Source organism: Zingiber officinale, chromosome 5A (genome assembly GCF_018446385.1).
Source record: "Zingiber officinale cultivar Zhangliang chromosome 5A, Zo_v1.1, whole genome shotgun sequence".
Taxonomy (NCBI): Eukaryota; Viridiplantae; Streptophyta; class Magnoliopsida; order Zingiberales; family Zingiberaceae; genus Zingiber; species Zingiber officinale.
Window position 1 is genome coordinate 126048639 of NC_055994.1, and position 72089 is coordinate 126120727.

The following is a 72089-nucleotide window of genomic DNA, read 5'->3' on the forward strand; positions in this document are numbered from 1 at the left end:
TTTGTAGAAAGAAACGCGAATTTGAGGTCGGATATTCACACCGCCCCCCTCTCTAGCCGTATCCGAAGGTCCTAACAAGTGGTATCAGAGCAAGGTTGCTCTTCGTCGGATTAACACCCAAGGGAGCACAAGCTAGAAAATGGATGGACTTGGAGAAGACGTCACGATTCCACCTTTCTACGATCGCGACGACTTCGCGTTTTGGAAGGTAAGAATGAAGTACTTTCTTATGACTAACTTAGTTAATTGGAATTGTGTACAAGTAGGTTTTGTTCCTCCAAGGGATGAAGAAGGAGAAATTCTTGAGAAGAAGAGGTGGACGAAGGAACAAATCCACCAATCCGTAATCAACGACGAGGTAATGAAAAATTTTTGAATTCTCATTACCTAATGATATCTTGTGTAAGATAGGTGGATACAACGATACCAAGGAGTTGTGGAACAACTTGGCCAAGTTCCATGAGGGAAGCTCCAATTCAAGTCATGAAGAGGAGTCAAGTGAGTCAAGTAGCTCACTTCATGGAGGTAAGGAATTAGAAGTTGAGGGCTACTCAACATCTAAGGAAGAAGAGGAGGAGAGTTCTTCTTCAAGATTGGAGCAAGAAGAAGAAGCTTCTACCTCCGGAAGGGATGAAGGAGAAAGCTCATATCCACCCTCAATACTAGGTAACTCAAGCAATTTAATTTCTTGTAAATTACATATAATGTGCTTTGAGTGTAGGGAATATGGACATTACAAGAGTAAGTGTCCAAGGAGGATTGGGAAGACTCCACCGACGCCAAAGGTCAAGAAAGTCGGAGTCCGGATACGCAAGGGTAAGGAGCACGTGGTGTGCTTCCAATGCAAGCGAAGGGGACACTATAGGAGCCAATGTCCGAGGGGGAGGCAACCTCACAAGGACAAGAGACCAAGCACATCTATGGGGGGAGCCAAGGCAAACCCTAAGGTATCTTTTAAGGCACATTCTTGCAATTCTAATAAGACACATGCTAGTAGTTTTATTGCAATTGTCAATAATGATAAGAATGATGACCATAGAAACCGATACATGTGCTTAGGTTCCAAACATGTTAGCCTAGGTAAGGACAATTCTAGAAATGCTAACCCTAGAATTAACTCATCTAAGGCTAAGGAGAACCTAGGTAGGAATCCCAAAACAACTAGACATATGCCTAGGTATATCTCAAAGAAAAATGACAAATTAAAACTTGAGGTATTAGAAAAGGAAAATCAAGTCTTGAGGTCAAGACTTGACAATTTAGAAAAGACCCTTAAGAATTTAGAGAAGTCAACTCAAGGGTCTAAGGGTAAAAAATCAGAGCCCAAGAACATGAGAGGTTTGGGTCACAAACCTAAGACTCAAGTGGTCAAGCCCACTTATCATAATGTTCCATTCGATTATGGAACAAGAACTAGGGCTAGAAAGACCATCACCAAGGTCACAAGGGGAGTCACCCCTGGAGCTGATCTTGATGAGTCCCAAATGACCAAGGTTTTAAAGCCTAGGAGGGTCATTAGGAGGATTGCTAGGGAAGTCATCCCTAGTGAATATTTAGTGAACCCAATGAGCTCAAATAGATATTGGGTTCCTAAGAGCGTGATTCCATCACGCTAGATGGTTTAGGGTGTGCCAACCTTACTTGAATAGGTAGTTAACCTAATCATGGCAAAAGGTGGCACTTTAGGAATTTTCAAGGTGTAATCAAGCCTTGAAAATGAAATGGAAAGTTATTCCTAAGGTGATTAGGATGTGCCAATCACATTTGAGGAGTTTTCTAGAGTTAATCTAATTGGCACATAGTGATCTAAAAATCTTTGGTATATGATTTTAGGTCTATTACACTTAGGAATATAGAACCTATGGCAAAATGATCAAAACTATCAAAAATGGCAACTAAAGCTAGAATTAGGTATCTTCTATACCTTTACATGTTATTTGTCATATATTGTTTGTCATATGCCATGTCATGACATCATATCTAATTTACTATCATTTGAAATGTCATGATAATGCTTAGGTTAGTTATATGTCATGCCTTATTTAAGTTTCATACTTTATGCCATGACATCATGACATTGGCACATATGTTCACTTATGATATTATTTTATGCCATGTCATCATCTCTTGCATGTATGATCAATTAAATTGATTTAAGGATAAAAACACAATTTGATATGGAGATCAAATTGTTGTTTAGAAAATGCATGAGAACTTAGCTTAAGATGACCTAAACCCATATCTCACATCAAAATTGACTTGGATGTGTTTGATACACCTTAGATGTGTGTGAGATATTAGGATTATGAGTTACGATCAAGGTGCATAGTTCTTGTACCTAGATGAGCCTAATTCGAAATTGAGGATCATAGGGAAAGCTTGCGTACAAGTCATGTACACTTAGCCCTAAGATTGTGGTCCTAAATTAAATGGTTTAAAATCATTTCAAAATTGATTTGAAAAACCTTGATGAAGCTTTTCTAGTGATAGCATTCATCATTGAGCAAGTTGATACAAAGATGGATTAACCTTGAACTATTTCAAAGTCTTTCGAACTTTGTATCAAGATTTAAAAATGGAAGTTATTTTCATAGAAAACTATTTTTCCATGATAATATATGTTATGAGGAATGTATCCTCAAAATTTTACAATTTTTGGAATTTTCTGTGATTTTTTAGGGGTTTCTGAATTTCGGGAGAAAAATCAGAAATTTCTATCAGAGCTTTGTGGACCGATCAGAGGGGATGCTGATCGGTCCAGGGAGGTCTGGATCGGTCACTGGACCGATCCAGGGAAGTGTGGATCGGTCTGGTGACCGATCCAGTGAGGTCTGACCGGTCTGGTGACCGATCAGAGCGTGCCAAAATGTTGATTTTCGACTGTGTTGTCTGAAATTTCAGCTGAAAGTTAAAACACAGTTTGTGTTTTGGTTTTCTAAAGGTTTGAAACTCTCCAAGACATTGTTGGTGCAATGGTCAAGGAGGAGTTGACCTTTAGGGAGAGTTTTACCTATTAGTCAAGGGGGAGTTGACATTTAGGGGGAGTTTTTACTCTAAAAACTTGAGAGATATGAGATTATCACTAAGTTGATTGTTGACCTTAGTATCAAGGGGGAAATTAAGAGTTTCAATGAAAGGTATGAGACTTTCATTGGGAAGAAACTCTTGACCTTGATTCACTCTTTTTGATGTGTGTCAAAAAGGGGGAGAGTGTTCGGAGAATGTTCAGAGAGAACATTGGACTATTGGGAAACCTAAGTTAGGTTATCGGGTTAACCTAACTTGTTTATGGTTTTGTCAAACATCAAAAAGGGGGAGATTGTTGGTGCAACCTTAGGTCAAGGTTGACCTGGTTGACCTGACTCGAGTTGACCTAACTCGAGTTGTATTTTGATGTTTGACGAGAATAGAAAAGTTCTATTCTGATGTTTGACGAGAATAGAGAAGTTGTATCTTGATGTTTGACAAGAATACAAACTTGGGAGATTGTGGGTGCAACCTTCGGTCAAGGTTGACCTGGTTGACCCGACTTGAGTTGACTTGATTCGGTAAAGTCCAAGTATGGAGACTTGGCACGGGAAAAGTCCAAGTATGGAGACTTGGCACGGAAAAGTCCAAGCAGGGAGCTTGGCACAGGAAAAGTCCAAGTATGGAGACTTGGCACGGAAAAGTCCAAGCAGGGAGCTTGGCACGGGAGAAGTCCAAGTATGGAAGCTTGGCATGAGAAGTCAGAGAGGGCTCGGCAGCTCGTTCTCCGGACTAGGTCAGAGAGGGCTCGGGAGCTCGTTCTCCGACCGCACGAAGCCGGAGAGGGCTCGGCACTGCTCTTCTGACTAGGCCGAGAGGGCCCTGAGCTCGCTCTCCGGACCGGATGGAGTGGAGAGGGCCTCAGCTCATTCTCCGGACCAGGTCGAGAGGGCCTGAGCTCGCTCTCCTGGATCGGACGAAGTCGGAGAGGGCTCGGCACTGCTCTCCTGACTAGGCCGAGAGGGCCTCAGAGCTCGCTCGGACCGACAAAGCCGGAGAGGGCTCAGCTCGCTCTCCTGACTAGGCCGAGAGGGCCTGAGCTCGCTCTAGACCGGATGAGGAAGTTGGAGAGGGCACGGTAGCTCGTTCTCCGGACTAGGTCGGCTCGTTCTCCGGACTAGGTCAGAAAGGGCTCGGTAGCTCATTCTCTAGACTGGGAAGGCTTTAGGATTAAGGCTGGGAAATTGGATCGGTCTGTAAACCGATCCAGTGATACCACTGATCGATCTGCAGACCGATCAGTAACCAATCAGTGTGGTACTGTGAGTTATCTGATCGGTTTGGAGACCGATCAGGAAGCAACACAGAGGAAAAGGAGAGAAAGGACTGATCGGTCCAGGGACCGATCAGATCCCTCCTGGACCGATCAGGATATGGTCTGATCGGTCCAGGCTTAGCCTGATCGGGCTGTGGACCGATCAGGGCTCTCCTGGACCAATCAGGTGATCGGTCCAGGCATAGCCGTTGAGTCACAACGGCTATCTCCATCTTCTTCGCAGAACTCTGTCACCAGGTGAGCAGGTGCAGGTTATAAAGAGGTCGAGGGCTTCTACAGTGTATCCTCTTCTTCCTGGTTCCTTCTGCTCTTACTGAGTTTTGCTGAGCTCATACTTCTTGAAGCTTCGAGTGAGCTTCCTTCGGCTGGTTCAGCTGCTATTGGGCATCCGTGAAGTTGTTGCTTCATCAACGGACTCCCGTCGACGAGAAGGCAAAGTGCTTTTACATTCGTATTGCTTTTTGTTTCTTGCTTTCTTTCTTGTACTCCTATCTTGCTGTTGCAAGAGATTGTGGCGAGGTTTCTCCACCCAGAAGGAGTTCATATTAGCCGGTTATCCAGGGTCTCATCCACCGACGGATTGATAGGCTTCGTCCACCTTACGGACACGCCGAGGAGTAGGAGTATCATCTCCGAACCTCGTTACATCATCGTGTTTGAGGTTTGATCTTCTCCGCTTTCGTTTCTACATTGTATTTCCGCTGCGCTAACTTGATTTGTAGAAAGAAACGCGAATTTGAGGTCGGCTATTCACACCCCCCCTCTCTAGCCGCATCCGAAGGTCCTAACAAAATTGACCCAACCTTGTTTGTTAAATTACTAAATAACAACATATTTATAGCACAAATATATGTAGATGATATAATCTTTGGTTTAACTAACTCAGACTTTTTAGAAGAATTTATTAGCCTAATGGAACAAGAATTTGAAATGAGCTTAGTAGGAAAATTGACCTATTTCCTAGGATTACAAATCAAACAACCAAATGAAGGAAATTACATTTATCAACATAAATACACTAAAGAATTACTTAAAAAATTCGGAATGGAAAATACAAAAGAAATAAAAACACCCATGGCAGTAAATACAATCTTAGACAATGACCCAAATGGAAAGCCAGTGGATCTAAAGTATTATAGAAGTACAATAGGTAGTCTACTTTACTTAACTGCAAGCCGACCTGATATCTTATTTGCAGTTAGTATATGTGCTAGATACCAAACCTGTGCTAAAGAATCCCATTTAACTCAAGTCAAAAGAATTTTTAGATATCTTAAGGGAACAACAAATATAGGAATTTGGTATCCTAGGACCGATAACTTTGAATTAATAGGATATTCTGACTCAGATTATGATGGATGCAAATTAGACCGCAAAAGCACAAGTGGTGGATGCCAACTACTAGGCCCATCACTTGTTAGCTGGTTTAGTAGAAAGCAACACTGCGTTGCACTATCTACAACTGAGTCAGAATACATAGTCATAGGAGAATGTGTAGCCCAATTATTATGGATGATGCACACTCTAAAAGATTTCAACTTAAAAATCACAAATGTAAAAGTTTTAATTGACAATATTAGCTCAATAAATTTAACAAAAAATCCAGTGCATCATTCAAGAACCAAACACATTGAAATCAGGCACCATTTTATCAGGGATCATGTTACTAAGGGTGACATTGAGCTCAAATACATTGAGTCCAAGTCAAACTTAGCTGACATATTCACTAAACCACTCCCTGAAAGTGAATTTAGCAATCTGCATAGAAAACTAGGAATGTGCCTAGTAGACTAGGAGTTTCGAATTCCAAAATGTTTGTTCTCAAAATTATAGGTTAAACATGCTTCTTTTTCAAAACTTTCCTATTTTTAGATTTTTTTTTTAAAAAAAATATTTTTAGCCTTAGCCTAGTTCAAAATCCTTAGAAAGCATGTACCCATAGGACTAGTTTTGAGCATCTCACCAAAACCCTAGACTTACCTTGCTTGTGTTTGACGAACATAGAAAGGGGTGAGATGTATAGGCCACTTGCCTAAGACTTAAGATGCTTATTTCAGTGCATCGATATAAGTCTGGGCGTTAAATACAAACTATACATTAATCAAGTTAAGGTTGAACTTAACTTGACTAACCAAGTGAAAGCTGCTATCTTCTGATAAGTCAGTCAGTAACAAACTGGTTAGACATTTGATTTAATGCCAAGTTCAGGGGGAGAAATAAAACTATTTCAGTTTTTCAAATTAAATTTTGAAAATTAAAGTTTAAACTCAACTTGGTTAAAAATGATAAAATTATTTTTGAACTTTGAAAATTTGATTCTGGAAAAATAATTTTACAAAATTTTGAAAACTCCTTTATTTTAAAAAATTACTCTACTTTGAATATTTTTAGCAAATACTTTCAACATTTTATGTTAGGTTCAGGGGGAGATATTAATTAAAATTTCCCTTTATTTTAAAATTTGTGTTTGAAAAATGTCTTCTTAAAAATTTCTTAAACCTATTTTTGAAAAACTAAGCTGTTTTTAATAATTGGGTTTTACGTTTTTGAAACTTGAGTTTGAAAATTATATCTAACTTAGTTTTGAAAATTGAATTTAAAAATCTAGTTCTTAAAATTAAAAAAAAAAAACTTAAGTTTACAAACTAAGCTTCTCAAAATCATTTTCCTTAAAATATGAAAATTGAATCTTTTACAAACTTAGTGTTGAAAAATAGATTTGTTTTCAAACTCAGTTTTGGAATCTTAATTTTCAAACTTGTTTGACTTTGAAAATAAGTTTTCAAAAGTGTATACTCCCCCAAGTTAACTTGACATCTTTACTTACAATTTCTTACTTTATGCTTACTTGACATTTGTTCTTTTGATGAATGACAAAGGGGGAGGGTTAGGTGGTTAAGTTAGCTAAACCAAACTGAAAAACTGAAAATACAAACTGACTTAAAAATCATTTACTCATTTTTTCTTTTCACTAACTTAACCAGGTTGTCATTCCATCAAAAAGGGGGAGATTGTTGGTGCGGTTAGCACTAACGATTTAACCCAGGTTTTGATGAATGACAAATCAGGTTAAGTTAGTTTGTTGTTGTCTAACACTTTGATCGAGTGTGTAGGAGAAGTCTAGACAGGTAGACGGACTGACCGGATGTCTGTCACGAAGCCCAGTTAGGTCGACGGGCTGACCGGATAGCTGACACGAAGTCCAAACGGGTCGATGGGCTGACCAGACGCTTAGGCACGAAGTCCAGCTAGGTCGACGGGCTGACCGGATAGCTGGCACGAAGTCCAGACGGGTCGACGGGCTGACCGGACGTTTGGCAGGTAAGTGAGGTAAGTCACTGGAGGGGAGTGACTGCGAGGACGCGTTCCCGGAAAGGGAACATTAGGCGTCGATCCGGCTTAGATCCATTTCGGATATCTAAGTCAAGATCGTGACTAGATTCCGGTTTCGGAAAGACGAAATCTAAGTCATACTCTTTTTTATTACTTTGTTGAACTTTAATTGTGCTAACAATCTGTTTTACAGGAGATATATTTGCCTCGGACTAACTCTATTTTGCAGGAGAGGGAATTTCTGGAAATAGGAGGTCCGGGCGCCCGGAGGTGAATTTTATCGACACCAAGTCGTCGTCACGTGGAGTTCACTGATTAGACCTGCCACGTCGCACCAGGGCGCCCGGAAGGGATCCAGGCGCCCGGAGCAGCATATAAAAGAAGCCCCAGGGGTGGAGCTTCAAGATCAACTCAGAACTCTTAGACTGCTTGCTCTGCTGCTCTGCGCTCCAACGACGCTAACGAAGCTCCGACAACGTGCTCTTATCCTTGTGGTTTTTCTTTCTGTCGGTATAGCTTTGTTTTAAAGTTCATTAGCATTCATTGTACTGTTTTTGTAATCATTATTTCGAATTGCTAGTGAATTGCACAACGAAAGTACTCACGGAGTACGGGCCTTCGAGTAGGAGTCGTCAAAGGCTCCGAACGAAGTAAAAATTACTGTGTCCACTGTTTTAAATTCCGCTGCGTTTAACTCTTTTTATAACTATTTTTTAAATCGATATTCACCCCCCCTCTATCGACGTTCCATGATCCAACACTATCTTCTCGAGACCAGGATCTAGTCAAGGTCTTAACGTAGGTTTCCTGAATGGACCTAAGTTGGACCAACGCCTACAACTCCCTCAACCGAGAACACGTCCTCACTTGATATTTCCTTTAGTTGCTTACTTTCACTTACCAACTACAATCACTTGACTTATCTTTGACCCATAAATATAGGATATTGGTGGTCGGTTAGAAGTGGGTTGGATAACTAGGTCACCCCCAATTCCCTTACTTCTCTATACGGTTAGTTTGCGCAAGTAAAAATGAAACTAAAACAATGAAAGATCACAAACGCTAACACGATTCCTTTACGTAGTTCGGAGATTGCTTGCTTCTACTCCACGGCGTGCCCTTGAGGTGAATGAACCCTTGATCCTTCGATGGATCAGTCCCCGACAATCTTTGGCTAGAACTTTCTCCTTCTCGGTGGAGCAAACCTCTCACAAAGGATATCTTCCTCTTTACAAGATGAAGTTTAGGTTTTGGGCGGAAGAGAGTAGACTTGGAAGCTTTGGGCAAAGACTAGTAGTTATTCAACAAGCATGAGTGTCCTCCTTCTCGCCCCTAAAGCTTCTTATAAATAAGAGGAGAGAGTTGATCATCATATCAACTCAACCCCGACATCAGTCGACTGGTCCATGCACCAGTCGACTGATGTAGCCGTTAGACATAGCCAACGACTCTCTGCAGAAGTCATTTTCTGCCAACGACCATATACCAGTCGACTGGTCCCCTTAGCCGACGAGCACAGAAGCATTCTGTGCTTTCTGTGAAATTGGATCAGTCGACTGGTCCATTACATTTTTACACACTCATCCTTTCTAGAGTCGCCTTTGAAGTTCTCTTCCTCGGCCTTCGTCCCTCAGATGCACCCAAGCCCGCGACTCCTCTCCGTGCCATCCTTCATGTTGCCTTGAAATCCACTTCCCTCGGCTCTACTCCATTGCTCCTCGTCCGACGGTCCCTTGGATGTCTTTTACACTATCCTTCACTGACTCAAGGATCTGAGCCCTTGGATGAGCTTTCCAATCTTGGCCGCACCAAGTTCCTCATGTGTTTCATCAAGTCCTGCAAGACTCAAACACATATGAAAGTCTAACTTAAACTCTTTGACACACACATCAAAACCATGATCATACCGATCAAACTTGGGTTGATTGCACCAACAATCTCCCCTTTTTTGATGTGTGGTAATATGTTTAAGTTAGACACAAATAATAACTTTGAAAATTACAAGCAATATGTAAACATGAAGCATAAAGCCAAACTCCCCCATATGCCCTCTTCCTTAATTTTCAAGTTTTGCACACAAGTATGGGAATAAAGGTTTCTAACTTAAACCCACCCATTTCTCCCCCTTTGACACCATCAAAAATATTGTACCAAACAATCATACACTATATGCCATCAAGTATGACCAAATTTTGACAAAAAATTTGATTTCAAAAAACAACAATATGATGGAAAGTTGGTACCAGTAGGGTTGTAAATGAACCAAGCGTTTGTGAACAAGCTTGGTGTTCAGCTTGGTAAAAGCTTGTTTATGTTCGTTCATTATACATAAGATTAATTAAACAAACAAGATTGAACAACTCGTTAAGCTAAACAAACAAGCTTGAACACATATGTGTTCAGCTCGTTAACGTTCGTGAACAACGTTCGTGAACAATGTTCATGAACCATATTTATTAATAAAACTCTTTTCAATATGTTAAATAAATAATAAAATAAAATTAATAAATAAATTTAAATTATCAATCTTAATAACCAATCAAACAATTAAAAGTTTCAAATAATCAAACAAACTTGAATTGAGAGCTTGATAATATCTAAACGAACCAAGCTCAAACCAAGCTCAAGCCAAGCTCGAACTAAGGTCAAGTCAAGCTTGAATTGAGAGCTTGATAACATCTAAACGAACCAAGCTCAAGCCAAGCTTCAAACAAGCTCAAGCTCATAAAAAATAAACCAAGCCAAGCTTGAACACTCATTTCAAAAGCTTGGTTCATTTTAAGCTCGGCTCGGCTCGGCTCGGTTATCTTATCAAACAAGCTTGAACACCCCAAAGATCAGTTCGGCTCGACTCGTTTACATCCCTAGGTACCAGTCGACTGGTAACTGCTGCAGTCGATTGGTACATTTTGAAATTGAATTTTCAACCTTTTGTAGCCAACTTCAGAAATGCATAAAAAATTCCAAAAAATTCAAAAAATCATGAAATTTTGACAATATATTTCTTGAAATGTCATTTAACTAGGAAAAATATGTTTTTATGAAAAGTCAAAGTATTTTTAAAATTTTGACCGACTCTCAAAAATCACAAAACATGCAAGTTATGTATAAATTTTAACCCCAATTTTGCAATAATATGTTTCAAAATAACTATTCACTGTAAATAAAACATAGAATTATTTTTAAAAACATTTGAAATGTCCAACTATGATCTATATGCAAGATGCCCATTAATTAAACATTTACTTTCTCTATAGTTGGTCTATGATTACTAAAAAATTTGATACATTTCATAACTCATCAAAATGTCATAAGCATAAGTGAATTATAAATATCATCCTATCATCTCACATTTATATTTGGAAAATAATGTAAGTCATTGTGAGATGAGATAAAGGTAATCTCTACTTAGCCCTCTTGATCATGAATCTCTATCAAGGCTAAGTGCTCCCCCTTAAGGTCTTAAGTCAAAAAAAAATTGGGTTTATGACTATCATGGTTGACTTGACCCAAAATCCTTTAATCCTTGAGGATTGATTTTGGTACCCAATAGAGGTTCTTCTTAATTGGGTTTACCAAATACTCCTTTGGAATCTATTTTCTATCTATGGTCTTTGTCTTGGGTTGTCCCCTAGCAATTAGACAATGATAGACTTTTTCATTGTTGGATTCCTTATACCCTAAACTCTTTTTATTGAAACTTGCCCTTTGGCTCTCAATTATCATGTTTAGAGTTTTGGAGCAAATTTCAAATTTTCTAAGGGCTTCGCTAAGGTATTCTACCTTTTCCCTTAGTTTTTTATTTTCCTCTTCTAGACATGAAACATTTGAACTTGAAGAAAAAGAAACATGCATATCATCTTCCTTAAGAGTCATGGATTCTAATTTTTCTTCAAGGCAAACAATATCATCTTTCAAAGACTTATTTTTCCTTTTTGCCTTGAGCAAATCCTCATTAGTACATTTAATAATCTTAATTAAAACATGGGAAGGAAGATTATATACCTCACTTACCGAGGAGTCCGAATCCGAAGTTTGACCTCCCCTTTCACTTGAGCTCCCTTCTTATCTTCACTTGAACTCTTTCCTTCTTCATTTTCGGATGAGGTGGAGGCTACATCATCAATTCCTATTAGAGCAAAATGGGACACATGGTGTTCTTCTTCCTCCAATGAAGATGGATCATCCCATGTTGCTTTTAGATTATGAGCCTTCTTCCCCTTTTCTTTTGTCTTCTTCTCCTCCTTCTTCTTTCCTTCCTTCTTCTTCAAGAGAGGACAATCATCTCTTATATGTCATTCTCTTTGGCAATTGTAGCAAATGATCTTCTCTGTCATACTTTTGCTTCTTGAACTTTTCCTAGCATGAGATTTTTAGATGAAAATTTTTTAAATGCTCATCTCATTTTTCTTACTATATACGCCTCTTGGTCGCTATCCATTGAGGCGCTTGATTCTTCGGAGTCGGAGGATGGTGGGAATGAAGACTTCTTTTTCTTATCCTTTCCCTTGTTTGCCACAAGGGCTACTCCTTTTGATCTATGGGCTTCTCCATCTAGCCCTTCAACTCTAGTTTTATGGAGCTTCATTGTTGAGAATAATTCATCTAGAGAAGATTTCTCTAGATCCTTTGAAATGTAGAATGAATCTACAATTGAGTTCCATGTTGAGGTTCTTGGGAAAGCATTGATGGCTTTCATTATGATGTCTCTGTTTGTAAGTGTCTCACCTACACTTGTTAGTCCATTTAAAATTTCCTTAATTTTAGAATGTAAAATTGATACATTTTCTCCTTTTTCAAGCTTGATATTGGTGAGTTGAGTTCGAAGGAGGTCTCTTCTTGCTAATTTCGCTTCCGATGTCCCTTCATGAAGCTCCACTAGCTTTTCCCACAAGTCTTTGGCGCTTGTGTAGTTTCCAATCCTAGTCACCTCTTGTTGGGGGAAGAACACTTAGGAGGTGATGCATTGCTCTTGAGTTTGCTACATGCTCTTCCCTTTGCTTCTTGCTCCACCTTACTTTCTCAATTAACTTATTGTCTTGGTCTCTAGGCATCTCAAAATCATTTTCTATAATTAGCAGTATATCGAAATCGATTTTGAAGAATACCTCTATCTTCTTCTTCCACCAAAAGAAGTCTCTTTAGAATTTGGGTGGATGGATGCTTGAGCCGGCCATTTTGATAAGTGCTCTTCTCGGCGATTAGTTCATTGAAGGGCATCCTTGCTCTGATACTGCTTGTAGGATATTGGTGGTCGACTATAAGGGGGGTTGGATAGTTAGGTCACTCCTAATGCCCTTACTTCTCTACACGGTTAGTTTGCACAAATAAAAATGAAACTAAAACAATGAAAGATCATAAACACTAACACGATTCCGTTACGTGGTTCGGAGATTGCTCGCTCCTACTCCATGGCGTGTCCTTGAAGTGAATGAACCCTTGATCTTTTGGTGGATCAGTTTCCGACAATCTCCGGCTAGAACTTTCTCCTTCTCGGTGGAGCAAACCTCTCATAAAGGATCTCTTCCTCTTTACAATATGAAGTTCAGGTTTTGGGAGGAAGAGAGTAGACTTGAAAGCTTTGGGCAAAGACTAGTAGTTATTCAACAAGCATGAGTGACCTCCTTCTCACCCCAAAGCTTTCTATAAATAAGAGGAGAGAGTTGATCATCATATCAAATCAACCCCGACATCAATCGATTGGTCCATGCACCAGTCGGCTGATGTAGCCGTTAGACACAGCCAACGACTCTCTGTATAAGCCATCTTCTGCCAACGACCATATACTAGTCGACTGGTCATGGGACCAGTCGACTGGTCCCCTTAGCTGACGAGCACAGAAGCATTATGTGCTTTCTGTGAAATTAGATTAGTCGATTGGTCCTATGACCAGTCGACTAGTCCATTACATTCTCACACACTCATCCTTTCCGGAGTCGCATTTGAAGTCCTCTTCCTCGACCTTCGTCCCTCAGATGCACTCGAGCCCGAGGCTCCTCTCCGTGCCATCTTTCATGTTGCCTTGAAGTCCACTTCCCTCGGCTCCACTCCATTGCTCCTCGTCCGGCGGTCCCTCGGATGTTTTTCACACCATCCTTCACCAACTCAAGGATCTGAGCCCTTGGATGAGTTTTCCAATCTTGGCTGCACCAAGTTCCTCATGTGTTTCATCAAGTCCTACAAGACTCAAACACATATGAAAGCTTAACTTAAACTCTTTAACACACACATCAAAACCATGATCATACCGATCAAACTTGGATCGATTGCACCAACAATAAGGTCTTCCCGCTAGTTATCAGATCCGTAGACCCAACTGGACTTCGGTCGATTGTCAGGTCCCGTGACCCAACTGGACTTCCAGCCAGATATCGAGTCCCGCAGACTTATCTGAACTTTCCACCAGCTATCAAGTCCCATGGACCTATCTAGATTTTAACATGGTGTTAGGTCATTCAGACTCATCAACTCCTGCACATTTGGTAAAATAATTAGATCACAAAACATTCTAACTTTAATATACTTATCATTCATCAAAACTTGAGTTATATCATTAGTTCAAATTGCTCCAACAATAAATATTTTCAAAAATATGACAACACAAAATCTCATCAAATTCATATTTTCTACCACTACAGCTACACTCAATTTTTTGACATGATGAAATAAGTGTAACTATATGATGGTAACTCTTTTTGTGAGAAGTAATTTTATACTTTGAATATGATCCAACACCCTCACAAATTTTTATACTAGAATAATGAGATTTGTATCACTCTTGTTCAAAATACTTGTATGCCTCAGGAGCATTAATACTGTAGGATCGTTACGCTAGAGGGAGGGCTAATATCGCTCATGACTTTTCACGTTTTTAAGAAAATGTTCGAGAGTAATAACAGGTAGCGTAAATAGAAAGTAAAAGCAAATAAACGCTAATATAACCATGTTTTACTTGCTTCGGAGCTTGTGACGACTCCTACTCCAAGACCCACATGTGAGAGTGGTTTCATTAGGAAATCACTAATCAATCAGAAAGATTACAGATACAATATCAATTTAAGTATAAGTAATTTGAAATGTAAACAATATCGACGACTTAGATGTAGGTCTTGAGCGTAGTCATCGTCTGATAAGCTTTTAGGCGTCTTGGAGTCATCTATCAAGTATTGGGTAGGAGAGAAACTTGTTAGTATGAATGTGCATAAGCTACTGATCGAACCCTCTTTTATAGGCCCATCTAGGTGACTGGATCTCCTCTCGGGCGCCTAAAGTGTGCTGACGTGGAGAGCTCTCGTTGAAATTTCATCTGAGAAGTTTATCATTATCTAGGAGCCTGGACCCCCTCCAAGTGCCTAGACTACTGACGTGAGTCAACTAGTCGTCACGCTCCAACTCAGAATGAAGATGACTTTTCGCTGGTCTAGGTGCCTAGAGAAACTTTGGGCACCTGGACCGTCCTGGTGCCTGGCCAAGCACCCACCCGGGGTGCTCTCTTGTCGCCACTTACCTGGGCGCTTGGAGTAACTCCGGGCGCCTGGAGCTTTATTTTCTAGCCACCAACTTCCTACATCACAAGGTTAGCACAAGCACAAATAGTATGTAAAGTAAAATGATTTTGACAGTCTCTAGACTGTTCGGTCCCGACTTTGAGTTTTGTTGAAACTCTAGGTAAGACCGACACCTACTGTTCTCTCTACAGGGAACGTGCAGTTATCTACTCCTCTCAGGAGAGTATATCTTTTGTTAGATCGGCTCTCTAGACCGTCTAGTTTTTTGCTTAGCATCTAAAACCTCGGGACTTTCTGTTGGTCCCCTTGGCGGCCGACTAGAGGGGGTGAATAACCTGCACAATAATAAATGAATCTTTCTCAAACTTTACAACTTTATTAAACTAACACTTGCATAAAAATAAACTGATTAATTAAAAAAAGAAAAGAGGCATAAAAGAAGTTACTTGATTTGCAATCAGATGATTACTAATCCAAGGCAGTTGAAGTACACTATTAAAGTCTCCTTCAGGCGGAGAAGTCTCTTACAACGTTGACGGCTCATAAACAAGTAGTAGAACAAAAGAGAAGTGTTTACAAGTGTTGTTCTAGACTATTTGGATCAAGGCTGTATTTATAGCCCTGGTCGGGGCGCTTGGAAAAGTTCCAAGTGCCTGGAGGGGGATAAAATTTTATCCCCATCGCAATAGAATGCACCATGTTGTGTTTGGATGAAACGTTAGGTCTGGACTCCCGGAGGGGTTCCGGGCACCCGGACTAGGTCCGAGTGCTTGGACCCAAAAGTCAATCGAGTTGACTTGTTAGTCCGGGTCTTCCACTTCGGTTTCGCTCACTTGGGTCCAGGTCTTCCGCAACAGTTCTGCTCGCTTGGGCAATTTAGTCCATCCGGAATAGGGCTCACCCGAACTCATCTTCCGACCTTCTCGAGCAACTTTCCGCTCCGGCTTCTCGTCCCTTAGAAACGTCATGCGCCTCCTTCTCGTCTACCAACGTACTCTTCCACAGCGCCTCGTCCCTCGGACACACCAAGCTCTTCAGCTCTCTCCCGTGCCATCCTTCTCGCTAATTGCGTCTCTCGCTCGACTTCCTGTGCTTCTAAGTTCCTACCAACTTAGACACAAGGCATCAAAATAATAATAGGACCTAATTTAACTTGGTTGATCACATCCAAATCATCACGGGGTACTTAAACTTTCACCTAGTGTCCTCGACCCTAGGATTTTTCATCTGATGTCCACGACCCCCAAGACTTTTACCTAGTGTCCTCTACCCTGAGATTTCATCCAATGTCATCAACTTGCAAAGTCTTTGCCCATTCCAACGGACTAGGACTTCGTTGCCTAACCACAGCTAGGATTTTTCCATCTTTTGTCTAGCCTCAACTAGGACTTTCATTTTGCCTAAGATCACTTAGGACTTTCCTGCACACTTAGTTTAACTCATTAGATCACAATAACACTTAACTTAGAACTCTTTGCTATTATCAAAATTCATATTCGATTATCTTATGCTCCCTGTACCAACAAATACAACTTACATACTTTAAAATTTCAATTAGATACAATAAACATGGAACACTTGTATTTGATCTAAAATCAGCTTTTGACTCCTTATATTGACGATCATCAAGCAGATTTTAGAAGTGATTGGAAAAGTCTAAAAACTTGTATTAATAAGTGACATACTTTTTCACAATACTATTCATTCTCTCACTTCTTTGGGTTGTAGTCATATCCACACAAAATATTTGTCGTCCATATACTAAAGCCTATTTTTCCTTTATGCGAAATAGACATCTCAATCAATCATTATCTTCAAGTGTATACTTGGTCAACATCATATTCCAAGCTGAAATAAAATCTTCCCTTTCATAAAAATCATATATACATGAGGCAAAATCTTTAGTAAACTCTTTGAATTGAGAAAAAACTCCACTCAAACGTATTGCAGTATTTCAATAAATGTGTCAAATGTTGGAGCAATCCCAATGGTCCGTGGGACCATGTGTTTTGGTGTTTGGGCAAAGGGTTTAAGTTAAGTTCACCCTTGTATTTGATATGTGTACTTGAGTTGTGCAGGACTGCAGGATACACATATGACTCAGGTTGATGGCTTCGGGTCCGATGAAGGATGGAGCATCCGAGGGACCATGGACAAGGCAACAAGGACAAGGGCAGAGGGAAGCGACTTCGAGGCATACGCGAAGGATGACATTGGGGACGAGCCGCGGGCTTGGATGCATCCGATGGACGAGAGCCAAAGGAAGTAGGCTTGAAGGCAAGAGGTCAAAGCTGTGAAGAAGAGTCAAGTGAGTTGTGAGGGTCCGAGTGCAAGAGAAATGTACTCGGGATGAGAAACCCTAGGTTTAGGGTTGTACCAGTCGACTGGTACTGGGACCAGTCGACTGGTGGTGAGCACAGAGAGCTTCTGTGCCCGAACGGCTAGGCACCAGTTGACTGGTGCAAAAGACCAGCCGACTGGTAGAGAGCCCTTGGAGTACTGTTGGGTTGGCACAAGTCGACTGGTGCAAGGACCAGTCAACTGGTAACGGTAAAATCAACCTTGCTAATTTCTCAGATGACCGGCCAAAGTTGACGAAATTAAACTTGGTCAAAGTCTAATTAGTAGTCACTGAGTGCTCAAGGTTTCCCTTGTGTCCAAGTGTTCTTGGTGAGTGTTGTGGTGAGGTTTCTCCACCCACAAGGAGGTTTGAGCTAGTCGAAGTTTACCGGGGACTAATCCACCGACGGATTGAGGGATCGTCCACCTTACGGACATGCCGTGGAGTAGGAGCAAGTTATCTCCGAATCACGTTACATTGACGTGTATTGGTTTGCATTCTTTCCTTTAGTATCTAGCTTTCATATTTGAGTTTGTATTATTGTATTTCCGCTTGTGCAACTAACAAATATGTAGGAAGCATTCGATTTGGGGGCGCCGTCTATCCAACCCCCCTTCAAGCCGGCCGATCGATCCCCTACACCAAATACACAAACGATGATGTGTTTTAGGCTATTTAGAAGCTAAAGCCCTTGCCATTGTCGTATCTTGATCTGTAAGAGTAGTTGTTGATTTTTTTACACACATAGCTTTGGTAAATATATCAAACAAACACTCAAATATTAAATATGTGTCATCATATAATAAAGCTGCACTAAAAATTATGGATTGCTTATGATGATTAACATCTATAAACAACACAATTGAACGACCTTCGTTGTTCTTCCTGTAGATTGTGTCAAAGCAAACAACATCTCTAAAATTGTCATAATCAACTCTCATCTTAGTATTACACCAAAAAAATATTAGTTATTAAATCATCTTCATCAACTTGAATAACATCAAAAAAATTAACATCATCGAACTACATTTTCTATAAATATTCCGATACACCTCCATATCCCCAACTCTCATATCTATTGTTCTTTTAGATTGCAAGTAGTTTTTGTAATATTTGGGAATAAAACCTAAATTCTCCCTCCCACTTACTTGTCTGACTATAAGATCATGAGATGCTTTTGGGGAATTTCCACATCACTTGCCATCTCAATCTGTATCATCGTAGAAGAAGATATATTCCTATGACATCTGTAGATGTGAGTTTTGTTTGAACTTAAAAGATAATGATTATATTCTTTAATAAATTGCTCCACGCTTAAGTTGTCATTTTTTGGACAACTAACCTTCATTTTAGCTTCACACCAAACCTTGTGTTTACGATTTGATTTCACATAAATATCTTGTTTGTCATTTCTCCCTTTACCTTGCGTACTACAACAAAAAATTCTATCAACTAATTTACTTGATTTATTATTGTGACTTTTACTCCTATGCCAAATCCAACTTGTTTAACATATTTCAAATAAAATTTATAGACATCCTCTTCTGTCTTAAATTTCATACTCATTTTTGGCATCAATTCTTCATTCTTCTGTAATAGATGGGTGAGAACTCATCAATAATATGGTAGAGTTTATACCCGATTTATCTTTTTCATTGTTATTACTCTCATCAATTACATCAAACTCATCATCCTGATACTTTTCGTTTGCATCAAAATTCAACCAACGACAACTTGTAGATTCAACTAACGATAACTCCATGATAATTACTTTGATCCTAAAAAACAAAATCAACTAAGAAATGCATATTCATAATATGCTAGGTTTCCAATTTTTCTAAAATTTGAGTATTGTCCTGTTTGGAAAGGAGTACATATTTAATAAAACTTGTTTCTAGAATAAAAACCCTAAAAGAGTGTCCCAAAACAATCTCATACTTGCTAGTTATTTATTGTGATGGAGCTACGACAACAATGGACCTTAGAGACGTGACGATCGTCGATGCTGAAGTGAAGAAATCTGAACTTTAGGGCACCTAATACGAGATTTTGGAGATGACATAGCTCACGGAGATGGCGGAGTCAACGGAGCTAGAGTTATTGGAGTTGACGAAGGAAGGAGATGAGAAGTCGATAGAGGGAGTCAAAAATATTATGATAGGAAAGAATTTAGGACACTTACATCAATATTTTACGAGAAAAGTTGACGGTCCAAAGGAAAGTTACAGAGGCGCAAATTTTACACACAATTTTATTACTATTTATTTTTTATCATTTAGCTAATGGGATAGAATAACATAGAGTTTCGGAGGATAGGAGATACGAATATATAGGAACTGAAACGACCTAATGAGGGCCATAGAGTCACGAGCGAGCGCATGTAGAACCCCACGTGTAAAATCTAGTAGATCGATTTGCTCCGAAGCTGAATACATCGAGGCTGGATTCTCTGGACCGCTTTTTATGGTTCAGAAAATGATCCCTTTACATATATTGATAAAGATGAATATTCTCTACCTATTTTATAAATGTAAACCATCTATTCCACCAAAATATATATATATATATATATATATATATATATATAGTAATGCAATAAAACAGAAAGATGTATTTAGAGGAGTTCGTGGTTGAAAGATGATCTCTTTATATATATATATATAAAAGAGATCATCTTTCAACCACGATCTCCTCTAAATACATCTTTCTGTTTTATTGCATTACAGAAGATGATTAGTTTTCCCCGAAACAAGTGGCCTTACAGCGAGCAATCCTAGACGAACATGCGCCTGACAGGCTTTTCTTTTATCACGTATTTTGCTCAAATTACTATTTTTTTTTTTTATGTTTTCCCTCTTGTTTTTCCATCTCAACGACCTTTTCAAAAATCAATAAAAAAATTATTTTGCAGCCTATGAGCTGTTAAGACAGTAAATTCTTTACTCTTAAATATGAAAAAATGTATATAAATAATTATAACAGTATCAGATGAAATATTTAATTTGTTAAAAAAACAATCAACAAAATTTATCTCACATATAGATACTAAGAGAATCCTTAATATAACGAATTTATATGTTTTTAAAGATATCTTTTTTTTACCAGTCACCGTAGGTTCGTAGTACTACGTAGTTCATCAATTTTTGTAAAAGTATCTATTTTGCTATTTGTTAATCACCTCATTTGCTCCCATCTTTCCTACCATTATCCATTTTCTAAAATCATCCATCTTTTTCTCAAATATCTTATCTTTATAGTTGCATTTAACTATACTTATGCTCTCATATTCACTACATACACACCACATTTGTCTAATCAAATGGCAATTGGAATTTAATAATATGCAATTAGGGTTCAAGTTGCGTTGGAATTAATTAAACAAAATTTAGCATCGTTATTACGATTGAGCACGGCGTTCCTGCATGCCATTTGTAGAAAGTGCCAGGGAGAAAGGTGGGTCCCACAGATCGCGGGTAAAAATACTGGCAAAGATCCAAGGCGCAAGCCTCGAAGTTTCTGTGATTGAGTGGTAGCGTGATCCGAGCTCAGGGGGCTTACCATATCCTGCCAAACGGACTGGTCCCACAGAGTGGCAACCAGTACCGAAGACGGTAACGTTTGGCGGACGTACAATTGCGTCAAATGGAACAAACCAAGTCGTGCAGCTGCCTGGCGTCGGAAAACGGCATGCTCTGTTACGTTACCTTTTTCGCCCGGCACATGCCGGCGATATATTAAAGCATTTAGCGCTGTAATATTAAAAGCGGTTTTTTGGAAACGGCGACGTGGACCGATGCGAGCCGCGCTTCTCGTGCTTATTAAATTCCTCGGCGACGTTGGGCTCTCATTTCCGCCCTAATAAATTATCCCGCTTGCTTCCTCCGCCAGTGAAGAGGAGGAGCGAGAGGGTTTCGCTAGTGCACCGACGGTCGAATGAGATTTCAGGTGATTTTAGCATATGTGTGTTGCCTTTTTCTAGAGTCTGATGGATTCGGGTTCTGTTTCAGGGTTGATTTCTGTAGGTTTTACTCTTTAGTTTTCAGTTTACAATTTCTTTTTGGTATTTGCAATGATTCGTGGCTTGCGGAATTCCTCATAAACTCCGTTGACCTGTGAATGTACGAGCTTTCTGATTCACTAGGGCGTTAGATCGGTGTTTGCGAAGCGAGGAGCCTGTCTCTGTTGTCTGGTTATGTAATCTGTGTTAAAGTTAAGAGTTTGTGTACTCGAGTCTAACTCAAGCCGAAGCAAGATGTTCGGACATACTGTATCAGTTTTGTACATTTTCTTAATATGATGAGTGAAAGTTGAGAAACGGCCATTGATCTCATCATATACAAGTAGGTGGCAAATAGTTTTGATTTTCCACACTTTAAGCTGTTTACAACCTTGGAAAGATGGATCAAGGAACAGTTGTTTTTTTCTTCTTCTTATTGCACTTACGAGAATTCTCGTCTCGTCCATTGAATATTAGGTATCGAGATCTAGACTGACGTTAGGACATCATACTCGTGAAGAACTTCAAGATCTGGTGGCGTGGCTAGTTTTATACTGGTGCTATCACGATCTGTTGTGTTAACTGATTGTTCGTTCGTTTCTTCTAGGCCTTAAGAGTATGTTTTCTAAAAGCTCCAATATTAAATATACTTAGACGTCCAAAGCTTTCCATGGTTATACAAAGTGGTATCACTGTAGTGTTATACAAAGCATGTTTATTGTAATAAAACATGCAATAATCTAGACAGGTCATTCTCCTAAGCCAATGATGAGCTCCTGATTTCATGTGCATCATAACATTATTATTTGGTGCTTTCCAATGAGTTTTGCCATATTATTACTCCTTTGATAGTTTGTTTAAACATTTCTAGCACCACAGCCATGTAAATTTAGCAACAAATGGTGCTTTAGGTTTCATTTAACTGATAAAATAGTACTACAACTGATTTTTAAAAGTTAATTAGTCAGCCAATTTGATTATTTTTATGAGGTGTGGGTGAAGTTCAGTAGGATCTCTATTTTGTATTATGTCTTTCTTTCCCTACATTTCTTGTTGAATCTTAATAATGTCAAGAAGTTTAGTTTCTTACATGCATAAAACATTTGATTTGCTAATATTCTTCTTCCACACACTTATTTAATCATAAAAAGTGTGCTATATTATGCTTGGTAAAAGCGATGAGTTCCATCATCATGACTCATGAATAGGTATAGTTAATATGGTCATACGCCATTGTAAGGTTACGAGAATTCATATTTGTGGTGCGGAGTTGATGGGTAGAGTGGTGTCAACATTGATTTTTGATGATGAAATATAGTATTTGTCCATTTGATTTCATAATTTGTACCGTATTATAGAGGAAATATATGACCTTTAAGAATCAATATCAGCTTGCTCCATTAATAAATATGATAATATTAAATAAAAATATTGTTTTATATATTTTAAGGTGTAAAACTTATTCCAAGTAAGATAAAATTCTTTTTTCTTGAACTTTGTGATTCATGGTGTGCTATAATTCACAATTTGGAAGTCACGAAAATGGTTCATGGACATAGCTAGATGTGGCAAACTTGATTGAGATAGTTCTATAGGCTTGTGCTGATGCATCTTTTGTCAATGTGTTTTTTGTTCATGATTTCTTGGTACTTCACAATTGATTCTCTCTTAAAACTGAAGAGATGGCGTGCTAGCAACGGTGACTTGGTTTTTGACTGGGAGAAGACTCTTTGCTCCGCGGAGAAGCTTCCATTTGATCTTGCACACACTAAAACGAGTCAACAAAACGTGAGCGCCCAGAAGCCAGGGGAGTTCCTGGCGAAGGTCTTCCGATGCTCAAGTCAGTACAAATTCTGGACGGGTGAATGAAGAACAGTAGAGAACGTTCACGCGAGAGTAAGCTTGAGATGTTGAAAAAATGTACTTTGCCAACGGAGATGACCCCTTTATATACCACATTTCATAATTTTTGTAATCATGAGATGACAAAGAATGTCAGAGGTTGTTGGGTAATGGGTAGTGTACAACCTGTCCAATAATTGTTCGAGAAATCTTCCATTACCCACATGTGTATCTCTTTTGTCATTTATAACTTATGCCATTGATGAGGCAATTAAAGGAATATGTTGTTATAAGTGGTCGCTGATGAGAAACATGATAATCCTCGAGGAAGGTTCAAAAAAAATATTCTCTAACATATGGTTGTTATTCTGACAAGTTGTTAGGATTCTCTAATCATGTTGTCTGCTAGGTATATTTCGATCGACCTATAAGGTCAACCGTCTTTATGCCTGCCCTTGCATTAAGCTGCTTGACTTTGTACTAAATGGCGTTAGCAATCTATTCGGAGAATAATATAATGCCTTGGTCATGCTGGAAATCCATTTGAGAAGCAATATGATAACCTATACGTGTTGAAAATCCATCCAGGAAGTAATATGAAGCTAAGTGCCTAAGAACCGGTCGTCCTTTTATCCGGCCAGGTGTGTAAGTGCCTCAAGTTTGGGTTATAGGGCCACCAAAACTCGTCCGATTATATTATTGAACGGATACACAGGCATATTGTCATATGAAAACCCAGTAATAGGGTCGACCGGTTGTGCATAGAGAGGCTCGTACAAAGTAAGGAGTCTTGACCTTTCCCTCGACCAGACCTATGGTCGATCGATTGTGTGGTGGGTCGGACATCTCTTAAACTCGGTTGGCTATTACATGACCAGACATGCTAGCTTCCCAATTCAAGAGTAAAACATCATACCCCCTATGTCCGATCGACTTAAGGGTCGAACGGTCCTATTCCGAACGACTTGTAATCCGGTCGGGTTGGCCTTGCAAGTTTTAGTGCTAGGTGAATAACAAAGCCGATTGGAGAATACTTCTTTCTCTTGACTTTGACCATCACGTCACTTTAAACTTTGATCTCAACATCATCTTCTGTGTCTGCTCGTTACATCCCATATTACTAACCTCTCGTCTAGTCGAAGGAGGTGTAGCCGACTGATTGGAACCAAGTCCGATTTTTGTCCGTTCACCCCTTTGACTAGGGTCGTTCGGAGATTCGTGTTTTCATTTGCGCCTGGGTACTTAGTGATATTTTTTAAAAATTGTCTGTCAACGGTCATCTATTTAGACGAGAGTACCGAGAATGCGCGGAGAGGCGCTTTGGTTGTATAATGATGCAGTTGTCACCTCCATCATAAATGCTCTTTTATGGGCGAATGTCACGTGGCTCCACTCCTCGTTCTTTGAAATGTCATCTAACGCATGCTTCTTCGTATGGATCAATGACACCTCTCTCCTACAAATCAACGATCCTCTGTGTCTGCTATTTTGATCTAACGACTGTAATGGCTATAATCAGGTTGTAATCTACAAAAACCCTAAACGACACCAACTCCTAACACTTTGCGCTTCGTCTTCCCTGCTCTTCATCCTCGGCGATTTTCCTTTGCAAACCTCTTCGTTTTCATGCCCTAAGTGATCTAGTAAGTTGCTTGTTCCCTTTTTTATCTACGTTCTCCCATGGCTCAAAAATCTTTCACTTTCTGGTATACTCTTACTTGCTTAGACTTTGATAACTCTGATAGAGTTTCCATCCACCTTCGGTTTGAAATCCCGAAGAGTTACCATATTGTTATTCTTGCCCTGGACGCTCGTCCTCATCGTCCTCCTTCTAACCATATTACTTTCTTTAAGGATCTGTTAGCGGCCGACCTACGTTTTCTCGTACCTCTGTTTATGTTGGAGGCGAGTCGATATTTCAATATTCCTCTATAACAGTTTGCCCTAAATGCATTTCGCACTATGTGCAACATGTTCATGCTATTTCACTTGTATGGCATTCCTCCGATTCACAATCTTTATTTGTTCTCTTACCCTAAGAAATTAGAGCCCATGGTCTTCCTTTTTCAATCTAGCCTGATGGCGGTTTTCTTCGAGGACATGCTTTCCTCGAACAATGGTTGGAAATCTCGGTTTATCTTTATTGAGATGCCTGAGCCAGTCACCTGGTCAACCGAATTGCAATCTTCCCTTCCTCCGCTAAGTGCGACCTAGCCTTTATTTCATATGCCACTAAGCCGAGCGGCCAATGCTTTAAAATCCACAAGTGGCTACGTGAAGGCTTATTTTACTTGTTTGGCTTGAGCCACATTCGGACAAAGTTGTCATGCTCTTTTCGTAAGTTTTGGTAACTTGGTCATTATGTTATTACTAACTAAGATATTTCTTATTTTATGCAGTGAATGTCATTTTTGAATCTCTGGTCGTTGACGAGATTAATTTGGGGGAAGAGCTCTTTGCTCAGGAGTGGGCACTGTTAGCTGAGTGGGCTTCCCAACCAGCCATCCCTTCCAGCGGGGCTTCTGGCAGCCGGACGACTAAATCCACCACGGCCATTGCTTTTGGAGAGTTATCTCCTTATCCTCTCTCGATGTCAGATGGTTCCCCTTTGGAGGCGGAGGTCATCCCAAAAAGGAGATGTAAAAGGCGTAAGCTCGTTCATACCCAAGGCCCTAAAGGACGAGCGCCCCCCGTTGAAACACCTTCTTAGCCTTTATCTCCAACCCGGGAAGAGCCCGTTCAGGAAGAGACGCAAGCACAATCCTTTGAGCAGACTTTGTTCGCCCTCTCCCTTGTCAGTTCAACGTCGGAAATCACTCGCACAAGAGGTCACTTCCTCGCCGGGCAGCTCTCCAACTCTTGCCCTTCTCATGTCTCCTCGTCCGAGGACTCTCTCGACCTCCACCCTTGCTGCGCCAAGGAGGCCTTATCAGTTCTCAACCACCCTTGATGTACTGTCCAACCAGGCCATAACTTCTCCATCGACTGCCCTCCCTATGATTGGCCAAATATTTCCGAGGGGTTGTTTAACGGAGGTCTCGGAGGTAGCAAGGAACCTGCTGAGCGAGCTTACTCCCGCGGAATTAGCCGATGAGTATTTATACAAACTAACCATGGTAGTATAATCTTATTTATTATTTTTGCTATTGGATATTTCTAACACTGCTTGTCTTCTAGCAATGGGCGACATGGATGGGCTTAATGCAGAAATTGTCAGCTCTGGCCCAGAACAATGCATCCTTGAAGCAGCGCGTTTCTGAGGCTGCTACTGTGCACGCCCCCAATCGGCTGAGCGAGCTAGAGACTCGGCTTCACAAAGCTCAAGGATTGGCCAAAATCGAGCTCGAGAAAGTGGCCAAACTAAAGACTGCCTTGGAGACTTCTGAAACCCAACTCTGCTTGGAAGTAACTCGCCGAGCGAAAATGAGAGCGGATTTAGACGAAAAAACTGTAGAGGTCGAGCATCTTTCCGCTCAGATGAAGGAACTAAAAACTATACATGTCTCTGAGTTGGCTATTAAAGAATCTGAGCTAGTGGCTCAAAAAACTGAGTGGGATTCTCTACGTTCGGACTTAGACCGCCCAGACTATTCTATCTACTAAAGAAACCGAGCTGGCGAATCTCTGCTGAATTAACAGTTGCCTAGGCGGCGTTGGATGCCTACCAAGCGGGAGAATGCGAGCGATTTGAAATATGGAAAAAAGCTCTCCTCCAATCACATGATTTCAATGCATCGATTGCTAGCTCTATCAATAAAGCTCTTCTTCTCGGAGCTGATGGTGTCGTGGAACAACTAAAGGAGGGAGGGTATCCGGCTTCCGAATCCCCTACTCACTTCGCAAGAGATTGCTCTAAAATCGCTCGCGTGGCTTATTTTCTAATTTACTGTGATTTGCCTTGTCTTCCTTTCATCTTTTAGTTAATGAACAAGAACTCAATGCTTGTGTCCGCTGTACAGTTAAGTGTCTATTGAATTAGTCATTTGTCTTCACTCTGATGTTTGGTTGTCTGACAACTTTCTGAGTGTGTATGATAGATTAAGAACAATGTAAATCCGTCCGGGCCAAGGTCCGGGCTGAATATAGTGAGGTGAGGATCGTTCGGAATCAAACTCGTTCGACCTTTGAGGTTGGGCGGACTATGACAAATAACACTTATCTATTTAAGACCGACAATATTTGGAACCGTTTAGGATTAAATCCTTTTGGTATTAATTCTGTTCGGAGTTAAAGCTAGTCCAGAATGAATCTGGTCGGATTTTCGTTTATCGCTTCAATTATTGTTTCTCTAGACAAGCCTTAAAAACTCGATCGAGATTAAAAACCGATTGAGCTTTTATTGGAGTTGCGAAAAATAAAGCTTACCTCGGTACATATGTCGACACTTCGGGATAATTACTTGTCACATCAGTTACAAATGCGCGTTTCTTATTGGTAACACGTGTACATGTGTGTTGTTATTAATGTACTTTTTTCTACACATCCATCATTGCATCTTATCATCCTACGGCTCGAAATTCAGCTTGCTTTTTTACTGTTATGATCAAGTGGACCACGAAGCTTAGTGAATATGACATACAATATCAACCTCGAGCGGTCAATGTGCTATTGGTTAGCACGATGATCGGATGTGATAAAAAAATAAGGACGCAACCTTCAAGCTACTAAAACCAGTCTGCACGCCAATTTCTTGAGTGTGGTATAGCGACACTCGACTATTTTTAATAAATGACTAAAGAAATACACAAGTTGGTTGTTGTCCTTTCCCCTCTTGCCTTACCAATACTGTCCCAACAACATGCTCATTAGCAAATAAGTAAACCCACAAAGATTCTCCTACTATTGGTTTAGCTAATATGGGCAGGGTAGATAAATAACTCTTCAGCTCTTCGAACACCTTATCGCAATCAGCGTCCCATTGAAATTTAGTCGTCTAGCAGAGAATCTTGAAGAAAGGCAAGTTCCGATCAACCGATCTTGAAATGAAACGTGATAATACAGTGATTCGCCCGGCCAGCCTCTATGCCTCCCCTCAAATTGCGTGGAGGAGCCATATCACGTAGAACTTGTACCTTACGAATTAGCCTTAATTCTCCGTTCTGTGACTATGTAATCCAGAAAATGTTCACTTTTAGCTCCGAACAGGCATTTGCTGGGGTTGAGTTTAAGCCTATATTGCCTTAAAGTTTTGCAGGTTTCTTCTATATCTGTGCACAGATTCGAAACTCGGAGGGACTTGATGAGGATATCATCTACGTACACCTTTATATTTCGCCTTATTTTTCTCTGGAAGACTTTGTTCATGAACCGTTGGTAAGTAGCTCATGCATTCTTTAGTCCAAACAACATAACATTATAAAAGTAAATGTCTTTAGCGGTTATGAAGATAACCTTTTCCTGGTCGTTCCTGGCAAGCGGGACTTGATGATATCCTTGAAATGCGTCCAATGCTGATAAACTCACAATCAGAGGTGGAGTCCACCACTTGATTGATGCGAGGCAAGAGATACTAATCTTTGGGACAAGAGTTATTGAGGTCTCTGAAGTCGATGTAGACCTTCCCCGTGTTTTCGGGCTTGGACACCGAACAACATTAGCTAGCCAGCTTGGAAATTGGATCTCACGGATATAGCCAACCTCTAGTAGTTTGTCTGCTTCCTCCAGGATGAATTTATTCTGATTGACTTCAAAATCTCACTTTCTTTGCTTAATCGAACGACCGTCTGGGTAAATATGAATTACATGTTCTATGATTCTTGGTGATGTGCCCGTCACTTCTATGGGTGTCTAGGCAAAAACGTCGTTATTACGTGTCAAGCACTTAACCAGCTCAATTTTAAGCTCAGGAGCCAGTTCAGACGCTACCTAGGTGGTGGCCTTCGGACGACCGGGTTAAATCTGCACCTTTTCTTTTTCTTTATAAACTAAGATAGGGGGTGCTTCCTGAATAGTATTAACCTCTATCCGTTGAATCTTTTGAGTGGAGTTGGCTTCAGTTTTGATTATATCAACATAGCACTTGCGTGCTACCAATTGATTTCCTTTAACTTCCCTGACTTGATGATGTGGTGGCAAAAGGAGCATATCGAGGACGAGTTAAAGGTGGGAAAAGCTGCTAACGTGGAGGTCAAAGTTAAGGTGGTCAAAGGAATCACCCGATCACCAAAGTTGACCGAGCGGATAACAATGGGTCGATCGGGTATGAAGGGTCCGATTGGGCATTAATACTTACTCAGTAACAGGAGGGCTTAGGATCAAGGTATTGCCCGAAGGCTAGTCCGATCAGCTCGCTCATCTGTTCGGGCGAGAGACATCCCATCAACCGGATGACTAAAGGGCGGAGAACAGATGTGCGCAACCATGACGACCAAATGAAGGATAGTTCGACCGGACCGCCTGTCCGGTCGGACAAGGAACAATCTACTGAGCCGAGCGACCATGGAGAAGAATAACGTTGGGCGATCGAGCGGGGAATTTTGGCCGAGCGGCTCCCTCGCTCGGCCAAACAGTGGCACCCTTTGCATAGCTTATCATATCCTTCTGGGAGTTAGTGCCGTTGACAACAGGGCATGGTTCGTCGACAGATTGTATGACGGAAGCTTCCACTGTCATTTTAGAGGTTTGCACGCCTTGTTAAGGAAAAGTGTCCCTGACACTTTTTTGACTTGTCTTGTCATAAGATAGTTGGGAAAATGTGCACATTCATTAAGGAGCATGCATATCCGCTAGCACTATATAATAGGGGGTCTATGCACCTGTGGAGGTATGTGTTATTTGTATTCACGCTCTTGTTGCTGCTATAGTTCTTTACTGTCTTTCTACTATTCCGGTGACCGACTTGAGTGTCGGAGGGCCAACGTCGAGACCCCTTCCTTAGCCCGGTCGACCTTTTATCCGATCGGGTTTGTAAGTGCTTTAGGCCCGGGTTATGGGGCCATCAAAACTCGTCCGGTTATATTACCGAACGGATACACAAATATATTATCGTGTGAAAACTCATAGGGATGACCATTAATAGGTCGACAGGGCGTGTATAGAGAGGTTCATACAGAGTAAGAAGTCTTGACCTTTCCCTCGACTAGACTTATGATCTATCGATTGTGTGGTGGGTCGGACATCCCCTAAACTCAGTCGGCTATTGCATACCGGACATGCTAGCTTCCTAATTCAAGAGTAAAGCATCAAACCCTCTATGTCCGACCGGCTTAATGGCCGAACGACCCTATTTCGAACGATTTGTAATCTGGCCGGGTTGGTCCTGCGAGCCTTATTGTTGGCCGAATAACAAAGCCGGTTGGGGAATGCTTCTTTCCCCTGACTTTGACCGTCACATCACCTTGACTTTGATCTCCACGTCATCTCCTGGTTTGTTCGTTACATCCCGTTTCAACAATGATCTTATAGCTAGTTTATTCTTGGGAAAATTTTATATGTTTTTGATGCACACAGTGAATTATAAATAAGTAATTTGCCAATCAAGAACTATAATTGTGCCTACCTTGTTTGTGTGAGTTTATTCCATGAATAGGGATGGCAATTTGTCCCACTTCAGTGGTACCTAAACCAATCCATTTTACTGGGAACTGCATACTTCCTAGTTGTATTAGAAAAAGTTGTCCATAAGTGAGGTGGGCAGTAGTACAGAGAAATTGCACATACTTCCAGCTACCTTGCATACAAATCTATTATAAAACTATTATTTTTGTACATGTCTCTAATTTTCATGGGCGTTTGAGGAAATAGCATATTACATTGTGGTGTGATATCGTAATACTTAGACTCTTCTTGTCTACTCCATATACTTGTGTAAGATACTAACACTCGGACACTGAAATCCCTATCAATCATGTGTAAAAACTTTTAGAATCATCTATGTTCATCACATGGATCCACACCCTTGTTGGGTACTTGTACTTGTATATTAGTAATATTGGTTACATTTGACAAATTCAGGAATCGAGTGAAGTATTAATGTCTTGTAGTCTATTTAAAGAGTATGTGATGTGTGTAATGGTAGTTAATCAAGTCAGAAAGAGGTCCCTAAGACATTGATGGGAAGATTGACTTAGTTATGGCTATGGAAGAGGTTGCATGCGCTAATTGGTAATGATTTTTACTGCAATCATATTGCAGTGTCATCAATGTTTATTCTATCAAAGCCTTCAACTTGAATGAGATTTTGCATACTCTCATTTTTCAACAAGCACTAGCTATCCATGAGATCGGTTAACGTTCTCTTTCCCAACGAGCTCACAAGTTTAGCAGAGTCTTACTCGTGTTATGTAGTCAATTGGTGCAGGACACTAATGAACTTTTAGCACATATTTTTCTCATTTCAACCCATTCCTTTTGATCCATTGGATAGGAGTGGAAATAGGAACATGGGAAATCCATTTCTCCACCTTGCCACACCTAACCTTATTTCTACAATGGATGGGAAGTTGATTCACCATCCCTTTTCTAATCTTAACTGCACACCTTTATTTAAGTATGTAAAATTGTAGAACATTACACTAATAAACTTGCAGGAGACTTTTTTTCTTCTCATTTTGGCCCATTCCTTTTGCTCCATTGGATAGGGATGGTAAAGTGGTAGGTGTATCTTTCTCCACTTTGGGATGCCTCACCTTTCTTCTTGTAGGATGGGTGGGAAATTGAATCACCATCCTTGTCTCTAATCTCAATCACATATCTCTATTTAAGCATAACAACTGATATACTTACAGTTTTATGGAATTGTAGACTGAAAAATCCATCATTATACTAGCTTGGTCTAGCAGTTTAATTCATTTATTTTACACCTAGATTGATAAGCCAGATATTTCATGAAAGGGGACTTCTAGCTGGCTCGTCTATTACTCACTGATAGAAGTTGTTAGATCGAGTTACTTTTATGTGCACACTGGATTGTTACATGAAATTCAATGTCAGACACTAGACTGTTTTTAAGATTTGTCTCTGGTTGTGAAACTCATGAATGGCATTCAAATGTGCACATTACTAATTGATTACTTTCTGAACTTGGATATTATTTGGTAATCAAAACAAATTTCAAAAGGAAACAAGAATAATGTGAATCAATAAACAGAAACACATTTGAAAGTATTTCCACGAACATTTACATTGATGTGCACACACTCACACACATATCTACACTTATGATTTATTATCTGAAAATTCATGGATCACTGTTTCATGTAATTGTTTATTACTTCTCAATTTGGCACTTCCAGATTTTCCTCTTTTATTCTCCTTGTAGCTGAACATCCCAATTACTTTTATTTAAGTTATTTAATTGTCCATTTCAACAAATGTTTTCTTATATCAATAACATTTATTTCAACCTCTTTGCCCATAAGGTAATGAGATACACTAACTTGTAGTTTGTTTCATTAGTTAATGCAAACGAAGGCAACAAGCTCGAGGTAGCAGCCACATAATTTGTGAGAAACTCTACTTGCATAACTTGCAAGAAATTCTACCTGTGAGAAACTCAAACCCTTGCATGTTTCTTTTATCATTTTGAGTTAATATTTGCAAATGTAATAGCAATTTATTTTGCTTCACTTTATTTTAAATTACTTGCCAAATTTAATTTTAGATTACCAAGAACTTCATATCCAATTCAAAAGAACTCTCGGTTTGATTGTTGGTTAGCAGATTATACTTTGCTACATGTTGAACATGGTTGCTGTTGTAACAATTAGATCCGTGTTATTTATTTATATATATTTTTTAAACGCAGAGCTCTGATGCTAGAGACTCAAGAAAATATTAGGCAATGAAAATATAATTTTTTAGAAAAAATGAATACTATCAATCATATAATTTTGCACAGACAAGATTTATGTTGGCATCCTCGAGTGGGGACCCTTCCCAAGAGTAGGGAGAGTCACCCTCCAAACAATTAACAAAGCCATCGAGATGTCATTTAACACATCCATGCATGGCAACCATAGTGTACAGCACCAGGGCAACACACTCACCAAGTTTAATAATTAAACAATAATATTTTTTAGAATGGAAGCAATTGAAACATAATCCAACTAATTATAATGTCTAATGCGTACAAATACAAACAGATTTCATAAACATAGATGAAAATGCGAGAAAATAAACAAGAAGTGGACATAAAGCTCTCAAGTCGTGCAAAAACTCTTCTGCAGCAGAGATGCCTAGGAGAGAAAAAAGGTAACAGTGTGCCTAACAACTTGATCCAACAATCCTATTGCTCACCTTGGCTGGCCTGGAGCTGTGTGGATAAGGTTATGTTGTCATTTTGTCATGGACTGAGATCCATGTTCTGAAGAAGAGAATAAGAACTAAGAAGTTTGTATTAAGATTATAGTTATTTAGTATCGGTAAGTTATAGAAACTTGTTTCTTAAGATGTTGAAAACTTTACAGTTTAGAAATGTAAATCGTCGAGTTGACTGGATTTTGTGCTCTGTGCTGCAAACATAGATGTGGTTGTTAATTTTTTTACATCACCAAAGCATATATATATAATATTTGGATTTTTGGCATGTGATGAAAGGATAGGTTGGTGTGGTTAATATTTTTCATTGTTGGCCATCTGACAGCCAACATCAAAACAAGATCTTTATGATTAACAACCATAAAGTCTCAATTTGTTTATTTTCTAAATAGATGCATTTTCTCCTTTGCTCAATGTGATTATGTTTCAAGAGGCCTCTAAGCAACCATGCTTGATGTTCTGTAGGCTATGTGAGCATAAGTGTGAGTTTCTTGCAATTTATGCAATTGTTGCCTCAAGCTCGTTGCCTCCCTTTGCCAAAACTGTAAGTATAAATAAACAAAAAAGCTATGTTATTAGTGTCTATGCTGCTAGATTCATATTTTTGCGAGTACATCAAAAGTTAAACATCCTATTTTTGCGATTACATCAAAAGATAAACATCGTATAAGGTAAATTACATTTTTTATTTGTTGATTCAATTGCCGTGCACATAAATGAGAACTGCAGAATAATGGGGAAAAAATATATTTACACTTTATTTTCTAGTAATGTGTTTATCCCTTGCTCATTTCTGTTTCTCGTTTTGTTACAAATTACAATGGATTTTGCTTGGCTTGCTCATGTTGTTACAAAATCGCAACCAACATTTTTTTCCATTCGTAAAGTAATGGTTAGGTTATAATAAATTAAAGTTGAATTATAGTGCATAATTATTTTAAAGCTGAAATTTCAGTACGCATATATTTTTATTTTGTATCTTTAAAAATAGTCATAACACCAGATGGATAATATTCATCGTGCTCTCAAATATCATGTTAATTATCATAATAGACTTGGATCTTTCGTTAAAGGGAATGATGATCATCTAACCCTCAGTTTTTAGTTTTGCATCGAACCTCCGGATCAGTTAGCATTTGGCACTCAGTCATTGACAGTAACTTTCCCTTCAATATCCAGATTGCTACTAAAAGAAAACTTGGTTTCTCAAGTTTGCACTATCTGGGAAGGTATTTCTGGTCGTTCTTTATGGAGGTATTAGATTTTTTACATCAGTAGTGGTTGATAGTTTTGGTAACATTAAATGCAAAAGAGATAATATCAAAGATCGTCTTCTTTGGTCGTGGAAGTATAGTTTAGTTGTTTTTGTCAGGCTCAAAAACTCATCAATGCACGATCAGATATGTTGCTCGATAGTGTATCACCTGTACTCTTTCAAGCTGCTTTGCATGTTAGGGAGAAAAAATTAGCAAAGGCAAAGGAAGTCTTCATCAGTATGCAAACATAGTCACGGACAAATTCGAACTGGTCCTTGTTTGTGGCCAGATTGCTTTCTGATATTCAAAATATATTTAATCATTCAGGAAGCTGCAAATTTCAAGCTCAATCATGGGCGAAAAGACGAGGCCTTTCAGTAATATGAGAAACTTGTCAAGAGCTATGGGAATTCTGAGGCTCTATGTTTGCACTGATTTGAGATGGTCGACTGTTGAATCAACTTCGTGGTCTGAGTGGTTGAATGTGGAGAGCCTAGAGAAGGCTACCACTGCAAAGCATTGAAGGTTCACAAAGGGTGATCTCCACAAAGTAGAAGTGGAATCTCGGGTACCCAAGGGGATTTGATCCAGCGAAACAAGGTCCATCTCCAGATCCTGGAGAGATGGCTACCAAAGAGAGGTCAAGCTATAGGCCAAGAGGAAAGATAAAAGAAGGCCATATCAGTTCTCAGGGAGCTGTAGTTAGAGAGAAACGTGATGCTGCTACTTCCAGCAGCTACCACTTCCGCTGCCGGCGGTGGCCACCGACTTCTAGACCCAGCCAAGGATCATCCACAGCATCCAAAAATGGGTCGTCCCAAAAGGCAACTACTGAACGTCCGAAAGCTTTCAGCAATCAAAGTAGACATCTCGTTCTTGATTTCATCATGGCTGTTGCCACCGATCATTTTTAATTTTGCTCAATTTTGAATTTTGTTCATTCATAATTAAATGGAGTGTACCAGAAAGGAAATATTATTAAATACAGCTATAATTTTGTTTCCAGATTTTTTGGAATTGGTTCTGTTGTATCCGCTTGCATGATAGATGCCCTCGTTATGATATCTTCTATTGAAATAATTGGCACCGTCTGATGCTTATTTATTTATTTTTATAATAATCATGTGACGATGCCTGCAATTTGATTCCGGAGAAATATGGCTGACAATATTCTTTAAGAAATCCTATCTACTGAGAAAATTCACTAGTTTTTTTATTTGACATGATTAAAAAAATCAAATATTCTTCTCTATTATCTTTCAAGCTACAACTCAAAGCCAGGTGGCTACTGCCTCTGTTAGGCGATTGCCGTTGATCGACAGTTGGCGGTGGTGAGAGTGAGCGCGCTACGGGCCCGGCGGCAACGCTGAGTTAGTGTTGACTTGAGTTCTCTCCTTCAGTAAATATAAAAATAAAAAATATATATATATTTATTGAGTTCTACAGCTACTAACGCCAGGTCCCTGCCCACAGGTGACAGCCACTGACGCCGACCCACCCCTTCCCCGGCCATCGGACTTCGAGTCACCAGCCGTACCTGTTCAGCTCGAGGCACTCAGTCTCCGGTCCCCTCCTACTTCACATCGGGAACTCCCTTTCTCCTCTCCTCAATTCACTTCCCAATTCCGTGCCTGGTAACATCATTAACTCCCATCAATATAACTCTATACGCGCACCATCACCACCTCCCCCCTCCCTCTCGAGATGAGTTATCGTGCGTGTGCGTCACGCGTGCGAAGAGGAGGCGAAATAATAATAAGCTAATGATGACGAGAGAGAGAGAGAGAGAAGCGGAGGAAGAGCTAACGGGCAGAAGCAGGTACGTACAAGGCGGAGGAGCGCGGTGGAATTGTTTGAGGTCGACTACCTGCCAATGCATACCCAGGTCAGGTGATGAGTTCATACTTTCATACATATAGTATTCCCTCCGCATCACATGACTGACAACCAATTTATTACCTCCTCCACCCAAAAACAAAACAAAACAAAAAACAATCAATTGACGTTTTGGTTGATTGATCCGTGGACGATCGGCACGATGATCATTTATTACGGGAACGAAGGAATCTGTGGGTGTCGCAATAAATGACCGTCTCTGCTCCAGCGTTTGTACTTCTCTCATGCTGCGCTAGCTGCACTGGACTAGCTAGCTCCTACGCTTTATGTTCCCACTCCTCTTAATGCCGACGTCTGAGCTTCTTCGTCTTCTACAAGTCACAGAGCATCTTCCTGCTGAGAAAGAAGCATGGCGCTGGCGTGCGCGTTGTTTGGAGGTGAGGTTATGGGGAATGTTGTCTGGCTCGAGGTCTTCAATGGCCACCGTATATCTACGTAATCTGCTTCATGCAGGTGAGTCGATTCGAGTTTGTGCCTAAGTGAGCTCGGACCAGGCTTCATTCCTCATAACCGACATTTTTGCCTCCATTTCATAGTTCCCTACGGCCAAAGATTTTGAAGGCAAAGTATAGCTTCTCTGCAGCCTTTATCTTCATTCTTACAGTATCGATGTTCTTTCTTCTACTTTTTCTTAGTAAATTATATATTTTTTATTATACTTATACATGCTTGTCTTTCGTTTTGATGTTCTCCGTATTGAGCACACTGTGCATACACCAAAGCATGCATCGTGTCTTCTTTTTTCTTGTGATTATAGTAAATCTTGTAACTCTGCAAAAAAACGTTATTTACTGCTAGCTAATATTCAATCAAGAGCTTAAATGCAAATCATTTGCATCATCAACTTCAGACTCATTAATATTTTCTTGGAATGCCAGTGACGAAGAAGAAGCAGAACAAGAAGAGAAGGTAGAAGAAACACGTAACTGACGCGACGTGACGTTTTAAGAACTTCAATTACAGTATCTACGCACTGAAAACTTATTAGCTCATTGTTCTGTTCTGAGTTCTGACCCTGTTTTATTATAATATTAATTAGTCAATATATATATCTATGCATATATATATATATATATATATATATATATATATATATATAAATTAATTAATAAATTTTGACAGGAAATGCATGGAACCAGAGCGCCTTTCTCGCTGCCAAAGTGTGTCTGAATGATGCATTTAATGCAGGCACTGTGCAAGTACTACAGCTCCTCCACCGCCAAATGAAGCAGTACTGGTGTTTGCGTTTAAAGAGAGCTGGGAAAGGAGGACATAAAATTTGTGTTGGTTCGAGCAATGACTTTGTTCGTATTGCATTAATAGAAAAGCTCCGGCGCAGTGTTTCAGCTGCATATCTGCTCAAAGTTAATGATAAACATTGTGGTCCTCTCAGTTACTGCGCAATGCATGACAGCCCATCATGTAGTCTTCCAGTGTGCAATTATATGCACGGCCTATATCTTTTTAATTTGCACATATATTATTTATGTAGAGGATGAAGAAGCATGCCAAAGTCACACGCAGGCCTACAGAGAAGTCAGTGATCCATCGATCGAACGTAATGGCTGACTGACCCATTATCGCTCGGGTGGAAACCGCAGGCGGAGCGACGGTATCGCTCGGGTGGAAACCGCAGGCGGAGCGACGGGGTTTGTGCTTCGGCTGCGCGAGATCGATCGAGGCGAAGAAAACGACGAGATCGAGGAGGAGGGCAAAACGGTAAGGAGGGAGAGGCATGAAGGCACCGCACCGCCCAATAATGCAAACAATGAACAGCAACAGCAAAAAGATGGAGAGACATGAAGATCGATAAAATTAATATAATTATTGGCATCGAATCTTCAGTGCGTGGAACCCCCCAAGAACAAACCAACACGCATGCGCCAAAACACATCCAGAAACCAAAAACTACTCCTCTTCTTCTTCCTCCTCCTCGTCTAAGAAGTCTAACCTAATTCAACCATCAGATCAAAGGCGCGCAGGCAGGCAGAGATCCTTCCTTATTCACATCTAGCATATGTATACTAATCGATCAATTAGAGGCGCGCGCGGATCAAGGGTGGACCTTGGACTTGGTGGACGAAGCGAAGGCCGATTTCATGGCGGCCACCGCCGAGGCCATCGCCGCGTCCGTGTACGTCTTGGACGGCGGCTTTCCGGACTTGTTGGCGGCCTCCATGAGGGAGTGGAGGTAGTCCTCGGCCTCGCGCATGGGGAACTCGGCCTCCTTGCGGAGCTCCGCCTCGGCGGCGGCCCAGGAGCCGTAGGCCTCCTGCTCGAAGAGGGCGAGGAGGTCGTGGATCTTGGAGGGATCGAAGTCGTCGCCGGCGAGGAGGGCTTGGTCGGCCAGGAAGGAGAGCTGCGAGAAGAGGGCTTCCATCGCCGCCGCCGTCGTCTCTGCTTTTACCTGTCGATCGGTAGGTCGGTGGGCGGACGCAGATTTGTGTAGTTCGAATGGTATAACTGATTTTCCTCAACACTGCGAATAATTGAGCGCTGATCCTGCGTTGAGCTGCGACCATGATTCGTCGGGACCCGACCAATTACAATCTGACGCGTGGTATGAATGTCACATCTTGCTTTCGCTACGTATTGATTGATAAATAAATAAATAAATAAAACATAAAATTATAGTTCCTGTTCCACTGATGCTCCCCAACATCACCATGTCACCTGTCTCCACGGATGAAGTTCATCCTTCTTAAGATGGCTAAATCTTCAGGTTTCTAACTAACTTAGAGTTTAATCCAGACACCCAGAGTGAAATATAGATGGAAAACAGAGACAGAAAATGTAAAAAGAGAGAAAAAAAAAAAAAAACTACGGATTGTAGTCCACTGCTTTCGCTGTGTCACGTTATTAACAAAAGTTTCAACAGTGACATATCAGATATATCGCAAGAAATTAATATCAAGCAGCTCATACAGAAACCAATATACACCATCCGTTACTGCTATATCCAGAGATCTCCTCCCCGTGTCGCCTGCGGTCGTTAATTTTCTATCACTCATATATTTATGAAAATGTAGATCCGGTGGTCCGACATCAAGAAATGGGATGACTCAGCAGAATAATCACAATAGAGTAATTTCAACAGTTTTTTGTTTTTTTTATTTTTATTTTTTTTGCATAGATCAATTTTCTTTAGGTCAGGTTCAATAGACCGATTTCATTCAGGATAATCACGATCGAGTAATTTCAACCGACTGGTTACAAGTTGGGTCGGTCGTCTTATGTCAAGTCGGCTTTCTTTAGGTCGGGCCCGATTTCCTTCGAGTCGACTTCTTTCAAGTCGGCTTCAATAGATCGACCTCCTTCAGGTCGGATTTAGGGATGTCTAGTAATTAACCAGGAAATCCTTTAAGCGAAGGTCTAAAAAGATGTTAAAGGAGGCTAAGGCAAGCCTTGGCAATGCTCCTCGTTCAAATCAGACCTCGGAGAAAGAAAGAAAAAGAAGATATGGAGAAATAGAGTTATGAGATTGCTTGTCTTGGTGTTGGATTACCTTTAAATAGAAAGTGAAAGGCAATGGCAAACCGCGGCCACTTCTCTTGGTGATGAACACTTTAATAACTACCGAGTGGAATTAGAGTGTCAATTTGGGCAAACCAAACTCGAATGCAACTTGGAAAAAATTGACTTGAGATCTTCTATCAAGAACCGACTTGATCCGAAGTCGATTTTGACTAAACCCGAGCTCGACTTGACTTGATCCGAGCATGTCCTGACTTATCCGAGCTCGTCTTAATTTGATCCGGATTCATTTTAACTCTGACTTTCAGCTCGACTTCCGATTTGACTTAATTAAAATCATCCCACGTGTTGCTGACTCACATGCATTTCGTATATACTTTTGTGTTTTAGTATACGCTGCGAAGCTTCCATGCATTGCGATCGAGTTGCGACGACCGGTCAAAAAGGCAGTGGCACACAGCTAGACATGAAAGCTAAACGCTTCCATAAACTTTTTGACCTCGAGCGGTTGTTATAAAGCAATATGTCAAAGCTCCTGCCTGTTACATCCTGGCTGGATTTTTGACAGACAGCCTGTTGATACGCTGAAACTGCCATTTCAAAATTATTATAGAAATTTAAGAAAATAAAATATCGAATAACTCACAGTCACAGCTATGCCTGCCTTCGTCACTGGCTAATTACTTTTCATTTTGACACTTCGCTTGTGACTTTTTATCAACACGCGACTTCTTATTAACAATATTGCATGCCGACATTCTGTTCCTCAGTATTATAGCAGTTTTACTGAATTCTTCTCTTCGAATCGACCCAAAAATGAAAAATCAAAATCTCAGACAAGAATGCATTGCTACAGATGATTAATTAAATCTGAAGAAGATGAGAACGCAAACAGCTGTATAGAAGAAAATAAAATGAGAATATGAGAAACTTGCATTGCGTGTAAGTCACCGTCAGAAGAGAACGTAGTATATATAGTTGATGTGACCTGGGCATGCAGTATCTGCTCGGTACATAGATCACGCGGATAGGAATTAAAGTTTTTCCATAGCCATTTCTAAGAATAAATAAAAAAATCTAATAGAGAAAATAATAAATCCAAGCATAATTTAATTTCAACATACAGCATCGCATAATAAAATTGAAATTACATAAATTGTAAACCATGATGAAATCTGAGACATAAATTGTAAACCATGATGAAATCTGAGAGTAGAAGAGTCATTGTCTCAATAAACCATCCTTTATCTCAAGATATTGTTAAAAAAACAGAGGGAGAAGTCTTTTTTCGAATTTAGGATAACAACGTTGAATTTTGTACATCAATGGAAAACGAAGAGATACATCTAATAAAAACCTCACTCTTATAAGGAGTATCCGTTCGGTATCAATCCATTAATGATAACGATCTTACACATACAATCTACATCCAACAACCTAAAATAAAAAAATCAGAGTTAGATCACTTTAACGGATTTGGTTCGGTTCATATTCGAATATACAAATTACAATTAAACTCACCTAAAGAGATAAAATTCAATAATCTTCCACTTGGATTACATGTGTGTTGAAATATAACTATAGTTGATATCAAATTTTATGATTACAAAATACGCATATAAATAATTTGGTCTATTAACCTCATTGGTATAAGACTAAAGAGCTTATAATTACTATATATGACTATATTAAGCCCCAACAGTAATTAAAATACCAATATCATTAATGATACAAATCAAAATGTAGATGTGTAGTATGAAAATTACATGAAATGCTATCAATATATGTCAAATTTCAACTGGTCCAGAATAACGCAAAAGAGTCTGACCATATTTACAAATATTTTATGCTAAACTGCATTAACAAATAATGATCATAGTCTTATGATTTCAAAAATGAAATCTATATCCTCTTTACCCGGTCACCAACACATATATCATTTTTTTTAAAAAAACAAATTGTAGGTAGTAATAGGATGATGGGAGGGAATGAATATCCAATCATGTGACAATACGAGGATGGAAATGAAAGTTAAATATTAGATGGGTATGAAGATAGATATAATAGATGGGGATGAGTATGGAATATATGAAATCCGATCCAAATCGTACCCATTGTCATTCCTAATAAGAAAGACTCTCATAGCCACAGGATGCGCATGAAACATCTTACGCACCAAGCTCTTGATGAGTGGACTGTCAATATGGAATCTGTACTGATGTGCTCTATCATCACCTGACAACTCTGAACTTTTTTTATAATCGTCAAAAAATTGATGTCGATGTGCTTTGACTTCGATAAACTACGGTTATTCTTGGCATAAAGTTTTACAGTTTTATTATCATAGTTGATCATTAATGGTCTATCAATGTCATCAACGATCTGCAACACTGTAATGAAGTTCCGCAACCAAATTCCATGATTAGATGTTTTGTAGTATGCTATCAATTCTGTCTCCGTAGTAGAAAGACTACTAGCATCTGTTTGAAGCTTTTCCAAGATATAGTCCCTCCGGTCAGCATGAAAATACAGGCTGAAGTGGACCTCCTAATATCCAAGTATCCAGCAAAATCAGAGTCTAAATATCCAATCACCTCCAGATGATTGCAAACTTGTGACAATATTAAATATCACCATAATGTACTTCTTGATGTTTCCTTTGTCGTTATACCACATAATTATCAAATTCGAAAGAAGTATGATAGTCTAGACTTTTTTGTTTGCCACGAAATGATATGCTAATTGGCTAAAGACACTCATATCATCCTTTCTCTCAGTTATTGAGCATTTAATTGATGTCATAATAGAAAGTCTCATGATACTTAGACTTATACAGTTCAATCGTTCACATTTTTCAAATTCAACACTTTCCTATATAGTGCTAGAACTAGTTAGGGGTGTGGGATGATTTTGTCTCAATGCATAGTCTAAGTTCATGTTGCCTAATGTTGGTGCAATATCCCTTGGATCAGGTTGACCAGGTTAACTAAGCTTGAGTTGGCTCAAGCTTGAGTCTTGATGTTTAGGTTTCGATGTTTGACAATATGTGGAGATTGCAGGTGCAATCGTCCGATTGGAGAGATTATTGGTGCAATTCCCTTCTGGTCAAGATTTGGCCAGTTTGATGCAAAGAAGAGTCAAGTAGATCAAGGTCGACCGGATACTTGATTAGTAAAGCCATAACTAGAGGTTAGGCAAAAGAAATCTTGGTGAGTGAAGGCAGGTGAAAGACCTAGTGAATGAAACTAGGCAGGTGAAAGTCCTGGTGAGTGAAGTCGGGCAGTGGAAAAATCTTAGTGAGTGAAGATAGGTGAAAGTCCTGGTGAGTGAAGCCAAGCAGATAGAAAGTCCTAGTGAGTGAAGTTAGGAAAATGAAAAGCCCTAATGAGTGAAGTTAGGCAGATGGAAAGACCTAGTGAGTGAAGCCAGGCACGAGGAAATCTAGATGGGTCAAGGGTGACCGGACATCTGGTGGAAGTCCAAGTGGGTCATGGAGGACCGGACACTCGGCATGAGACGGTAAGTCCAAGTGGGTCAAGGTTGACCAGACACTTAACATGAGGAGAAAAGTCCAAGTGGGTCAAATGATTGACCGGACACTTGGTGAAGAAGTCCCAGCAAGTCAAAATTGACCGGATGCTAGGCACGAGGAGTTTCAACAGGTCACGATTGACCAGATGTTGGATTTGGGGACCCTTGAGCTTGAGTTAAGCAAGTCAAGGGTGGTCAATCGATTAGCCGATCGATTGGACCAAATCACAATCGATCAACCGATCAATTGGACTAAATCCTAATCGATCAGCCGATCAATTGGGAGAATGATGTGATAAACAGCAGCTCAATTGATCAGTCAAATGATTGAGGGTGTTTATCGCGCAAACAGAAGCCTCCTGAATCGATCAGTTGATCGATTGGGCACTCCCATTCGATCAGCCGATCGATTGGGGGTTGGAAATCGCGTGTGACGCAAGAAAGCTGAATCGATCGGTCGATCGATCCAGGCTTTTCCAGCAAAGAGAACAGAGGCACTCTGAATCGATCAGCCAATCGATTCAAACCTCCCCAATCAATTGGTCAATCGATTGAGATACGACCATTGCGCAAGATGCAAGTTTTGGACGGTTGAGATTGCTAGGATCTGACATGGCAATCGATTGGGAGGAGCCCCAATCAATTGGAAGCCCTAGAAGTATAGATACAAAGGTGACAAAGTGTTCAAATGCGGAAATCATTCTTCCCGATCTTCACGCGATCTTCTCCGACACTTCTCGCTAGTTCTTAGAAGCTCTTGGGGACAAGTGCTAGTGCACTTCTAAGGTTCAAGAGGCAACTACAAGCAACAAGTGAGCAAGAAGAGAGTTTTTCATTTGTATTCATTGTATGTTTTTTTCTTGCCTTGAGTTGTTGTATGTGTGAGTGTTGTATGAGGTTTCTCCACCTTCGGCAGTTACCGAGAAGGAGAGTTTTATTAGTGGAGTGAGCGTCGTGTGTGAATCCTTGGATTAGTTATGTCTTCTTGAGGTGGATACCAAGTAAATCCTCTTGTTAGCGTTGTGAGTGTTTGCTTCGAGTTCTTTTCCGCTGCACATCATCACGAAGCATTAAGACAACGAACGCGATAAGCTATTCACCCCTCCCCCTGCTAGCTACAAATCGACCCTAACAAGTGGTATCAGAGCAAGGTCACCCTTCATCGGAATTACCGTCGGAAAGAGCAATGAGCTAGAGGGAGAAGAAGTTGAAGCAAATTTCAAAAGTCAAAGACTTCATCAAAAGGCTCAACTTCAAATGGAATTCCAAGATGGACTTGGATTCGACACAAGGGTGCCTCCACAATACATATCAACAAGCTTCGATTCTTGGAAATCAAAAATTAAAATTTTTTTCATGATGGAGATAAAGCAATGATTTGTTCTAATGGAAGGTTTTGAAGCTCCAACAAATTCAAAGGGCAAGCTCCTCAAGAAGAACAAATGGATGTTGGTGCAACCTTAGGTCAAGGTTGACCTGGTTGACCCGACTCGAGTTGACCTGACTCGAGTTGTATTTTGATGTTTGACGAGAACAGAAGAGTTGTATTTTGATGGGAGATTGTTGGTGCAACCTTAGGTCAAGGTTGACCTGGTTGACCTGACTCGAGTTGACCTGACTCAAGTTGTATCTTGATGTTTGACAAGAACAGAAACTTGGGAGGTTGTGGGTGCAACCCTTGGTCAAGGTTGACCTGGTTGACCCGAGGTGAGTTGACTTGGCACGGGAAAAGTCTAAGCAGGGAGCTTGGCACGGGAGAAAGTCCAAGTATGGAGACTTGGCACGGAGAAGTCCAAGTATGGGAACTTGGCAAGTGGAAGTCGGAGAGGGCTCGGTAGCTCGGACTAGGTCAGATAGGGCTCGGTAGCTCGTTCTCTGGACCGGAAGTGAAAGACGGAGAGGGCTCGGTAGCTCGTTCTCCGGACTAGGTCAGAGAGGGCTCGGTAGCTCGTTCTCTAGATCAGGAAGGCAGATGGAAAATCCTGGTGAGTGAAGCCAGGTGAAAATCTTGGTGAGTAAAGCCAGGTGAAAGTCCTGGTGAGTAAAGCCAGGCAGATGGAAAGTCCTGGTGAGTGAAGCCAGGCAAATGGAAAAGTCCTGGTGAGTGAAGCCAGGCAGATTGGAAATCCTGGTGAGTGAAGCCAGGTGAAAACCCTAGTGAGTGAAGCTAGGTGAAAGTGAAAGTCCTGGTGAGTGAAGCCAGGCAGTTGGTGAAAGTCCTGGTGAGTGAAGCCAGGCAGTTGGGAAGTCCTGGTGAGTGAAGCCAGGCAGTTGGGAAGTCCTGGTGAGTGAAGCCGGGCAAGGAAAAATCCAGATGGATCAAGGCTGATCGGACATCTGGTGTTGTGAAGGTCAAGTAGGTCAAGGGAGTGACCGGATACTTGGCACGAAGAGAAAAGTCTAAGTGGGTCAAAGGGATTGACCAGACACTTGGTAGGGAGTCTTAGCAGGTCAAGGGAGTGACCAGATGCTAAGCATGAGATACCAATAGGTCAAGGTTGACCGGATATTGGTTTGGAAGGCGTGGGACTTGGTTTGGGCAAAAACCAAGAGCTGGATCGATCAGTGGATCGATCCAGTGATACACTGGGTTATCTGATCGGTCTGGTGACCGATCAGTAACCAAACAGTATGCTACTGTATGTTATCTGATCGGTCTGCAGACCGATCAGAAAGCGAACAGAAGGCAAAGAGAAAAGGAGGGGATCGATCTGTGGACCGATCAGGAGACGATCAGAGAGTTGGGCGAGTTCTCTGTGAAGAGTGCTGATCGGTCTGGGGACCGATCAGCATAGGTCCTGATCGGTCCCCAAGACCGATCAGGGAGGCCTCGGACCAATCAGGGTGGAGCCTGATCGGTCCAGGTATAGCCGTTATGAGTGACAACGGCTATCTCCGTCTTCTTCGCTGTCTTCTTTGCAGTGCAGGTTATAAAAGGAGATCAAGGGCTTCTACAGCAATACTTCTTCTTCTTCTTCCTCTCCTCAGCTGCTACCTCTTGCTTCTGTAAGAGCTTGCTGTTGCTGAGCTTTGCTGAGCTCTTCTTAGCTGAAGCTTCGCGTGAGCTTCCTCGGTTGGGGTCTCCAACAGTTGCTGCTGTATTTGGCCCGTGAAGTTGCTGCTTCATCAACAGCCGACGAGAAGGCAAGATTGTTTGTTTTTACATTCATATTGTTGCTTCTTCTTGTGTATTCTTGTACTCCTATTCTTGCTGGTGCAAGAAAGATTGTGGCGAGGTTTCTCCACCCAGAAGGAGTATATATATTAGCCGGTTCTCCGGGGACTCATCCACCGACGGATTGATAGGCTTCGTCCATCTTACGGACACGCCGAGGAGTAGGAGTATATCTCCGAACCTCGTTACATCGACGCGTATTGATGTTTGATTTCTCCGCTTTCGTTTCTATTATTTTTATTTCCACTACGCTAACCTTGATTTGTAGAAAGAAACGAAGAATTGGGGTCGGCTATTCACACCCCCCCTCTCTAGCCGCGACCATCGATCCTAACAATGGAGTCAAGAGCAAATTCAAAGATATGAGGCCAATGATAAAGTGACCAAGCTATTCGTTAATTTATTGTCAAGCAATATTTTGACTCAAATTAGAGAATACAAGGATGTCAAGGAGCTATGAAGCAAATTGGCTAAAGTTCATGAGGAATCCTCCACTGTACCTGATCCTGTCCGAAAGCTGAATCAACAGACGTTGGGCACGTGGCGCTCTCCAAGCGGCTGACGTAGATCTGCTGACTATCCACCTGGACCTCTGGTGAACCTGCACAGAAGTCAGGCCGGGAAGGGGTTCCCGGCGACGACCCTCCGACGCTCAAGTCAGGCAAAGCTCAGCAAGAAAGTGGCTCCAAGAATCGTAGAATGCGTACCTCCGGCGAAGGATGAGGGCCTTTATATAGGGCTCTGGAGAAGCGGGTGCACACATACCGAGGTGTACACGTGTCCTCAGCCAGTGAGCTTACCTGACCCCATACTGCTACAGTCCCAGCACGTCTTCGATGGGACAGCGGAACCTCCTGTCGTAAGATTTGGAGTATGGCCTAAACGTAGAACATACCCGCTGTCAGAAAAAGATGTCCCTTGTCCTTTTCCCCTTGCTCCCGGTCAGGCGTCCGGCCGGCCAGCCTCTGCCTTACGTCCGGCCGGACACTTATAGTGGTCTACTTGGGAGATTCTCGGTAATGTGCTTTGTGGAGACTGTTAGCAGTATGCTACCTCATGTCCTCGGCCGAGCGTGCCGTCCGCTCGGCCCTACGATCCTGTACCATGAGCGTTGGGGCCCAGCTTCCTGCTGGGGCGCCTTTTGCCATCAGTTAGACACCGGCCAGCCGGCCGGGCGTTCGACCCACCCATCTCCGGTCGGCCACCTGGCCCTTTGACTTCCATGTGACGTTGACTCCCCAGAACAGGGGTCCCCTGTTCTTACCGCCGGATCACTTGCCTCCCCTTCAAGTCTAGTCGAAGGAGGCGATTAGTCCGACTGACTGGACTGCGAGTCTAGCCGGGCGGCGCCTTCGTGCCATTATCCTCCGCTCGGCCTACCGCAGGGATGGCCTTAAGGTTAGTCAACAGCCACATTCCTTGAACCTCCTCGTAATCTGCGCCAATCTTCGACATTAAGGCTGAGCATGCGCTCATTAAATACTTCGAATGGCTGAATGCCATGTGGTGCACTGTCGTCATCGTACGACGGCGGCGGCGTGGTGCTTTGATGGGATCGAAGCGGATCGAAATAAACGGCGTGATGCGAGCTTTGATTCCCGTGACCTGGATCCAACGGTGGAGGCCGCCCGGCCTCCACCCTATAAAATCTTCGTTTTCTCCTCCGTCGCCTCACTCCTTTCGCGTGCCCCCGGTTATCCTTCGCGTTCTAAAGCTTCGACGATCGTGTTCTCCTGCTTCCGTCGATCCCCAGTGTTCTTCCTTCGATCCTCCTTTTTCTCGTAAGGTTCTCCTCTTTTCTTTCTTGTTTCCGGTGCTTTCTTTACATTTCTTTCCCCAGTTTTCGCTTCCAGAGTACTCTTTTCGCTTGCTGTCGTCTTTCTTCTGCCTTTTTGCCTTTTCGATTTCTTTCGATCGGACCATGGCTAGTTCTTCTCATCCTGAAGACTAGTCCCTCGACCCTTGGTACACTACCATGCAGTCACGATTCGATCAGCATGACTTTGATATTCTGACCGATAATTTTGAAATCCCCGATGATTTTGAACTTCTTTTAGCCGGTCCCTCCGCTCGGCCACACAAGCCGCCGCGCGGAGCTTTCTGTGTCTTCCGCGACCAGTTTACTGTCGGTCTGCGTTTCCCTGTACATCCTTTCATTATAGATGTTTGTAACTTTTTCGGTGTTCCGCTCGGCAGTCTAATACCCAACACTTTTCGCCTTCTCTGTAGGGTTGTTGTTTTGTTCAAAATCCATAACATCCCCCTCCGACCAGACGTCTTTTTTTATTTCTATTACCCCAAGCAGTCCGAGCCGGGCACCTTCATGTTCCAAGCTCGGCCCGACCTAGTCTTCTTTAACAAACTGCCTTCTTCCAATAAACATTGGAAGGAGTATTTTTTATATATTCGTATGCCCGATCAGGCCAATTTCCGGACCAAGTGGCAGGTCGACCTACCCCCCACTCCTGAGCTAAAGAAGTTCAAGACCCGACCGGACTACCTCCATGCTGCAAATATGCTAGCCGGTCTACGGCTCGACATCAATAAGCTTCTTCACGAAGGAGTGATGTACATCTTCGGTCTGAGTCCCATACGGACTCCTCTTCCGAGCGGCTTCGGTAAGAATTTTACTTGGGCGTTTGCTTTGATTGCTAACTGATTTTTCTTCTTTCCTTTGCAGCGGACATCGTCATGGAGTCTGTAATGGCTGGCATTCTGAAGAGAAAGGCGGCGGCACTCGAAGCCGCAGCAGCCAAAGAAATGGAAGCGCTTGGTATCCAGCCGGTCGGCTCGCATGAAGAAGAGAGCAGGACACATGTCAGGGAGTCGGCCGCTCAGGCTTCCCTCCCAGAGCCAGCGGCTGGGGCAACCATCAGCCAAGAGCCCTCCGCTCGGGGTGACGGCTCAGCTCCGGAAGAAGAGCAGCCTCACCCGAAAAGGTGCCGAGTGGAGACTCCCGTCCGCTCAGCCACGTCTGCTGTTCAACCCTCCGCCCGAGCCACTGCAAGTGCTCGCGGAAAGGCTCCAGAGTGGGACGAGCCGGCGGCCCCTATTGAAGCCGTTCCAGTCAGCTCCCTTCCGCCCGCTCCTCAACCAGCCCAGCGTTCGACCATTCGATCTCAGTTTTCGACGTCGGCTTCTGATCCTCTTCCGACCGCCGGTCGGACGACCCCAGGTCATAGCCGCACGATATGAGTCACTCTTCATCTTCCGACTGAAGAGCTGCTACTAGGGGCCGACCAACCGATAGCGCCCGAGCACACCATCACTTTGAAGGGCCCATTAGCTGAGATGTGGGCCGACGCTCGGGCTCGTGTCGCGCTGATCCCCCTCTGAAATTTGGCCAATAGCCATATGCAACAGGCCACGGGGGTAAGTTTATTTTCTCCCAAGTTTAGTATACATTCCTTCCGATCAGCCAATAACAACTTCTTATTTATTTTGTTAGAGATGGGTGGAGGAGATTGCTGTCTCCAACCGCCTTGCCTTGGTAGATGAAGAACTGAGGCAACTGAAGGCGGCAGTCGGTCCGTCCGGCTCTCAAGGCCCTTCATATGCCGAGCTGCAAAAGGAGCTGAAGAAAGCTCAAGATTTGTTGGCGGCCGAGCAGAAGAAGACGGCCGATCAGGCCCACGCCTTGGCCGAGTCCGAGCGACAGGTCAAGTCGCTCGACACAAAAATAACCCTGGCCACCATTCGAAAAAACACGGCCATCTCCGATCTGGAGAAAAAGAATGTGGAGGCTCGAGGCCTAGAGCAGAAGGTAAAGGGGCTGATGGATCAGCTCGATGGCGAGAAAGCAGGCCGCTCGGCTGACGCACTGAAGCATATAGACGAGCTGAAAACTCTTCAGGAGTCCCTCGAAGCGTCTCAATTGGCCTTCAAAGAATACCAAGAGGCCGAGCCGAGTCGGGTAGCTGCCCTAAGACAAAGCTACATCCGCTCGCCCGAATTCTCGGAGAAAGTCTGCGAGCGGATGTACACGGCCTTCGACCTGGCTATGACCGCCACCACGACGTATCTGAAGTCTAAGGGTCTTCTTCCGGACTCTACTATTATTCCGGCCGGCGATCAAGTGGCGCTCCTGAACAACATTCCCAAGGACCTTTACGATTATATCGAGTAGGCGTTTTTATATGTAATTAGGCCGTTCAGCCAAAAATGGTCCTGTTTTGTACTTAAGCCGCTCGGCTTAAAGTTTTATTTTTAATGCAATGCTTTCCTTTCGCTTGCTTTGCCCCTTTTGCTAGCCAATGTATGTGTTATCCGCTCATCTATTATCACACCTTTAGCATCCGAAAGGGATTTTTACGAAGTATTTGGCGTGACCCTTCCGCTCGGCTAAATATGTAATATTCCGCTTTGATAGTAGAGATCGCTCGCTATATGCCGATGAACTTTTGGGTTCTGAGCCGAGTGGAACGTAGAGACGGTCGAACGATATTGACGGCAAGTTTCTTGGACACTTGCAGTCCTTTTTATTGGCCTCATCCGCTCGGAGGGTGTATAGACGCCGGCTCGTCTCTCGATATTTAACGTCGGAGCTCGACGGTCTTCCGCTCGGAGGGTTTATAGACGCCGGCTCGTCTCTCGATTTTTAACGTCGGAGCTCGACGGTCTTCCGCTCGGAGGGTTTATAGACGCCGGCTCGTCTCTCGATTTTTAACGTCGGAGCTCGACGGTCTTCCGCTCGGAGGGTTTATAGACGCAAGCTCGTCTCTCGATTTTTAACGTCGGAGCTCGACGGTCTTCCGCTCGGAGGGTTTATAGACGCCGGCTCGTCTCTCGATATTTAACGTCGGAGCTCGACAGCCTTCGGCTCGGAGGGTATATAGACGTCGGCTCGTCTATCGATATTTAACGTCGGAGCTCGACGGTCTTCCGCTCGGAGGGTTTATAGACGCCGGCTTGTCTCTCGATATTTAACGTCGGAGCTCGACGGTCTTCCGCTCGGCGGGTTTATAGACGCCGGCTCGTCTCTTGATATTTAACGTCGGAGCTCGACGACCTTTAAGGCTAATTTGAACACCGCCGTTCGGCGAAGCTATTTGTCATCCTTTTTATCATTTTTGCTGCCTGCATTACAAGTACATAGGCGATCAAACTATACGCAAAAATGAGTTACATCAGTACACCTTTCACCCAGATCGATAAGGTTGGAGATGATTCGCGCTCCACGGTCGGTCCAGCTGTCGCCCGTCTTCATCCTCTAAATAATAAGCGCCCGAGCGGAGCTTTTCGATGATTTTGAAGGGGCCTGCCCAAGGAGCCTCCAGTTTGCCGACGTCGCCGACCGACTTTACTTTCTTCCAGACAAGGTCGCCTACCTGGAATGATCTGGGGATTACGCGCCGATTGTAGTTTTGCTTCATCCGTTGCCGGTACGCCATCAACCGGACGAACGCCTTGGCTCGCTCCTCGTCGACCAAATCCAGCTCCATGTTCCTCCGCTCGGCGTTGCCATCATCATAATTCTGGATCCGGACGGACTCGACGCCGACTTCAACCGGAATCACCGCTTCGCCGCCGTACACCAGATGGAAAGGCGTGATGCCCGTTCCTTCCTTTGGGGTCGTGCGGATGGCCCATAAGACGCCAGACACTTCATCCACCCAGTTTCCTCCCAGATGGTCGAGCCGAACGCGCAGAATACGAAGAGTTTCCTGATTGCCTACTTCGGCTTGACCATTGCTTTGAGGATACGCCACGGACGTGAAGTGTTGCTCGATGCCATAGCTTCTGCACTAATCTTCGAGCAACTTTCCTGTGAATTGCCAACCGTTGTCTGAAACAAGTCGACGGGGTATGCCGAACCGGCAGATGATATGTTGCCAGATAAATTTCTTGACCATCTGCTCGGTGATCTTGGCTAGCGGCTCGGCCTCCACCCACTTGGAAAAATAATCAACCGCCACCAGTAAAAATTTCCGCTGTCCGGTCGCCATAGGAAATGGACCTACAATATCCATTCCCCATTGGTCGAACGGACAGGACATAGTAGCTGCCTTCATTTCTTCCGTCGGTCGGTGAGAGAAATTATGATACCTTTGGCAAGAAAGGCACGTCGTGACGGTCCGAGCGGTGTCTGCTTGTAAAATTGGCCAGAAGTATCCGGCTAGCAGGATTTTCTTAGCCAACGATCGTCTGCCCGGATGCCCACCGCAGGATCCTTGATGCACTTCTTGGAGGATATACGCTGCGTCTTCCGAGCTCACGCATTTCAACAGTGGGCGAGAGAAAGCCTTCTTGTATAGTTGGTCTCCAATGAGCGTGAACCGACCGGCTCTCCTCCTTAGTAGATGGGCCTCATCCCGATTGGACGGTGTAGCACCCGAGCGGAGGAACTCCATGATGGGTGTCCGCCAGTCGCTTGGAAACGAGAGGCCCTCTATCCGGTCGACGTGCGCCACCAAAGATACTTGTTCAACTGGCTGCTGGATGTCGACCGACGTTATTGAGCTTGCGAGTTTGGCTAACTCATCGACCGCTTGGTTCTCCGCTCGGGGTATCTTCTGGATAATAACCTCTCTGAAGTCGGCCTTGAGTTTCTCGAAGGCTTGAGCGTAAAGCTTGAGCCGAGCGTTGTTGATTTCAAAAGTGCCAGAGAGTTGCTGAGCGGCCAATTGAGAATTTGAATACAGCGTCACCTGTCCGGCTCCCACGTGCCGAGCTGCCTGTAAACCGACTATAAGGGCCTCATATTCCGCCTCATTGTTTGTAGCTTTGTAATCCAGTCGGACGGATAAGTGCATCCTTTCTCCTTGAGGGGAGAGTAGTAGTATTCCAACTCCGCTCCCGAGCCGAGTAGATGATCCGTCTACAAATATCTTCCACATAGCTTCGGTTTCTGTCCTTTGTACTTCGGTGACAAAATCCACCAAGGACTGCGCCTTTATCGCCGAACGGGGCTGGTATTGAATGTCAAATTCGCTCAACTCCGTAGTCCATTTGATGAGCCGCCCGGACGCTTCGGGATTCAACAGTACTCTTCCCAATGAGCTGTTCGTCCGGACGATGATAGTATGTGCCAAGAAATATGGACGGAGGCGCTGAGCGGCGAGGACCAATGCGAAAGCCAGTTTCTCGAGCCCAGTGTAGCGAGATTCAGCATCTTTTAAAATATGGCTTAGAAAATATATAGGCTCTTCTCCACTCACCCTTACTAGTGCCGAGCCGACTGTTTGCTCGGTCGAAGATAAGTAAATACAAAGCGGCTCACCCGCAGCTGGCTTAGATAGTACCGGGAGAGAGTTCAAATATGTCTTCAGATCTTCGAACGCCCGGTCACATTCTTCATCCCAGTGAAACTTAGTGGCTTTGCGCAAGATTTTGAAAAATGGGAGACTCCGATCGGCGGTCTTTGAGATGAATCTAGACAATGTCGTTATCCGACCGGTCAAGCGTTGCACTTCCCTCAGATTTCTTGGAGGCGACATATCTTGTAAGGCTTTCACCTTGCTGGGATTTGCTTCGATACCCCGCTCGGTCACTATGTAACCCAGGAAACGCCCTCCTTTTGCTCCGAACAGACACTTCTGGGGATTTAGTTTAACGTCATACCTTCTTAGCGTTCGGAAAGTCTCCTCCATGTCTTCCAAGAGATCGGCCGCTCGGACGGACTTAATGAGAATGTCATCCACATATACTTCCAGATTTCGCCCGATCTGCTCCTTGAACACTTTGTTCATGAAGCGTTGGTAAGTGGCTCCCGCGTTCTTCAGTCCGAACGGCATCACATTATAGCAGTAGGTGCCGTCGGCCGTAACGAAGCTTACTTTTTCTTGATCTTCCCGGGCGAGCGGCACTTGATGATATCCCTGATAAGCGTCGAGCATGCATATCAACTCGCAGCCGGCCGTAGAGTCCACCAGTTGATCGATCCGGGGTAGGGGATAAAAATCCTTTGGGCACGCCTTGTTAAGGTCCCGAAAATCGATGCACATTCTCCACTTGTTGCCGGGCTTGGACACTAGCACCACGTTCGCCAACCAGCTCGGGAACTGGACCTCACGTATATGGTCGGCCTCCAGGAGTTTCTCCACCTCCGCTCGGATGATGACATTCTGTTCGGCGCTGAAATCCCTCTTTCTCTGCTTCACTGGCCGAGCGTCCGGTCGGACGTGGAGCTCATGCTGCGCTATACTTGGTGAAATTCCGGGCAGCTCATGCGTCGACCAGACGAAGACATCACGGTTTCTCTGGAGGCATTTGATCACCTCCTCTTTCTGGTTGGCCTCCAGATCGGATGCAATGAATGTCGTGGCTTCCGATCGGGTCGGGTGAATCTGCACTTCCTCTTTTTCTTCATAAACCAAAGAGGGAGGCTTTTCAGTTATAGCGTTCACCTCAATTCGTGGCGTCTTCCGAGCGAAATTGGCTTCTGCTCGGACCATCTCCACGTAGCATCGCCGAGCTGCTAGTTGATCACCCCGCACTTCTCCCACTTTGTCCTCGACGGGGAACTTGATCTTCTGGTGGAAGGTGGAGACGGCCGCTCGGAATTCACTGAGAGCTGGTCGCCCCAATATGACGTTGTATGCCAATGGAGAGTCCACCATGACAAAGTTTGCGGTTCGCGTCCTTCTGAGCGGCTCCTCTCCCAGCGATATGGCCAGCCGGATCTGTCCGACCGGCTGAACTTCATTGCCCATAAACCCGTAAAGGGGGGTTGTCATGGGCAGCAGCTCGGCTCGGTCAATTTATTGTTGATCGAAGGCCTTTTTGAACATGATGTTGACCAAGCTTCCTGTGTCAATAAAAACGCGATGTATTGTGTAATTGGCTATTACCGCTTTGATGAGAAGAGCGTCGTCGTGGGGAACTTCAACCCCTTCCAAGTCCCTGGGCCCGAAACTAATTTCGGGTCCGCTCGCCCGTTCCTGGCTGCAGCCGACCGCATGGATCTGGAGCTGCCGGACGCTCGCCTTCCTTGCTCGGTTGGAATCTCCGCCGGTTGGACCACCAGCTATGATGTTGATCTCGCCTCGGGAAGTATTACTTCTATTTTTTTCTTCCCGAGCGGATGGTCGGGGCCGTTCCCTAGACATCCGGAGATTCTCCCGCCTCGGGGAGCGATGCCGCTCGGGAGTCTGTTGTTGTCGCCTGTCAGCTTCTTCACGAGGCCTCTGTCGCCTGTCGGCTGATGGCGATCGACGACCACCACCACTGGGAACGGGGTGGGCGATTAGAGGAAGACTCCGGCAATCCCTGGTGTTATGTGTGTCCATCCGGTGGAAGGAGCAGAACATTGGGGTCCATTTCTTCTTTGGCTTGTGCCGTGCGGCAGCTACCTCTTGCACGTGGAACCTAGCATGGGGGGAGCGGATTGCTTCGGCCCTCGGTCCTCTGGGTGGCTGATGAGCAGCGTGCGGCTTCCGCTCGACGGGAGGAACCCGCTCGGTTGGAGTTTCCTTCCTTCTGGCTGCTTGGGCTTCCTCCACGTTGATGTATTCGTTGGCCCGGTGTAGCATATGGTCATAGTCTCGGGGCGGCTTCCGGATGAGTGATCGGAAGAAATCCCCATCGATGAGGCCTTGTGTGAAGGCATTCATCATGGTCTCCGAGGTGGCCGTTGGAATATCCATGGCCACTCTGTTGAACCACTGATGTAGGCTCGGAGCGATTCGCGGGCTTCCTGTTTGATGGCAAACAAACTAACACTGGTTTTTTGATAGCGCCGACTGCTTGCGAAGTGGTGGAGGAAGGCCGTACGGAAGTCTTTGAAGTTTGTGATGGATCCGTCCGGCAACCTCCGAAACCACCGTTGGGCCGATCCAGAGAGGGTGGTGAGGAAAACCTGACACTTCACCCCATCTGTGTATTGATGCAGGGTTGTCGTGTTATCAAACTTACCCAAATGATCATCCGGGTCGGTGGTTCCATTGTATTCACCGATCGTCGGAGGCACATAGTGCTTGGGCAGAGGATCTCGTAGAATAGCCTCTGAAAATTGGCAGTTGATCCGCTCGGGCGATGCGTCCGCTCGGGGGGCTTTCCCTTTTTTGTTATCTCATCTTGGCATTCCATCCGAAGAAGATCCCCGATCTCGATTAGTTGCTGCGGCTTTAGGAGTGCGGAATAGGGCCCGATGGAATGCAACGGTGGCCTGAGGTGCTTCCGCTCGGCCGCCTGATGCTGATGTTGCTTGCTGCTCTGCCCGCTCAGCTTGTGACTTTTGTCTTTATTCCATAAGCTTGGCTGCTCTTGTCTCGATCAAAGCGTCAAGTTCTTCCGTGGAGAGCATCACCGAGTGCTGTCGTCCAGCTTCGTCCATTGCTTCCGATCGGATGCAGGAGCGTTCCCACAAACGACGCCAAATTGATCCTGTCCGAAAGCTGAATCAACGGACGTTGGGCACGTGGCGCTCTCCAAGCGGCTGACGTAGATCTGCTGACTATCCGCCCAGACCTCCGGTGAACCTGCACAGAAGTCAGGCCGGGAAGGGGTTCCCGGCGACGACCCTCCGACGCTCAAGTTAGGCAAAGCTCAGCAAGAAAGTGGCTCCAAGAATCGTAGAATGCGTACCTCCGGCGAAGGATGAGGGCCTTTATATAGGGCTCTGGAGAAGCGGATGCACACATACCGAGGTGTACACGTGTCCTCAGCCCATACCCCAGTAAGGGCCTGTCACTGAGCTTACCTGACCCCATACTGCTACAGTCCCAGCACGTCTTCGATGGGACAGCAGAACCCCCTGTCGTAAGATTTGGAGTATGGCCTAAACGTAGAACATACCCGCTGTCAGAAAAAGATGTCCCTTGTCCTTTTCCCCTTGCTCCCGGCCGGCCAGCCTCTGCCTTACGTCTGGCCGGATACTTATAGTGGTCTACTTGGGAGATTCTCGGTAATGTGCTTTGTGGAGACTGTTAGCAGTATGCTACCTCATGTCCTCGGCCGAGCGTGCCTTCCGCTCGGCCCTACGATCCTGTACCATGAGCGTCGGGGCCCAGCTTCCTGCTGGGGTGCCTTTTGCCATCAGTTAGACACCGGTCAGCCGGCCGGGAGTTCGACCCACCCATCTCCGGTCGGCCACCTGGCCCTTTGACTTCCACGTGGTGTTGACTCCCCAGAACGGGGGTCCCCTGTTCTTACCGCCGGATCAGTACCAATTCAAGAAAAATCCAAAGAGGATAACTTATTGGATCAAGAAGGAGAGGAGCCCGAAGTTGAGAGATGTTCAACATCGGAGGAAGAAGAAGAGGCTTCATCCTCAACGGAATGCAATTAAAAGAACAAAGAGGGAGCATACTCTTTATTTCATGTACAAGATGAAGATGAAGAAGTCTCCACCTCTAGGATTGAGGGGGAGCGACATTTGGTGACTCCGGACCAAGAAGAAGGAGAAGCTTCTACTTCTAGGTCAAGTGAAGAAGAAGAAGATGGGGCATCCTCCAAAAATCAAGAGACATCAAATGGAGGATCAAGTGTCATCCCTACACGTGAAGGTATAAGTAGTTCAATTAATAATAAAAATCATATTATTTGCTTTGAGTGTAGGGACCATGGGCACTACAAGAGTAAATACCCCAAATTGACCAAAAAGAAGGGTCAAGTGACACCCAAAGCTAAGGAGAAGCCTAAGAAGGTTGACCCCGTGATAAGGAAGAGCAAGGAAAACATTGTGTGTTTCTTGTGTAAGCAAAATAGACATTATCAAAGCCAATGTCCAAAGGGAAAGAAACCAACCAAGCTCAAAGAAGGAAGCAAGGTTCAAGAGGGAGCTTGTAAGAGCAAACCCAAGGTATCATTTATTGAGACAATTTCTTTAAATCATGGTAAAAAGTATGCTAGTTCAACTTTATATCATTTTAATGCTATTTATCATAAAAATAGAAGACATGATAGGATTAAATAAAAATATGTAGCTTTTCATACCAAAACTACCTCACCTAAGGTTAGGAAAGTAGATAAACTAGGCAAGAACACTAAGGACTTTAGTTATAAGCCTAGAAATAGAAATGCTCAAGGATTTAATGATAAATCAAAATCTAGGGATTTATGAAAAGAAAATCAAGTCTTGAGTTTAAGGATTGACAAAATTGAAAAGACCCTAAAAAGGATGGAAAGTATTCTTAAGGGGCAAAAAGAGCATAATCTAGGTTTAGGAAACCAAAAGTCATCCAATGGTCATAGAGATTTGGGATACAAACCTAAGGTTAAGAAGGATGTAGCTTCATATCATATGGTTCCATATACCTACGGAAGCAATCTTAGGTCTAGGAGTCAAGTCAAGGATACAAGAGAAGTTATCCCTAGGAGTATCTTTGCAACAACAAATGTGACTAAGACTTCTAAGAAGTCAAAGAAAGTCACCAAGAAGGTCACAAGGGAAGCTATCCCTAGAGTTGACCTAGAGAAAGTGACCAAGGCTCCTAAAAAGCCTAGAAAGGTCATTAGGAAGGTATCTAGGGAAGTGATCCCTAGTGAATACCTACAACATCCAAGGAGCACTAATAGGTTTTGGGTTCCGAGGAACATATTCTCTACACCCTAGATGAGTTTAGAGAGTGTCAACTCCAAATAGGAAGCGTGGTTAACCCAACCTTGATAAAGTTGACACTTGGAGGCATTTTCAAGGTTTTTGTTAAACTTTAAAAATGAAAAGGATATATTGATTACTCTTTGGAAGAATAAAATGTGCCAAAATTTGAGCAATTAGACTTAATTTTATTTGGCACAACAAATCAAGAGTAAAAGGAATGCCAAGTTGAATTTTGGTATTTTCTTGAGAAAATGAGGGCAAATCTAGGATCAATTTTAGATTTAGCAAGGATTAATGATACTTATATAGGTTATCTAGGTATATTTTATTTATGCTAATTTACCATGATTGTTTACCCATCATATGTCATGACATCATATTTTACATTCATGTTTATTATGAAAAACAAACAAAACTACCATGTCATGTCATACATACATTATGTAGCTATAGTATGTTTTCTTTTGAAAATTATTTCTTTTTGATGTATGTCATAACTCATCATGCATTATTTTAATTTCCTTGTAATTAAGGATAGTGGTATTTACTAACAAGTGACATCTTAGGTGGATGTTCAAAATTCCTAAAATGTCTAGATAGATATGCATGATCCCTAGTTTAGGGCAAAACTAAAATCTACATCTCACAAAGACTATAAGGTGACGTGTATGTATTTTAGTGCGCATTAGATACAAGTAAGATGCTAGGATGATGAACAAAACTCAATATGTTGATTTAGTGAATCTATTTAAGTTTTGATTTCATCTAAACACATAGTTATGTGTAGTCCAGTTATTGGGAAAGCTAATATACAAGTCATGTGCATTGAGCCCAAAGAACATGGTTGGAAATTGGTTTTGAAAAATATTTTAAATATATTTTGGAAAACTTTGGTGAAGGCTATTTTTTAATAGTAATCATCATTGAAAAGTTAAACACAAACTTAAAAGAAACATTGAAGTTTTTGCAAGTTTCTAATTTTGTGTCAATCTTTAAAAATAAGGTGTATTTTCTTATAAAACTATTTTTCCATAATAGTATATACCCTAAATAATGTCTACATGAAATTTCATGATTTTTAGAATTTTTTAGAATTTTTGGAGAGTTTTTGAATTTCGGCTGAAATTGGATTTCAAAAATTTAGAAACTCAATCGATCGGACGATCGATTGGGCAGACTCAATAGATCAGACGATTGATTGAGAGGGGTTTCCCATGAGTAGAAGCTCACTGAATCAATCAACTAATCGATTCAGTAAGAATAAAGGGATATAGGAAGAAATTGAAATTATCAAAGGAGAAGTTAACCTCAAAGTGCAAGCTATGTCGTGGATGTGGTCATCGAGGTGTGTCATATGATAAGCGCAATTTGTTGGTGCAATATCCCCTGGGTCAGGTTGATCAAGTTGACTAAGCTCGATTCTTGAAAATCAAGGATAAAAAATTTCTTCATGATGGAGGTAGAGTAATGGTTTGCTCTCATAGAAGGCTTTGAAGCTCCAATGAATTCAAAAGGCAAAATTCTCAAGAAAAGCAAATAGAGCAAGGAGTAAATTCAAAGGTGCGAGGTGAATGGCAAGGTAATCAAATTATTGGTTAGTCTATTGCCAAGCACAATCATTTGCAAAATTTGAGAATATAAGGGTGCAAATGAACTATGAAGCAAATTGACCGAGCTTTATGAAGAACCCTCCACTGCACCAAACTAAGAGAAATCCAAAGAGGGCGACTCATTTGAGCAAGACAAAGAGGAAGAGGACTTCGAAGTTAAGAGATGCTTAACTTCTGAAGAAGAAGTCCAAGAAGCTTCATCGGAGTGCAACCAAAAGAGCAAAGAGGGAGCATACTCTTTGTTTCATGTGCAACAGGATGAAGATGAAGAGACCTCTACCTCTAGGATTGAGAGGGAGCGTTATTCAGTGACACCGGAGTAAGAAGAGGCTTCTACCTTCGGGTTAAATGAAGAAGAAGAAGATGGTGCCACCTCCACAAATCAAGAAAAATCAACTGGAGGATCATGTGCCACCCCTACAAGCAAAGGTATAACAATTTCAAGTTTAAATAATAAAAATCACATTATTTACTTTAAGTATAGGGAAAGAGGGTACTATAAGAGCAAGTGTCCAAAATTGGCCAAGAAAAAGGACCAAGTGACACCCAAGGGTAAGGAGAAGCCCATGAGAGTCGGTCCCGTGGAACACAAAGGGAAGGAGCACATTATGTCCATCTCTTGCAATCAAAAAGAACATTATAGGAGTCAATGTCCTAAGGGGAAGAAACCGGCCAAAGTCCAAGGAGGAAGCTCAACTCAAGGGGGAGCTCTCAAGAGCAAATCCAAAGCATCATTTATTGAGTCTATTCCTTTAAGTAATGATAAGAATTATGCTAGGAATAGTTTATATCATTTTAATACTATTTATCATGAAAATAGGAAGCATGATAGAATTAAGGAAAATCATGTGACCTATCATACCACACCTAAGACTAGGAAGGTAGACAAGTTAGACAATAACTCTAAAGATTTTAGTTATAAGTCTAAAAATAGAAATGCTCATAAAAATCAAGAAAAATCAAAATCTAAGGATTTAAGGTTGGAAAATCAAGCCTTGAGGTCAAGGCTTGATAAATTGGAAAAGACCCTAAAGAAAATGGAAAATATTATTAAGGGTCAAAATGAGCATAACCTAGGGAGAGTTAGACAAGAACCATCCAATGGTCATAGAGGTTTGGGATACAAACTCATAACCAAGAAGGATGTTCCTTCTTATCATAGGGTTTCATATAGTTATGGAACCAACCCTAGGTCTAGGGGTCAAGTCAAAGATATAAGAAAAGTTATCCCTAGAAGTATTTTTGCCAAGACCAATATGACTAAGGCTTCTAAGAAGTCTAAGAAAGTCACCAAGAAGGTCATAAGGGAAGCTATCTCTAGAGTTGACCTAGAGAAAGTGACCAAGGCTTCTAAGAAGCCTAGAAAGGTCATTAGGAAGGTGTCTAGGGAAATTATCCTTAGTGAGTACTTAGAGCATCCAAGGAGCACCAATAGGTTTTGGGTTCCGAGGAGTATATTCTGTACACCCTAGATGAGTTTAGAGAGTGTCAACTCTAAATGAATAGGGTGGTTAACCCAACCTTGATAAAGTTGGCACTTGGAGGCATTTTCAAGGTTTTTGTTAACCTTTGAAAATGGAAAGGATTAATTGATTACTCTTTGAAAGAGTAAAATGTGCCAAAATTTGAGAAATTGAACTTAATTTTATTTGACACAATAAATCAAGAGTAAAAGAATTGCCAAGTTGGGTTTTGGTATTTTCTTGAGAAAATGAGGACAAATCTAGGATCAATGTTAGGTTTATCTAAGGATTAAGGACACTTAGATAGAATATCTAAGTATATTTTATTTATGTTAATTGCCATGATTGTTTACCCATCATATGTCATGACATCATATGTTGCATTCATGCTTATTATGAAAAATAAATAAAAATATCATGTCATGTTATACATACATTATGTACCAATAGTATATTTTCTTTTGAAAATTATTTCTTTTTGATGTATGTCATAATTCATCATGCATTATTTTAATTTTCTTGTAATTAAGGATAGTGACATTTATTAACAAGTGACATCCTAGGTGGATGCTCTTAATTCCTAAAATACCTAGATAAATATACATGATCCCTAGTTTAGGGTAAAACTAAAATTTACATCTCACAAAGACTATAAGGTGACTTATATGTATTTTAGTGCACATTAGATACAAGTGAGATGTTAGATTGATGAACAAGACTCAAGATGTTGATTTAGTGCATCTATTTAAGTTTTGATTTCATCAAAACACATAGTTGTGTGTACTCCAATCATTGGGAAAGTTAATATACAAGTCATGTGCATTAAGCCCAAAGAACATGATTGGAAATTGGTTTTGAAAAATGTTTTAAATATACTTTGAAAAACCTTGATGAAGGTTATCTTTTGATAGTAATCATCATTAAAAAGTTAGAAACAAACTTAGAAGAAGCATTGAAGTTTTTTTACAAAATTTCAAATTTATGTCAATCTTTGAAAATATGAAGTATTTTCTTAGAAAATTATTTTTCCTTGATAGTATATAAATAATGTCTACAAGAAGTTTCATGATTTTTAGAATTTTGTAGAATTTTTTGGGTATTTCTGAATTTTGACTGAAATTGAATTTCGAAAATTCAGAAACCCAATCGATCAGCCGATCGATTGGGCAGGCTCAATCGATCAGCTAATCGATTGAGAAAGCGAATTTTCGTGAGCAGAAGCTCGCTGAATCGATCAACCAATCGATTCAACCCTGACTAGATCAATCAGTCGATCGATTCAAGGGCATTTTATACGAATAGAACCTTGCTGAATCGATCAGTGGATCAGTTGAGCAAGTGTCAATCGATTGAGCCCCAACCCAATCAATTGATAAGGCTGATTTTAGTTGGAAAAGTCTGATTGCATCACTTTAAGTCATTTTTAGTCCCTTTAACCACTCCTAATCCCTTGGAATATATTTATATACATTTAAGGGTAGTTTTCATGACGAAAACAAGGAGAAATGGTTAAGGACCACTAGATTGAAGTTAGGTTGAGGTTTGTATCCAAATATTGATACTTAAACATCAAAACTTTAAGTTTTTGGGTTTCCTAAAAATTTAGGAACTCCAAATCATTGTTGGTACAATGACAGAAGTTTGAAGCATGTCTTTAGGGGGAGGTACTTTTTAAGAACATGAAAATTAATTTTTTAAAACACCCTAAAAGGTGATTAACCTTCTTTAGAGTAAATGCTCAAGGTTGAGCATTGAAAAATAATGGAGAGTGGATATCTTCATTGTTAAGTTGTGAATGCTCAAGGATCCACATTATGAAGTGGATTAATACTCAAGGGTAAGCATTAGATACAATGAAGGGTATGAGACCTTCATTGTGGTGTTGTGACCAACATGGTAGGTTGTGAATAACGTTGAGTAACTCTTCAGGGGAGAGTTTTTTATATGTGCCAATAGTGGGAGAATGTAGGGTTTAAGTTAGGTCTTCATTGCCCCTCTAGGAAATTTTGGGGGAGAATGCTCTCTAAGAAAGGGAGAGAATGAAGGAAACCCGCATTCATGCATTGACATGAAGAAAAAGTTGAGGCTATGGGATTAGCCTAACTTAAAGGTATTGTCAAACATAAAAAAGGAGGAGATTGTTGGTGCAATATCCCCTAGGTCAGGTTGACCAGGTTGATTAAGCTTGAGTTGACTAAAACTTGAGTCTTGATATTTAGGTTTTAATATTTGACAATATGTGGAGATTGTAGGTGCAATCGTCTGATTGGAGAGATTGCTGGTGCAATTCTCCTCTGGTCAAGATTTGACCAGTGTGATGCAAAGAAGAGTCAAGTAGGTCAAGGTTGACCGGTTACTTGACTGGTAAAATCCTAACTGGAGGTTAGGCAAAAGAAATTCTAGTGAGTGAAGCCAGGTAAAAGATTTAGTGAAGCCAGGTAAAAGATTTAGTGAGAGAAGCTAGACAGATAAAAGCCCTGGTGAGTGAAGCCGGACAGTGGGAAAATCCTAGTGAGTGAAGTTAGGTGAAAGTCCTGGTGAGTGAAGTCAGATAGATGGAAAGTCCTGGTGAGTGAAGCCAGGCAGATGAAAAGTCCTAATGAGTGAAGCTTGGCAGATGGAAAAACCTGGTGAGTGAAGTTAGGCACGAGAAAATTTAGATGAGTCAAGGGTGATCAGACATCTGGTGGAAGTCCGAGTGGGTCATGGAGGACCAGACACTCGGCACGAGACGGTAAGTCCAAGTGGGTCAAGGTTGACCGGACACTTGGTATGAGGAAAAAAGTCCAAGTGGGTTAAAGGATTGACCGGACACTTGGTGAAGAAGTCCTAGTTGTTGGTCCCCGTGGGTGTTTTGATGTGATCAACCAAGTTGGTTAGGTCCTGTTGTATTTGATCCCTGTGTCTGAGTGTGCAGGAGCTTAGGAGCGCAGGAAGTCGAGCGGAAGACGCAGCTAGCGAGAAGGACGGCACGGGAAGGGAGCCGACGAGCTCGGTGCGTCCGAAGGACGAGAGAGCTGCGGAAGAGTACACCGGTGGGCGAGAAGAATATGCACGGCATTCGAGGGACGTTAAGCCGGGGAGGAAGACTGCTCGAGGAGAAGGCCGGGAATTGGGTTCGGGTGAGCCCTATTCCGGTTGGCCGCAATCACCCAAAAGAACGGAGCATCGGAAGCTGAAGGAAGCAAGCTGGAATTTGAGCTGCCAGCTTGGAGGCGCCTCCATCAGGCTTGAAGGTGCCTTCAGCCTTGTTGAAGACGCCTTCAACAGGTCAAACTGATCATTTTGAGCTGCGGATAAAGTTTTATCCGCTCACCCCTTGGAGGCGCCTTGGACCCCTATTGGAGGCGCCTTGGACCCTCGAGATCAGATTTCCAGAGGCTATTTAAAGGCCCCTGGAGCTAGGAATTCATGACAACTCAAGCAATCAATTGTGTAGTCATTCCTAGCAATAGTTCTAAGCTTCCAAAGTGTAAAAGGCTTCTCCGCCTTCAGTAAAGAAGATTCTTTTTAGTGCACTTCTCATTGCCCTAGATTAACAACCTCCTTGGTTGTAACCAGGTTAAATTCCTGTTTCTTTTTCTGTTTACTGCTTTATTACTTTACTACTTTATTTACTATTGCACTAATTGAGTTGAAAGCACGAGGAGGGTATAGTTTATTTTTGTTTTCAGCAATTCACCCCCCTCTTGCCGGCCTCCGCTGCACCTACACTAGCATGTCAAGGTTGACCGGATGCTAGGCAGAAGGAATTTTAACATGTCATGGTTGACCGGATGTTGGATTTGGGGACCCTTGAGTTTGAGTTAAGCAAGTCAAGGGTGGTCAATCGATCAGCCGATCGATTGGGAGAATGCTGCAATAAACAACAGCCCAATCGATCGATTGGGAGTGCTTATCGTTCAAACAGAAGCCTCCCCAATCGATCAGCCGATTGATTGGGCACTCCCCAATTGATTGGTCAATCGATTGGGATAAGACCGTTGCGCAGGATGCAAGTTTTAGACGACCGAGATCGCTTAGATCTGACTTGGCAATCAATTGGGAGGAGCTCCAATCGATTGGAAGCCCTAGAAGTATAGATATAAAGGTGACGAAGCGTTCAAATGCGACAATCCTTCTTCCCGATCTTCACGTGATCTTCTCTGACACTTCTCGCCAGTTCTTGGAAGCTCTTGGGGACAAGTGCTGGTGCACTTCCAAGGTTCAAGAGGCAACTACAAGCAACAAGTGAGCAAGAAGAGAGTTTTTCTTTTGTATTCATTGTATTTTTATTCTTGCCTTGAGTTGTTATATGTGTGAGTGTTGTATGAGGTTTCTCCACCTCCGGTAGTTACCGAGAAGGAGAGTTTCATTAGTGGAGTGAGCGTCATGTGTGGATCCTTGGATTAATCACCTTTTCTTGAGGTGGATACCAAGTAAATCCTCTTGTTAGCGTTGTGAGTGTTTTCTTTGAGTTCTTTTCCGCTGCACATCATCACGAAGCATCAAGATAATGAATGCGACGAGCTATTCACCCCCCCCCCCTCTGGCTACAAATTGACCCTAACACCTAAGTCTAAGATAACATATTCTTCCATTCAATAAAATTTGAACTAGTTAATATGATGATGTTGTTAATACTGATAGTTATATATTGCACTAAAATTATAGAAAAAAAATAATGTAAGCTTACGATTTAATTAAAGCAACGAATGTATATTAGTACAAACAATCAAACATAAGAGTATGCATAACAATAAAATTTAAATGCATATGAATGAATTCTTTATGAGATATCAAATATAAAATTGTAATTTACTCTTCAGACTAAAATGCAATTTGTTAATGGTACGCTATAATATAACTTAACCTTTAATTGGGTACACAATGTGTCTTTTTTTGGGTCGACCTATTGTGTGCATAACTTGATACTCTATATGAGTTATAAATTGGTTCATAGCTCACAACTGTTTTAATCAGCTACGCAATATGTTTTCCTTTGGATCGACATATTTTGCACATGATTTGAAAAAAATAATTTTGTTCCATAGTTGTAAGCTACACATAGATATATATCTAACATAAAAATAATTTTCCTTTGAGTTAATTAATTTTAGCATAGATATACATATACCTATATAAAATGCACTAAACCTACCTAATTGCTTTCCTTTGGGCTACATAATAGTTCAATTTAGTAGCACATGTGTGTTGAAACTCCAAGGTGTTTTGATGTGATCAAACAAGTTAAGTTAGGTCTTGCATTGTCTAACCCTTGTGTCTAAGTGTGCAGGAGCTTAGGAACACAGGAAGTCGAGCGGAAGACGCGGCTAGCGAGAAGGACGGCACGGGAGAGAGCTGACGGACTCAGTGCGTTCGAGGGACGAGGTGACCGCGGAAGAGTACACCGGTGGACGAGAAGAACGTGTGTGGCGTTCGAGGGACGAGAAACCGGGAAGGAAGGCTGCTCGAGGAGAAGGTCGAAACTTGGGTTCGGGTGAGCCCTATTCCGGATGGCCGAGATCACCCAAGCTAGCGGAGCTCGAACTAAAGACCCGGACCGAGGCAGGACTGAACCAGAGAAGAGGTCCCAGACAAAAAGTCAACAACTGTTGACTTTTTGCTCCGGGGCGCCCGGAGCAGCCCGGGGCGCCCGGAACCCTTCCTTGCGGCCGGAAGTAGATTTTGACCAGGATCGAGGTTTGACTCGATCTGAACGTTGGGGGATAAAATTTATCCCCCCAGGGCGCCCGGAACCCTTCCAGGCGCCCCGACCAAGGCTATAAATATAGCCTTGGTCCAGAAACTAATCAATTCATTCAGAACAACAACTTGTAATCAGTTCTTTCATTTCTACTTTTCTGTCTGTGCTCTCAATGCTGTAAAGAGGCTACTTCGCCCAAAGGAGATCGTCAGATAGTGCGCTTACTTTCCTTGGATTAGCAATCCCCTGATTACAAACCAAGTAAATTCTTTGTGTCTGATTTCTGTTTATTTAGTCTCTACTTTTTTAATTACAAGTTCTTTTAAATTAGTTGAATATCCGGGAAAGGTTTTCGGTTTAATTCTTGTAGGGCAATTCACCCCTCCCCTCTTGCCGGCCTTCAAAGAGACCTACAAGTGGTATCAGAGCAAGGACGCTTCAGGAGGACTAACCGCCGATCGAAGCAACAAGATGGCCGGACCAAGCATCATTCCACCAAAATTCGAGGGGGACTTCGCAGACTGGAAGCGTCGTATGGAGGTATTCCTAAGAATTGATTTCGAAATTCGATTTATTATGAAGTATGGTTTTGTAGCTCCGATGAATCAAGATGGAAAAGAAAAAGAGGAGAGTCATTGGACAAAGAAGGAGCAGAATGAGTCTGTAGCGAATAGCCGTGCGGAATATCACCTACTGAGTGTACTGCCGCCTCAGGAAGTCAACCGCATCGGAAGCTACTCGTCGGCCAAAGAACTTTGGGAGAAGTTCCTGGAACTCTACGAAGGCACGTCCGAAGCGAAGCTCGCTATAAGAGACATCCTTCGGAACAAACTGATGAACATTCGTCTGGAAAAAGGTGAGAAGGTAGTCGGTCTACATGCGAAGGTAAAAGAATTAATTACTGGTCTCGAGAACCTCGGTGAAACGGTAACAAACCGGGACACCATACGCTACGCACTCAACGCATTTCCTCGAATTTCGGAGTGGACATCAATCATTGACGCCTACTATATTTCAAAAGACCTGGAGGTAAGTACTTTAGAAGAGTTGTTTTCTACTCTTGAGTTACATGAAACCAGGTGTGCAACTATAACAAAAGACTCAAGTCAGATAATGGCGCTGAGCGTAACCAAGAAGGATGAACCCGAGTCAGACTTCAAAGAAGACCAAGAAGCATATATGGTAAGAAACTTTAAAAAGTTTTTTAGATCTAATAAATTTAAAGAAATGCAGAATAAAAAGAATCCAAGAAATAGAAGAAAAGTGCGTTGCTACCAGTGTCAAAAGGAAGGACACTTAAGAGAAGATTGCCCAGAACTAAAGAAGGACAAAATGAAGACACCAAAGAAACACAAGAACCTAAAAGCCACTTGGGACGACACTTCATCATCTGAGTCCGAGATTCAAGAATATGTCGGGATAGCACTGATGGCAAGCTACGAAGGACAAAGTACATCAGAACCCAGCATCAATGAAGGGGGAGCGACCTCAGATGGAAGTAGCAAAGCAGGGGGAGATTCAGGCTTCAAGTATGATATGATAAGTGACTAAGTGAGGTATGCCTCTTACCCCCTACTGAACTTTACTTTGGTATTAAGGCAATGGCAAAATCCATGTATAAATTAGAAAATGAAATTCTAGAAACAAAAAGAATTTTGACAAAATCATGTCTTATAGAGGATTTTGAGAAATTGAAAATTGAAAATGAAAAACTAAAAGAAGAAATAAAAAAATTGAAAAAATCTAATGGTTCAAATATTTCTACTTCTAAAAATTATAGAGGTTTAAATTGGTATTATAGATTTCATCAAAATCAAATTAGAAATATATCAAAAGTCTATGTACCTAGGAAATACTTGGTTAATCCTGTAGGTAGAAACCTCAACTGGGTTCCAAAAACCTGTTTAATTTAAAATTAAAATTAGACTTAGCATTTTCAGCAAGGAAATTAAACAACTAATTTCTTTATGAGGCTTTGTCTAAGGAAGTGGTTGTTGCTCCAATAACCAAGAAAGCCTAGTGTCTCGCCACGACCTGGAAGTCAAGTATTGAAATGAAAAGTTTAATTGACTAACTGAAAAATTATTAATTTAATTTACTTAATGCTTTATTCAATTTATGTTAGAAAATATTTAAAATTGATTTATAAATTTTTTCTATGAAAATTACCTTTGATTTTTTTTTTAAATTTGACTTAGAATTTTCTATTACCTTGAGCTTTTTTTTAAAAAAAAAATTGCCTTAAAATTTTTTTTTACTAAGAATTTTTTTAATTGTCTTCGAATTTTTTTTTTATAAAACTGACTTAGAAACTGTTTAATTTAGAATTTTTTTTTAAAATTGTTTTAAAAAAAAACTTACCATAGATTTTTTTTTTTTTTACCTTAGACTTGTTTAAGGACCCCTCTTTTTTATGTGATCAAAGGGGGAGACAGATGTTAAATCTATGGGGAGGAATATAATTTTTAAATTGAAATATCTTTGGACTTAATTGTAAATAAATTATTTTTATTGCATATGTTTTCCCTAACTTAACTTGGGTTGCTCACATCAAAAAGGGGGAGATTGTTGGAACCCTAAGGTGTTTTGATGTGATCAAACAAGTTAAGTTAGGTCCTGCGTTGTCTAACCCTTGTGTCTAAGTGTGCAGGAGCTTAGGAACACAGGAAGTCGAGCGGAAGACATGGCTAGCGAGAAGGACGACACGGGAGAGAGCCGACGGGCTCGGTGCGTCCGAGGGACGAGGTGACCGCGGAAGAGTACACCAGTGGACGAGAAGAACGTGCACGATGTTTGAGGGACAAGAAACCGGGAATGAAGGCTGCTCGAGGAGAAGGCCGAAACTTGGGTTCGGGTGAGCCCTATTCCGGATGGCCGAGATCACCCAAGCTAGTGGAGCTGGAGCAAAAGACCCGGACCAAGGCAGGACTGAACCAGAGAAGAGGTCCCGGACAAAAAGTCAACAACTGTTGACTTTTTGCTCCGGGGTGCCCGGAGCAGCCTGGGGCGCCCGGAACCCTTCCGGGCGCTCGGAAGTGGATTTTGACCAGGATGGGGGTTTGACTCGATTTGAACGTTGGGGGATAAAATTTATCCCCTCCAGAGCGCCCGGAACCCTTCTAGGTTCCCCGACCAAGGCTATAAATATAGCCTTGGTCCAGAAGCTAATCAATTCATTCAGAACAACAACTTGTAATCAGTTATTTCATTTCTACTTTTCTGTCTGTGCTCTCAACGCTGTAAAGAGGCTACTCCGCCCAAAGGAGATCGTCAGATAGTGCGCTTACTTTCCTTTGATTAGCAATCCCCTGATTGCAAACCAAGTTAATCCTCTGTGTCTGATTTCTGTTTATTTAGTCTCTGCTTTTTTAATTATAAGTCCTTTTAAATTAATTGAATATCCGAGAAAGGTTTTTGGTTTAATTCTTGTAGGGCAATTCACCTCTCCCCTCTTGTCGGCTTTCAAAGGGACCTACAATGTGTAAATAAACTCAAGAAAATTATAGAAACCTTAACTGAACAGATAAGCACGTGATCAACCTTAATAGCTCAAGAATTATGTTTATTAATCGATTGATATCATATGACAATCGATTAGAATCACCCAATCGATTTGAAAGCATACTGTATGCGACTTTAGGATTATTAATCGATTAATAATGTGTGTCAATCGATTGGTATCATCCAATCAATCTCACTAGTCGATCGTAGAACATTATGTATTCAACAACATAAGTTTCAATCGATTATTGGTTATTGGCAATCAATTAGTAATGACCAATCGATCTGCCAATTGATTTCAAAGTCTTCTATTCTTGATCGCAGTTAATTAATCAATTGGTAAAATTGGTGTTTACAATCGAGTTGGTCGATCGATTAAACTGATTCGATTGCTATTTTAAGGATGCTAATCGATTGGTAGCTTCAATTAATTGA

At 42.0% G+C, this 72089-nt stretch overlaps 2 protein-coding genes and 1 long non-coding RNA gene across 11 annotated transcripts; 2 read left to right on the forward strand and 1 right to left on the reverse strand.

Moving 5' to 3' along the window:
* Positions 1 to 21269: 21269 nt before the first annotated feature.
* Positions 21270 to 35842, forward strand: LOC121981640. 8 transcript variants are annotated; one of them, XR_006111889.1, is made up of 4 exons: positions 21273 to 21430; positions 32721 to 32808; positions 34047 to 34835; positions 34954 to 35842. XR_006111889.1 is itself a non-coding variant. In XM_042534251.1 (3 exons), the coding sequence occupies exons 2-3, from the start codon at positions 25922 to 25924 to the stop codon at positions 26925 to 26927; spliced, it is 945 nt and encodes a 314-aa protein (XP_042390185.1). In that variant the 5' UTR covers positions 21270 to 21430; positions 23163 to 25921; the 3' UTR covers positions 26928 to 27316. The 8 variants fall into 8 exon arrangements, 3 of the variants coding, with proteins under 3 accessions (XP_042390185.1, XP_042390186.1, XP_042390187.1); XR_006111888.1 differs by having other exon boundaries at positions 34047 to 34125; positions 34687 to 35842; XR_006111890.1 differs by having other exon boundaries at positions 34047 to 34125; positions 34761 to 35842.
* Positions 35843 to 36292: 450 nt separating this feature from the next.
* On the forward strand, positions 36293 to 38229 carry LOC121981642. 2 transcript variants are annotated; one of them, XR_006111892.1, is made up of 4 exons: positions 36293 to 37110; positions 37187 to 37299; positions 37612 to 37695; positions 37856 to 38229. It is a non-coding gene; the product is annotated as an uncharacterized LOC121981642 (long non-coding RNA). The 2 variants fall into 2 exon arrangements; XR_006111893.1 differs by having other exon boundaries at positions 36293 to 37299; positions 37612 to 37642.
* A 300-nt stretch (positions 38230 to 38529) lies between these two features.
* On the reverse strand, positions 38530 to 39358 carry LOC121981641. The gene has a single exon (XM_042534254.1). The coding sequence runs from the start codon at positions 39111 to 39113 to the stop codon at positions 38787 to 38789; it is 327 nt and encodes a 108-aa protein (XP_042390188.1). The 5' UTR covers positions 39114 to 39358; the 3' UTR covers positions 38530 to 38786.
* Positions 39359 to 72089: the final 32731 nt, after the last annotated feature.

Excerpts from the sequence above, each read along its gene's own strand:
- LOC121981640 (XM_042534251.1), top strand. The coding sequence starts at position 25,922 with ATGGTTCCCCTTTGGAGGCGGAGGTCATCCCAAAAAGGAGATGTAAAA. Across the intron at positions 26,441-26,501 it reads ATTTATACAAACTAACCATG|CAATGGGCGACATGGATGGG; the intron begins GTAGTATAATCT and ends CTTGTCTTCTAG.
- LOC121981641 (XM_042534254.1), bottom strand. The coding sequence starts at position 39,113 with ATGGAAGCCCTCTTCTCGCAGCTCTCCTTCCTGGCCGACCAAGCCCTC.